The 70667-nt window shown below is 49.7% G+C and overlaps 1 protein-coding gene across 2 annotated transcripts; it reads left to right on the top strand.

Moving 5' to 3' along the window:
• The first annotated feature begins 15040 nt into the window (after positions 1-15040).
• Positions 15041-59031, top strand: CSF2RA (colony stimulating factor 2 receptor subunit alpha). Of its 2 annotated transcripts, XM_073013912.1 has the most exons (13): positions 15041-15147; positions 21875-21938; positions 29088-29189; positions 32843-32964; positions 35384-35507; positions 35631-35760; positions 38099-38271; positions 41184-41317; positions 43240-43269; positions 45620-45755; positions 48809-48905; positions 53083-53164; positions 58495-59031. In XM_073013912.1, exons 1-13 carry the CDS (start codon positions 15052-15054, stop codon positions 58570-58572), a joined length of 1368 nt encoding a protein of 455 aa, XP_072870013.1. In that variant the 5' UTR covers positions 15041-15051; the 3' UTR covers positions 58573-59031. The 2 variants fall into 2 exon arrangements, with proteins under 2 accessions (XP_072870013.1, XP_072870014.1); XM_073013913.1 differs by lacking the exon at positions 21875-21938 and having other exon boundaries at positions 15061-15147.
• Positions 59032-70667: the final 11636 nt, after the last annotated feature.

The raw sequence follows: 70667 nt of genomic DNA, 5'->3' as shown, positions 1-70667 counted from the left end.
GAGTAGATACAAAGAGAGACATAGACAGATAATAGATGGAATAAAAGAATAATTGATATAATAAGTGATCATATAGATATAATAGATGGTAGATGATAGGTAGACAGATGATAATAGATAGATAGATACATACATACATACATACGTACATACATAGATACATAGATACCAGGTGTGGGGGCTCACGCCTGTAATCCCAGCACTTTGGGAGGCCGAGGCAGGCAGATCACGAGGTCAGAAGTTCAAGACCATCCTGACCAACATAGTGAAACCCCATCTCTACTAAAAATACAAAAACTGGTTCAATCAATTCTCCTGCCTCAGCTTCCTGAGTAGCTGGGATTATAGCCGCCTGCCACCACGCCGGCTAATTTTTTGTATTTTTATTAGAGATGGGGTTTCACCACGATGGCCAGGCTGCTCTCAAACTCCTGACCTCAGGTGATCTACCTGCCTCGGCCTCTCAAAGTGCTGGGATGACAAGCGCGAGCCACTCCACGTGGCCAATGTGTGGATTTATTAAATGCCCCTCTTTGGCCTCCCGAAGTGGTGGGATTATAGCTGTGAGCCACCACGCCCAACCCACCATCTGAATTCTGTCTCTGAGCTTTACCTCATACCACTCCCTCTCCTGGCACCCATCCCTGCCCCTGAGAAAAGAGAGGCTAAGGACACCAGGAACCACAGCTGTTTTCAGCTAAGAGGAAACTTCAGGTCAGAAAGTCCCTGCCCAGCCCAAACCCCTCATTCTAAAGAGAGAACTGGGGCTTCCCAGCAAGGAACAAGGAGATGGTGCAGACAAGGCTACATGTGTTCAAGCAGTGACATTCTCTGGGTCATGTTTTCGTCAAGCAAAAGATGTCACCGTCCCCGTGTTCACAGGCCAGGAGAGACACCTCCAGGAAGCCACTTACAGGTGCTGGGATGAATCTCAGAGCTCAGTCTTTTGAACACATCCCTCAGGGCCATGTTCTGGGCTTAGCACTGGAGGTTAAGGATTCATGGGACCATTGTTTCTGGAAGGGCAGGGAAGTATAAATAAACAAATGCTCAACGTCATCTGAAGGTAACATAGGAGGGAAACAGAGAACTGAGAACTGGAGGTGGAGGGTTTCCCGTCATGGCAGCAGGCAAAGAACTGGGGCTTCCCAGCAAGGAACAAGGAGATGGTGCAGACAAGGCTACGTTTGTTCAAGCAGTGACATTCTCTGGGCCGTGTTTTCATCAAGCAAGAGATGTCACCGTCCCCATGTTCACAGGCCAGGACAGACACCTCCAGGAAGCCGCTTACAGGTGCTGGGATGAATCTCAGAGCTCGGTCTTTTGAACACATCCCTCAGGCTTAGCACTGGAGGTTAAGAATTCACGGGACCATTGTTTCTGGAAAGGCAGGGAAGTATAAATAAACAAATGCTCAATGTCATCTGAAGGTGACATAGGAGGGAAACAGAGAACTGAGAACTGGAGGTGGAGGGTTTCACATCATGGCCCAAGGCAAAGGGATAGAAGGAATTACATGGTGAGAAAGGAAGCAAGAGAAATGCCAGGGTCTTTTTTTTTTTTTTTTTTTTTGAGACGGAGTCTCGCTCCGTCGCCCAGGCTGGAGTGCAGTGGTGCTATCTCGGTTCCCTGCAACCTCTGCCTCCCAGGTTCAGGCCATTCTCCTGCCTCAGGCTCCTGAGTAGCTGGGACTACAGGTGCCTGCCACCACCCCCAGCTAATTTTTTGTATTTTTAGTAGAGACAGGGTTTCACTGTGTTAGCCAGGATGGCAAAAGAACGAGCTCTCACACGAACTCACAGAGTAGAGCTCACCTTAGGGCTGAACCAAGCTATTTACTAAGGATTCACCCCGTGACCCAAACACCTCGCACCAGAACCCACCCCCCAACGTTGGGGATCCCGTTTCAACATGAGATTTGGAGGGTACAAACATAAGAACTATCACCATCTCAATTTTTTTTTTTTTAGAGGGAATCTCGCTCTGTGCGGTTGGAGTGCACTGGTGCGATCTCGGCTCGTTGCAACCTCCGCCTCCAGGGTTCAAGCAATTCTCCTGCCTCAGTGTCCTGAGTAGCTGGGACGACAGGGATTACGGCTGCACATCCATGGTGGGCTGTGGGACGGTGATGAAAGTAGGGACAGAGAAGTCTACGTTCAGCCAAGGTGGAATCATGGAAACACAGTTTGCCTTCCCATCTGAAACAATCAAGCAAAACACAGAAAAATGCAACAGTGTTAGTTTCTTTTCTTTTTTTTTTTTTCTTATTTATGTATTATTATTGATTTTTTTTTTTTTTTTTTTTTTTTTTTTTGAGATGGAGTCTCAGCCTATTGTCCAGGCTGGAGTGCAGTGGCATGATCTCAGCTCACTACAACCTCCGCCTCCCAGGTTCAAGCGATTCTCCTGCCTCAGCCCCCTAGTAGCTGGGATTATAGGCATGTGCCACCACGCCCGACTAATTTTTGCATTTTTAGTAGAGACAGGGTTTTGCCATGTTGGCCAGGCTGGTCTCGAACTCCTGACCTCGGTTGATCCACCCGCCTCAGTCTCCCAAAGTACTGGGATTACAGGCATGAGCCACTGCAAATGGCCTTATTATTTGAGACAGAATTTCACTCTTGTCACCCAGGCTGGAGTGCAGTGGCACAATCTCAGCTCACCGCAACCTCTGTCTCCCGAGTTCAAGTGATTCTCCTGCTTCAGCCTCCCAAGTAGCTGGGATTACAGGCATGCGCCACCACGCCTGTATAATTTTTGTTTTTGTTTTTTTTTTTCCAAGACAGAGTCTTGATCTGTCGTCCAGGCTGGAGTGCAGTGGTGTGATCTCAGCTCACTGCAAGCTCTGCCTCCCGGGTTCATGCCATTCTTCTGCCTCAGCCTCCAGAGTAGCTGGGACTACCGGCGCCCGCCATCACGCCCAGCTAATTTTTTGTATTTTTAGTAGAGACGGGGTTTCACCATGTTAACCAGGATGGTCTCGATCTCCTGACCTGCTGATCCACCCGCCTTGGCCTCCCAAAGTGCTGGGATTACAGGCATGAGCCACTGCGCCCGTCCTGATTTAACCATTTTCACAACAGACACAGACACTTTTGGAAAGATTTTGCCTTTGTAAACCAAAAAGTATTGTAACTGTCTTTGCAAAAATTCTTAACTGAGAGTCAGGCACGGTGGCTCACACCTAGAATCACAGCCCTTTGGGAAGCTGGGGCAGGCCTGAGGTCAGGAGTTCGAGACCAGCCTGACCAACATGGCAAAACCCCATCTCTACTAAGAAGACAAAAATTAGCCGGGCGTGGTGGCGCATGCCTGTAATCCCAGCTACTCAGGAGGCTGAGGCCAGGCACAGTGGCTCATGCCTGTCATCCCAGCACGTTGGGAGGCCGAGGAGGGTGGATCACCTGAGGTTTGGAGTTCGAGACCAGCCTGCCCAACGTGGCAAAACCCTGTCTCTACTAAAAATACAAAAATTATCCAGGCATGGTGGTGGGCATCTGTAATCCCAGCTATTCAGGAGGCTGAGGCAGGAGAATCGCTTGAAACCGGGAGGCGAGGTTGCGGTGAGCTGAGACTACACTACTGCACTTCAGCCTGGGCAACAGAGTGAGACTCTGTCTCAAAAATAAATAAATAAAGGCCAGGCGTGGTGGCTCATGACTGTCATCCCAGCACTTTGGGAGACCGAGGCGGGTGGATCACCTGAGGTTGGGAGTTCGAGACCAGCCTGACCAACATGGAGAAACCCCGTCTCTACTAACAATACAGAAATTAGCCGGGTGTGGTGGTGGGGGTCTGTAATCCCGTCTATTCAGGAGGCTGGGGCAGGAGAATCGCTTGAAGTCAGGAGGTGGAGGTTGCAGTGAGCTGAGATTACATTACTATATACTATATATATAGAGTATATATATGGAGTATATACTATACTCCAACCTGGGCAACAGAGCAAGACTCCGTCTCAAAAATTAATTAATTAATAAGTAATAATTAATTAATGATAATTAATGATAATTATTAATTATTAATTGATGATAATTAATAATTGATTTGATGATAATGATAATTGATAATCAAATGATAATTAATAATTAATAATTAATTAATATATTTGGCAGGTAGGTGCTTGGGAAGTGGGGAGTGCTGGTCAGTCAGGTCTGAGATGGAATCACAGTAGGTTATGATGGTAGAGGGTCGGAGACCCAGGTTTTATCAAGCAGATGAAGCCTCCAGTTAGCAGGCTTGAGTGGGACTAGATTGTAAATGTGTCTCCTTTCTTTTCTTTTTCTTTTTTTTTTTTTGAGACAGAGTCTCACTCCGTCGCCCAGGCTGCTGGAGTGCAGTGGCGTGATCTCGGCTCACCGCAACCTCCACCTCCCAGGTTCAAGCGATTCTCCTGCCTCAGTCTCCTGAGTAGCTGGGATTACAGGCGCCTGCCACCACACCCAGCCAGTTGTAAATATTTCCTATTCAGACTTAAGATCTGTGTTGGGCCAGGCACAGTGGCTCATGCCTATAATCCCAGCACTTTGGGAGGCCGAGGAGGGTGGATCACCTGAGGTCGGGAGTTCGAGACTGGCCTGGCCAACATGGTGAAACACTGTCTCTACTAAAAATACAAAAATTAGCCGGGCGTGGTGGCACAGGCCTGTAATCCCAGCTACTTGGGAGGCTGAGGCAGGAGAATCGCTTGAACCCGGGAGGCAGAGGTTGCGGTGAGTTGACATCACGCCACTGCACTCCAGCCTGGGTGACGGAGCAACACTCCACCTCAAAAATAAAATAAAATAAAATAAAATAAAAATAAAATAAAATAAAATAAAATAAAAATAAATAGGCCGGGCGCGGTGGCTCAAGCCTGTAATCCCAGCACTTTGGGAGGCCGAGATGGGTGGATCACGAGGTCAGGAGATCGAGACCATCCTGGCTAACACGTCGAAACTCCGTCTCTACTAAAAAAAAATACAAAAAACTAGCCGGGCGACGTGGCGGCGCCTGTAGTCCCAGCTACTCAGGAGTCTGAGGCAGGAGAATGGCGTGAACCCGGGAGGCGGAGCTTGCAGTGAGCTGAGATCCGGCCACTGCACTCCAGCCTGGGCCACAGAGCGAGACTCTGTCTCAATAAATCAATAAATCAATAAAAAGAGGACTCTCCTTTTCCTTCCACTTTTCTCTGTAAAAACTGGCTGTAAGGAAATTTGCTCACCTCTCTTGTTCGACTGAAGATCCTAAGATTTCCATTCCAGAGAGGAACCGAAATTCCATTCCTTTCTTCTGCCTCACACCCAGAAGAAAGGAGTTCTGCTCAGAGACACCAAGAAGAATCCAGAAAGACAAGCCTGGCTGGGTTTCCTCACTCATCCATTAGCCTTAGACCGGACCCTTTTCCGCCAGTTCCGTTTCTACACAGCCGTCCGGACTGTGCTAAACCTAAGCTTGAAAATGAACAGTGTCACGCCTGACACAGTGGCCCACGCCTGTCATTTTAGCACCTTGGGAGGCCGAGGCAGACAGATCGCTCGGGCCCAGGAGTTCGAGACCAGCCTGGGCAACGTAGCGAGAGCTCGTGTGTACAAATAAGTATTTTAAAAAACGGCCCGGGCATGGTGGCGCACGCCTGTCATCCCAACACTTTGGGAGGCCAAGGCAGGTGCATCACCTGAGGTCAGGAGTTCAAGACCAGCCTGGTCAACATGGTGAAACCCCGTTTCTAATCAAAATACAAAAATGAGCCGGTATTGGTGGCGGGCGCCTGTAATCTCAGCTGCTCAGGAGGCTGAGGCAGGAGAATCACTTGAACCCAGAGGCGGAGGTTGCAATAAGCCGAGATCATGCCACTGCACTCCAGCCTGGGTGACAGAGTGAGAGCCTGTCTCAAAAAAAACAAAAACAAAAAAACAAAAACAAAAAAACAAAAAAAAAAACAAGAGAAAAGAAGAGAAAAAACAGAGGTTTACAGCACCTTCACAGGCTCCTGTTATCACTAATGTAAACCACAAATAAAAATCTAATGCCTGCTCAAACATCTGAATGGATCCGTTCCCTCAGCTAAGGATATTCCACACTTATCCTGAAATAGTCTAGTTCAGGTCGTCATAGAGAGTGGGGCCAGACATGCCTCATTATAGCCTCCTGCCTTTAGAATTCAGGCACAGCTGACCAGCATTCACAGGAAAACCAAGATCGTAAGATTGACAAAACACGACGGGCACGGTGGCTCACGCCTGTCATCCCAGAACTTCGGGAGGCAGAGGCGGGCGGATCACCTGAAGTCCAGAGTTTGAGACCAGCCTGGTCAACGTGGTGAAATCCCATCTCTACTAAAAATACCAAAAAAATAAAAAATAAAAAATAAATTATTTGAGTGTGATGGTGCAAGCCTGTAATCCCAGCTACTCAGGAGGCTGAGGCAGGAGAACTGCTCGAACCTGGGAGGTGGAGGTTGCAGTGAGCCGAGATCGCGCCATTGCACCCCAGCCTGGGCGTTGCAGTGATACTATCTCAACTTAAAAAAAAAAAACAAAAAAAAAACAAAAAAAACCCCAGAGATCATAAGGAAAAAAAAAAGAAAAAAAAACAGAGATCATAAGATTGACAAAACAGGTGAGGCACAGTGGCGCACACCTGTAATCCCAGAGCTTTGGGAGTCCAAGGCGGACAGTTCGCCTGAGGTCGGGAATTTGAGACCAGCCTGGCCAGCATGGTGAAACCCCATCTCTACTAAAAATACACATATGAGCCAGGTGTGGTGAGTGGGTACCTGTAATCCCAACTACTCAGGAGGCTGAGGCAGGAGAATTGCTTGAACCCCAGAGGCGGAGGTTGCAGTGAGCTCAGACCTCACCACTGCAATCCAGTCTGGGCGACAGAGTGAGACTCTATCTCAAAAAAAAAAAAAAGATAGACAAAACAGGGCTCTGGGTAGCAGCCTTCAGAGAGAATAGATTGCCAGTGGTTTTTGTTCAAGTTAAATTCATTGTTGATTTTAATGCTGAAGGGGTGGGCGGGCGCGGTGGCTCACGCCTGTAATCCCAACACTTTGGGAGGCCGAGGCCGGCGGATCACGAGGTCAGGAGATCGAGACCATCCTGGCTAACACCGTGAAACCCCGTCTCTACTGAAAATACAAAAATAACTAGCCGGGTGTGGTGGCGGGCACCTGTAGTCCCAGCTACTCAGGAGGTTGAGGCAGGAGAATGGTGTGAACCTGGGAGGTGGAGCTTTCCATGCCACTGCACTCCAGCCTGGGTGACAGGGCAAGACTCCGTCTCAAAAAAAAAAAAAAAAAAAAAAAAAAAAAAAAAGAATGGTGTGAACCCGTGAGGCAGAGGTTGCGGTGAGCCAAGATTGCACCACTGCACTCCAGTCTGGGTGACAGAGCAAGACTCCGTCTCTAAAATAAATAGAATAGAAGAGAATAGAATAGAATAGAATAGAATAGAATAGAATAGAATAGAATAGAAAGAATAGAATAGTAGAATAGAATAGAATAGAATAGAATAGTAGAATAGAATAGAATAGAATAGAATAGAATAGAATAGAAGAATAGAATAGAAAGAATAGAATAGTAGAATAGAATAGAATAGAATAGAAAGAATAGAATAGTAGAATAGAATAGAATAGAATAGAATAGAATAGTAGAATAGAATAGAATAGAATAGAATAGAATAGAAGAATAGAATAGAAAGAATAGAATAGAATAGTAGAATAGAATAGAATAGAATAGAATAGAATAGAATAGAATACTGCTGAAGGGGTATCATGAGGGTTGTCCGACCTTCTCTTCCATCATAGTCTCCACCAGTTTTTCATGTTGTCGATGAAAAGAGTCAAACTCTGTGAAATATTTGAAGACGTTTATTCTGAGCCAAATATGAGTGACCATGGCCCGTGACACAACCCTGAGGAGATCCTGAGAACGTGTGCCCAAGGTGGTCGGGGCACAAACTAGTTTTATACATTTTAGGGAGGCATGAGACATCAATCAAATACATTGAAGAAATGCATTGGTTTGGGCCGGGCACGGTGGCTCATGCCTGTAATCTCAGCACTTTGGGAGGCCGAGACGGGCGGATCACGAGGTCAGGAGATGGAGACCATCCTGGCTAACACGGTGAAACCCCGTCTCTACTAAAAAAAAAAAAAAATTACAAAAAATTAGCCGGGCGTGGTGGCGGCGCCTGTAGTCCCAGCTACTCGGGAGGCTGAGGCAGGATAATGGCGGGAACCCGGGAGGTGGAGCTTGCAGTGAGCTGAGATCCGGCCACTGCACTCCAGCCTGGGCGACAGAGCAAGACTCCATCTCAAAAAAAAAAAAAAAAAAAAGCATTGGTTTGCGCTGGGCACGGTAGCTCACGCCTGTAATCTTAGCACTTTGGGAGGCCAAGGCAGGCAGATCCCCTGAGGTCAAGAGTTCAAGACCAGCCTGAACGACATGGCGAAACCCTGTCTCTACTAAAAACACAAAAATTAGCGGGGCATGAAGACGCACATCTATAATCCCAGCTACTCAGGAGGCTGAGGTGGGAGAATTTCTTGAACTCAGGAGGCTGAGGTTGCAGTGAGCCGAGATCGTGCCATTGCACTCCGGCTCTGGTGAAAAGGCGAGACTGTGTCTCAAAAAAAAAAAAAAAATGGGAGTCGGGCACGGTGGCTCACGCCTATAGTCCCAGCACTTTGGGAGGCCGAGACGAACGGATCACCTGAAGTCAGGAGTTCGAGCCCAGCCTGACCAACATGGAGAAACCCCTTCTCTACTAAAAATACAAAATTAGCCAGGCGTGGTGGCAGGTGCCTGTAATCCCAGCCACTCAGGAGGCTGAGGCAGGAGAATGGCTTGAACCCGGGAGGTGGAGGTTGCAGTGAGCTGAGATTGCGCCACTGCACTCCAGCCTGGGCAACAAGAGCGAAACTCCATCTCAAAAAAAGACAGAAAAAAAAAATCCTATAAGAATTTAAGGTTTGTAGGACATGACTCCCCAGACCTCTTAGATAGGAATTTTGGGGAAGATAAAAAAAAAAAAAAAATCAGAGCTTCATACTCAATGTTAACTCCAAAATGCCCTTGGCAGAGAGGAGGGGTGCACTTTGATGGCTGTGGGGGCTTAGAATTTTATTTTTGTTTAACGATAGTTGGCCGGGCATGGTGGCTCATGTCTGTCATCCCAGCACTTTGGGAGGCCGAGGCAGGTGGATCACCTGAGGTCAGGTGTTTGAGACCAGCCTGGGCAACATGGCGAAACCCCGTCTCTACTAAAGATACAAAAATTAGCCGGGTGTGGTGGACACGTGTAGTCCCAGCTACTCAGCTACTGAGGCAGGAGAAATGCTGGAACCCGGGAGGCGGAGGTTGCGGTGAGCCGAGATGGCACCACCGTACTCCAGCCTGGGCGACAGAGCGAGATTGTCTCAAAACACAAAAAAGAAAAAAAAAACAAAAGTAGCCAGTAAGTAGCCCCTGAAAAGGACCTCAGTTTGGGAGGTTTGGGTCCAAACCTGGGAGAAAAATAAAACCTGGGGAATTCTTTCTGTGGGCAGAAGAACATGCAGAGTGGGAAACCCAGTCTCACTTTCTTGGAAAGCCTGGTTGTCATCTGTTTTCAGAAGCTTCCTCTCAGCCACTCACCTTTAGGATAAGCGGCCAGACAAGGGACGTTGGAAATCCTGCAACTCACAGCTTCTGGGTAATCCTCGGTCCTACAGAGCTAGAAACCAACCCCTCTGGGCCATAGGATTTGGTTGTGGAAGTTCTGTGGGTTCCAGAAGAATGAGGGTTTTTTGGTTTTGGTTTCTGTTTTTGTGTTTTTGAGACAGAGTCTCGCTCTGTCGCCCAGGCTGGAGTGCAATGGCGCGATCTCGGCTCACTGCAAGCTCCGCCTCCCGGGTTCAAGGGATTCTCCTGCCTCAGCCTCCCGAGTAGCCGGGACTACAGGCACCTGCCACCACGCCCGGCTAATTTTTTGTATTTTTAGTAGAGACGGGGTTTCACCGTGTTCGCCAGGCTGGTCTCGATCTCCTGACCTCGTGATCTGCCCACCTCGGCCTCCCAAAGTGCTGGGATTACAGGCGTGAGCCGCCGCGCCCGGCCCATTTTTTGTTTTACGACGGAGTTTCACTCTTGCTACCCAGACTGGAGTGCAGTGGCGCGATCTCGGCTCACTGCAACCTCCGCCTCCCGGGTTCAAGAGATTCTCCTGCCTCAGCCTCCCAAGTAGCTGGCATTACAAGTGCCCGCCACCACGCCCAGCTAATTTTTCTTTTTTTGTTTTTGTATTTTTAATAGAGACGGGGTTTCACCATGTTGGCCAGTCTGGTCTCGAACTCCTGACCTCAAGTGATCCACCCCTCTCGGCCTCCCAAAGTGCTGGGATGAGAGGCGTGAGCCGCTGCGCCCAGTCAGAAACAGGTTTTTTGTTTTGTTTTTTTGTTTTATGTTTTCAGATGGAGTTTCACTGTTGTTTCCCAGGCTGGAGTGCAATGGCACGATCTCAGTTCACCGCAACCTCCACCTCCCGGGTTCAAGCGATTCTCCTGCCTCAGCCTCCTGAGTAGCTGGGACTACAGGCATGCGCCACCACACCCAGCTAATTTTTGTATTTTTAGTAGAGACGGGGTTTCTCTATGTGGATCAGGCTGGTCTCAAACTCCTGACCTCAGGTGATCCACCCACCTCAGCCTCCCAAAGTGTTGGGATAACTTGTCTACATCAATGTTAACAAGAATGTATGAGCCATTGAGAAGAAGATCCACCATGGGGCCAGTTCCAGCAGCCTGGGTGAAACATCTTGTGAAGTTTTTGGGAAGATAAACTTCTCTACATCCGTATCAGCAACAAGGTACAAGTCATTGACAAGAAGATCCACCATGGTGCCCAGTTCCAGCAGCCTTGGTGAACCATCTTGTTGAGCTTTGGGGAAGAGAAACTTCTCTACATCAATGTCAACAGGAAGATATGAGCCATTGACAGTAAGATCCACCGTGGTACCAGTTCCAGCAGCCTTAGTGAGCCATCTTGTGAAGTTTTTGGGAAGATAAACTTCTCTACATCAATGTCAACAGGAAGATATGAGCCATTGACAGTAAGATCCACCATGGTGCTAGTTCCTGCAGCCTGGGTGAAACATCTTAAGTTTTTGGGAAGATAAACTTGTCTACATCAATGCCAACAAGAATGTATGAACCATTGACAAGAAGATCCACCATGGTGCCAGTTCCAGCAGCCTGGGTGAAACATCTCGTTGAGATTTTGGGAAGATAGACTTCTCTACATCAATGTCAACCAGAAGATATGAGCCATTGACAGTAAGATCCACCATGGTACCAGTTCCAGCAGCCTTAGTGAGCCATCTTGTGAAGTTTTGGGGAAGATAAACTTCTCTACATCACTGTCAAAAGGAAGATAATAGCCATTGACATCCACCATGGTGCCAGTTCCAGCAGCCTGTGTGAAACATCTTAAGTTTTTGGGAAGAGAAACTTCTCTACATCCATGTCAGCAACAAGGTACAAGTCATTGACAAGAAGATCCACCGTGGTGCCCAGTTCCAGCAGCCTGGGTGAACCATCTTGTTGAGCTTTGGGGAAGAGAAACTTCTCTACATCAATGTCAACAGGAATATATGAGCCATTGACAAGGAGATCCACCATGGGGCCAGTTCCAGCAGGCTTGGTGAGTCATCGGATTGAGGTCTTGGGAAGATAACCTTCTCTTCATCGATTCCAGAGAGAAGCAGTGTGGTATGGTTTGGATACGGTTTGTTTGGTCCTGTCAAGTTTCATGTTGAAATTTGACCCCCCACTGTGGTACTTGGGGCCTGGTGGGAGGTGTTTAAACCCATGTGGGCGAATCCCTTATGAATGGCTTGGTCCTGCCCCCATAGTAATGAGTGAGTTCTCATTCTCAGTTTCCAGGAGGACTGGTTGTTGAAAAGCACCTGGCACCTCCACCCCTCTCTCTTGCTTCCTTTCTGCCCGTGTGGTCTCCACACACAGTGTCTTCCCTTCACCTTCCGTCATGACTGGGAGCAGCCTGACGCCCTCACGACAAGCAGATCCAAACATCATGCTTCCCGGACCACCTGGAGAACCACCATGAGCCGAATAAATGACCTCTCGTTTTTGTTGTTGTTGTTGTTGTTTTTTGAGACACAGTCTCGCTCTGTCGCCAGGCTGGAGTGCAGTGGTGCGATCTCGGCTCACTGCAACCTCCGCCTCCCTGGTTCAAGTGATTCTTCTGCCTCAGCCTCCCGAGTAGCTGGGATTACAGGTGCCCGCCACGCCCGGCTAATTTTTGTAGTTTTAGTAGAGATGGGGTTTCACCACGTTGGCTAGGATGGTGTCGATCTCTTGACCTCATGATCCACCTGCCTCGGCCTCCCAAAGTGCTGGGATTACAGGCCTGAGCCAACGCACCTGGTCAATGATCTCTTCTTTATCAATTACCCAACCTCAGGTATTCCTTTACAGCAACATGAATGGACCAAGACACAGCTCCTACAGGAACAGGGAGGCTAAGACAGTAGAGGTGCAGCCTGTACAACCGTCTTTCACCTTGGCTGATGTTGCTATTCCAGGTGTCATTTTCCACTGCATTTGCAAGAAGCCCAATGCTTTGTTTAGGCGCCAACTGTTTGTATCGTAACACATCTCTAGTCTGCTTGGTTCTTTTTTTTTTTTGAGACGGAGTTTTGCTCTTGTTGGCCAGGCTGGAGTGCAATGGCACCAACTCGGCTGACTGCAACCTCTACCTCCTGGGTTCAAGGGATTCTCCTGCCTCAGCCTCCTGAGTAGCTGGGATTACAGGCACTTGCCACCATGCCCGCCTAATTTTTGTTTGTTTTGTTTTTTTTTAGTGAACCACTGCCCCGGCTTGCTTGGTTTTTCTTATGACTTTGTAGACAGCACAGAAGGCATCTGGGTTTGTGTGTGTGCAGGTGTGTGTGCAGGTGTGTGTGTGCCAATATGCTTGTTTGTGCAGAAGTGTGTGCAGATGTGTGTGCAGTTGTGTGTACGCACATGTGCACCGTGTGCAGGTGTGTGGGGATGCGTGTGTGCAGGTCTGTGTATGCAAACATGCATGTGTATGCAGGTGTGTGCGTGGACACATGTGCATGCAGGTGTGTGTTTGCAGATGTGCGTGCAGATGTACGTGTGTAGTTGTGTGTATGCCCATGTGCACTGTGTGCAGGCGTTTGTGTACAGATGTATGTGCAGGTGTGTGTGTGCAGATGTGCTTGTGTACAAATGTGTGTGTTGTGTGTACGTCCATGTGCACCGTGTGCAGGTGTGTGGGGATGTGTGTGTGCAGGTCTCCACGCAGATGTGCTTGTGTGCAGATGTGCACGTGTAGACAAGTGTGTGTGTAGGTGTGTGCCATTGTGCCTGTTTGTGCTGACATGTGTGCAGGTGTGTGCGTGTAGTTGTGTGTACGCACATGGGCACTGTGGGCAGGTGTGTGGGGATGTGTTTGTGCAGGTCTGTGTGCAGATGTGTGTGAAGATGTGTGTGTGTATTTGTGTGTATTCACATGTGCACTGTGTGCAGGTGTATGTGTACAGATATGTGTGCAGGTGTGTGTGGAGATGTGTATGTAGTGTGTACACCCACGTGCACTGTGTGCAGGTGTGTGGGGATGTGTGTGTGCAGGTCTCTGTGCAGATGTGCCTGTGTGCAGATGTGCATGTGTGCAGATGTGCATGTGTAGACAAGCGTGTGTGCAGGTGTGTGTGTGCCATTGTGCTTGTTTGTGCAGACGTGTGTGCAGGTGTGTGCGCATATACAGATGTGTGTGTGTAGCTGTGTGTGCTCATGTGTTTGTGCAGATGTGTAGATGTGTGTGTAGCTGTGTGTCCCTGCTGTGCACTGTGTGCAGCTGTGTGGGGATGTGTGTGTGCACGTCTGTGTGTGCAGATATGTGTGCAGACAGGCATGTGTGTGCAGGTGTGTGTGTACCTATGTGTACGCACATGTGCACTGTGTGCAAGTGTGTGGGGATGTGTGTGTGCACGTCTATGCAAACATGCATGTACATGCAGAAGTGTGTGCAGATATGTGTGCAGATGTGTATGTGTGTTGCTGTGTGTATGCACATGTGCACTGTGTGCAGGTGTCTGGGGATGTGTGTGTGCACGTCTGTGTGTGCAGATGTGTGTGCAGATATCCATGTGTGTGCAGGTGTGTGTGTAACTGTGTGTACGCACATGTGCACTGTGTGCAAGTGTGTGGGGATGTGTGTGTGTGCACGTCTATGCAAACATGCATGTACATGCAGGAGTGTGTGCAGATGTGTGTGAGGGTGTGTGGGGATGTGTGTGCGTGCACGTTTGTGTGTGCAGATGTGTGTGCAGATGTGTATGCGTGTTGCTGTGTGTACGCACATGGGCACTGTGTGCAGGTGTGTGGGGATGTGTGTGTGCACGTCTGTGTGTGCAGATGTGTGTGCAGATATCCATGTGTGTGCAGGTGTGTGTGTAACTGTGTGTATGCACATGTGCACTGTGTGCAGGTGTCTGGGGATGTGTGCGTGCACGTCTATGCAAACATGCATGTACATGCAGGAGTGTGTGCAGATGTGTGTGAGGGTGTGTGGGGATGTGTGTGCGTGCACGTTTGTGTGTGCAGATGTGTGTGCAGATGTGTATGCGTGTTGCTGTGTGTACGCACATGGGCACTGTGTGCAGGTGTGTGGGGATGTGTGTGTGCACGTCTGTGTGTGCAGATGTGTGTGCAGATATGCATTGTGTGCAGGTGTCTGGGGATGTGTGCGTGCACGTCTATGCAAACATGCATGTACATGCAGGAGTGTGTGCAGATGTGTGTGCAGGTGTGTGGGGATATGTGTGTGTGCACGTCTGTATGTGCAGATGTGTGTGCAGATATGCGTGTGTGTGCAGGAGTATGTGTGTGTGCGCGCAGATGTGTGTGGGACTCACACCTGAGCTGTTCGACGGGGCCACTGTTTGGAGACGAGGTCAGGAGCCAATGAACTCACGGAGTAATTGCAAGTTTCCCAATCCTATGAAATGAGGAAGCGGAGGAGGGAGGGGCAGGGAGGGCATGAGGAGACTGAACAGCCCTGAAGGGAGCTACCCAGACGCGGGAGTGTCCGAGAGAAGAAAACCAAGTGAAAGGAAAGGAAGCAGATGCCGTGGGGTAAGCCGAGTCCTCTCATTCTATGGTCTTTGAACATGTCGAGTCACCAGGGTCCATGTTTCTCCTGTGTCTGTCGATCTGAAAGAAAGAGACGGAGCCACAACCTAAGATTTCAAAGGTTGACTGGAGCCAAACAAGGGACAGGGGCCCGGAAGACCGAGAGACCCAAGGACACTCGGGATCTGAGTTGTATTCTGCCTTTATTATAAGCAGGTTTTTAAAAGCCAAAAAAAAAAAAAAAAAAAGAGGGAGAGGGAGGTGGTGTTGGGGGACAGGGAGGAGGTTTCTGTGAAGCTGTGTGCTGGGAATTCTTGTTGGTTTACAGGAAAAAAAGCAATTGATTAATGACTGGCTATACATTGCTAAGCTTCAGGGAGTCAGGGTGTAGTGAGAACGGAATTATTACATTCATTGATAGCTATTTGTGGCATCCGGAAGCCGTCTCAAGAGATAAACATGGCCAGGCACAGTGGCTCACGCCTGTTATCCCAGCACTTTGGGAGGCTGAGGCGGGTGGATCACCTGAGGTCGGGAGTTCGAGACCAGCCTGGCCAACATGGAGAAACCCCGTCTCTACTAAAAATACAAAATTAGCCGGGCATGGTGGTGGTGGGCACCTGTCATCCCAGCTACTCGGGAGGCTGAGGCAGGAGAATCGTTTGAACCCGGGAGGCAGATGTTGCAGTGAGCTGAGATTGCACCACTGCACTCCAGCCTGGGCGACAAGAGAGAGACTCTGTCTTGGAAAAAAAAAAAAAGAGATGAAAAGAGATTAACATAGAGCTGAAAATAGGAGGGGAGTGTGATGGTGTTATCGGTTACTAGAATAGGGTCCTGATCCAGATTCCAAGAGAAGGTTCTTCGATCTTGCACCAGAAACAATTTGAGGCAAGTTCACATTGCAAAGTGAAAGCAAAGCTTGTAAAGATAGTAAAGGGGGGCCGGGCGCGGTGGCTCACGCCTGTAATCCCAGCACTTTGGGAGGCCGAGGCAGGTGGATCACCTGAGCTCAGGAGTTCGAGACCAGCCTGACCAACATGGCAAAACCACATCTTTATTAAAAATACAAAAAATTAACCGGGCGTGGCAGTGTGTGCCTGTAATCCCAGCTACTCGGGAGGCTGAGGCAGGAGAATCGCTTGAACCCAGGAGGCACAGGTGCAGTGAGCCGAGATTGTGCCACGGCACTCCAGCTGGGTGACAGAGCAAGAAATACTCTGCTTCATAAAAATAAAATAAAAATAAAAATAAAAGAAAGAAAGAAAGGGACTGAGAAAATGGCTATACACTGGACAGACTAGGGGATTCGCTAAAGTCAGGAAAGAAAGGTGGACTTCCTTCTACATCCCAGCTACAATGTTTGTTTATATATAAGATAAGTAAAAAGACCGGGCACGGTGGCTCACACCTGCAATCCCAGCACTTTGGGAGGCCGAGGAGGGCGGATCACCTGAGGTCAGGAGTTCGAGACCACCCTGGCCAACGTGGAGAAACCCCATCTCTACTAAAAATACAAAATTAGCCAGGCGTGGTGGCAGGTGCCTGTCATCCCAGCTACTCGGGAGGCTGAGGTAGGAGAATCGCTTGAACCCGGGAGGCAGAGGTTGCAGTGAGCCGAGATCGTGTCATTGCACTCCAGCCTGGGCGACAGAGCAAGACTCCATCTCAAAAAAAAAAAAAAAAAAAAAAAACTAAAGAAAAAATCACAGGAAGATATACTCCACTACAAGGGTTTCTGATAAAAGGATTCATCTTTGTCATGTCTATCTTTTGCAATAATCAATATTATCTCTTTTTTTTTTTTTTTTTTTTTTTTTTTTTTGAGGCCGTCTGGCTCTGTCACCCAGGCTGGAGGGCAGTGGTGCAATCATGACTCACTGCTGTCTCGAATTCCTGGGCTCAAGCGATCCTCCCATCTCCGCCTCCCGAATAGCTGGGACAAAAGCAAATGCCACCATTCCTGGCAGATATTTGCATTTTTGTAGGGACGAGGGTTTCACTGTATTTCCCAGGCTGGTCTTGAACTCCTAGACTCTATCCGTCCTCCTGCCTCAGCCTCCTAAAGTGGTGGGATGACTGGCGTGGGCCACGGCGCCTGGCCCAATATTATTATCATTTTTAAAGCGAAACGTATTCTTACACCAGGAAGGCTTTTGTTCTGAAGATATCAAGACATCAGGAATTTCCTGTGTCGGTTCAGTCCTGGGTCTATTTAGTAAACAGTACTCATCTATTCACACGTCTTGTGTCCGGGAATGGCTGACCTCCGGGGAATGCCGCCCAGCCTGTCCCAGCCGCCTTTTTCCCAGCCCCCATTCAAGATGAAATCCTTCTAAGCCGGTACGATGTGATCCCAGCACTCTGGGAGGCCGAGGCAGGTGGATCACCTGAGGTCGGGAGTTCGAGACCAGCCTGGCCAACATGGTGAAACCTCGTCTCTACTGAAAATACCCAAAATTAGCCGAGCGTGGTAGCAGGTGCCTGTCATCCCAGCTACTCGGGAGGCTGAGGCAGGAGAATCGTTTGAACGAACCCGGGAGGCGGAGCTTGCAGTGAGCCGAGATTGCGCCACTACACTCCAGCCTGGGCAGCAGAGCGAGACTCCATCTCAAAATAAATAAACAAATATACATTTAAGGCTAGGCATGGCGGCGCACGCCTGTAATCCCCAAATTGTGGAAGGCTGAGGTAAGAGGATTGCTTGAGACCAGGAATTTCCAGACCAGCCTGGGCAACATAGTAAGATCCTCCACTCCGTGTGCATAAAAAGATTAAATTATTACACATTTTAAAAAGACAGAAATGAAGCATGTTAGATACCACCGAGATTGGGGTAGTAAGAATCTGGATTTGGACAGCTTGTTGGGTGTCTTATAGGTGTGCTAAATCAGATTTCACGCTTTTTGTTGAGACAGAATCTTGCTGTGTCCCCCAGGCTGGAGTGCAGTGGTGCGATCTCGGCTCACTGCAACCTCCACCTCCCGGGTTCAAGTGATTCTCCTGCCTCAGCCTCCTGAGTAGCTGGGACTACAGGCACCTGCCACCATGCCCCACTAATTTTCTTTGTATTTTTATTAGAGATAGGGCTTTCGCCATGTTGGCCGGACTGGTCTCGAACTCCTGACCTCGTGATCCACCTGCTTCGGCCTCCCCAAGTGCTGGGATTATAGGCGTGAGCCACCGTGCCCAGCTTCTTCTTCTCTGTCGTTTCTTTTCTTTCTTTCTTTCTTTTTTTTTTTTTTCTGTGAGATGGAGTCTCACTCTGTCGCCCAGACTGGAGTGCAGTGGCGCAATGTCACCTGACCACAGCCTCTGCCTCCCAGGGTCAAGCAATTCTCCTGCCTCAGCCTCCCGAGTAGCTGAGATTACAGGCGCACACCACTACTGCCTGGCTAATTTTTGTATTTTTAGTAGAGACGACGTTTCACCACGTTGGCCAGGCTGGTCTTGAACTCCTGACCTCAAGTGATCCACATGCCTCGGTCTCCCAAAGTGCTGGGATTACAGGGGTGAGCCACCACACCGAGCTTCTGACTTTTTTTATTATTATTATTTTGCCCAAATTCCTATCTGAGGGGTCTGGGGAGGCATGCCCTACAGACCATAAATTCTCATCAAATGGGATTTATTTTACTCTATATAGTATATATATAAATATACCACTATATATATATATAATATATATATATTGTGACTTACTTTCCAACCCCACTCTGGCAAACATTACAAGACAAAGAGAAAAAACAACGTATTTTTCCCCAAAACGTGTTTCTTAGTCGTATTTCTTTTATTTTTTTTTCTTTTGAGACAGTCTCATTCTGTTTTCAAGGCTGGAGTGCAGTGGTGCAATCTTGGCTCCCTGCAACCTGCGTCTTCCAGGTTCAAGAGATTCTTCTGCCTCAGCCTTCCAAACAGCTGGGATAACAGGCATGAGCCATCGTGCCCAGATAATTTTATTATTATTATTATTATTGTTGTTGTTGTTGTTGTTATTATTTAGTAGAGATGGAATTTCACCGTGATGGCCAGGCTGGTCTCGCACTCCTGACCTCAGGTGATCCACCTGCATCGACCTCCCAAAGGGCTGGGATTACAAGCAGGCGTGAGCCACCATGCCCAGCCTTCTTTACCATATTTTGGAATGACCCCCCAAAGCTGTCCTTTGTTAGAGAAAATTTGCATCTGTAAAGAATCTCTGCTGGGGGTGATGGCTCACGCCCGTAATCCCAGCAGGCCGAGGCTAGCGGGCTACCTGAGGTCAGGCGTTCAAGACCAGCCTGGCCAACATGGCGAAAACCCGTCTCTAGTAAAAACACAAAAAATACAAAAAATTAGCTGGACGTGGTGGCACGCGCCTGTAATCCCAGCTACTCAGGAGGCAGAGGCAGGAGAATCGCTTGAATCCAGGAAACAAAGGTTGCCGTGAGCTGAGATCATGCCATCTTGTCAGAGTGAATCTATGTATAAATAATAATAATAATCTGTATTAACATAGCTGGACACAGCTGGATCTTTTTCTTCCAGACCCTCCCCATCCTTAAGAGATTAACTAAGATCTGAATATAAAATATTTGTCAGCCTGACGCAGTGGCTCACGCCTGTCATCCCAGCACTTTGGGAGGTTGAGGCGGGTGGATCACCTGAGGTCAGGAGTTTGAGACCAGCCTGACCAACATGGTGAAACCCCATCTCTACTAAAAATATAAAAATTAGCCAGGTGTGGTGGCAGGTGCCTGTAATTCCAGCTACTCGGGAGGCTGAGGCAGGAGAATGGCGTGAATCCGGGAGGCAGAGCTTGCAGTGAGCCGAGATCGCACCACTGCACTCCAGCCTGGGTGACAGAGCAAGACTCTGTCTCAAAAATAAATAAATAAATAAAATTTTATATATATATACACACACACACACACACATTTTACAGAGTTCGACTTTTTTGGTCTACACTATGGAGAATAATTGAATCGGAACAGAGATTAACCTGTAAATAGTTCTCTTTGGAGAACTTAATATATTCGATTCTTGGAGACACGCTTTTTACTTATAAAATGGTTTGTTCACGTGTGTTAAGATCTTGATAGCCTGGGCACAGCAGCTCACGTCTCTCTTCCCAGCACTTTGGGAGGCTGAGGCGGGTGGAGTCACCTGAGGTCAGGAGTTCGAGACCAGCCTCTCCAACATGGTGTGACCCTGTCTCTACTAAAAATACAAAATTAGTTGGGTGCAGTGGTGGGTGCGTGTCTTCCCAGCTACTTGGGAGGCTGAGGCAGGAGAATGGCTTGAACCCGGGTGGTGGAGGTTGCAATGAGCCGAGATCGTGTCACTGCACTTCAGCCTGGGCGACAGAGCAAGACCCTGTCTCTCAAAAAAAAAAAAAAAAAAAAAAGGAAAAAAGATCTTGGTCTTTTTTTCTATAACAGATAATGAGATGACAGGGGGAAAAAAAAAAAACAAGAACAATTGTTCTCCTTGGAAGGTCCGTCCGATTGTTATGGAGGTAGGAGAAAACGTCTTCCAGAGGTTGTTGATATCAAAGGGGTTTTTTTTGTTGTTTTGTTTTGCTCTTGTTTGTTTGTTTGTTTTGAGATGGAGTCTTGCTCTGTCACCAGGCTGGTGTGCGGCGTCGCGATCTCGGCTCACGGCAACCTCCGCCTCCCGGGTTCAAGCGATTCTCGTGCCTCAGTTTCCCGAGTAGCTGGGAGGACAGGCACCTGCCACCACGCCCGGCTAATTTTTGTATTTTTAGTAGAGATGGGGTTTCACCATGTTGGCCAGGATAGTCTCGATCTCCTGACCTCAGGTGATCCGCCCGCCCGGGTCTCCCAAAGTGCTGGGATGACAGGCGTGAGCCACTGTGGCCGGCATCAAAGGGTTTTTAATTAAAAATCCTCGTTATACCACGGAGCCCTGTTTTGGGATAAAATATCATGATTTCCCTCACTCTCCATCATTCTTGCTTTGAATCCGAGAAGGAAGCGAGGCAGCCTCTATTTTAGGATCAACCGAAAATTTCCAGAAAGGGGAAAGAAAACCCATTCTGTAAACACAAAAAAGAAGAAGAGAAAAAAAAAAAGGATAAGCAGTACATATCAAACGTAAAAATATTGCATAATTTTCCATGAGCGCAAAACGTCCTGTTAAACCAAAAAAAAAAAAAAGAAAGGCGTATCAGAGACAGGTCTCAGTCCATTTAGAGAGTTTATTTTGCTGAGGTTAAGGACGTGGGCCTATGGCAGAGCCTCAGGAATTCGTGATGACAGGTGCTCAGGGCACAATTTGCTTTCGTACTTTTTTGGCGGGGGGGATCCAGTCTTGCTCTGTCACCCCGGCTGCAGTGCAATGGCGAGATCTCGGCTCACTGCAACCTGCACCTCCCGGGTTCAGGTGATTCTCCTGCCTCCTGCATCAGCCTCCAGAGTAGCTGGGATTACAGGTGCCCATCACCACTCCTGGCTAATTTTTGTATTTTTAGCAGAGACAGGCTTTCACCATGTTGGCCAGGCTGGTCTCGAACTCCTGGCTTTAAGTGATCCACCAGCCTCAGCCTCCCAAAATGCTGGGATTATAGGCGTCAGCCACCGCGCCCGGCCCTGGTATATATTTTTAAAAATCTTTGTAGTACCTTATTTACGGATAAAACGGGAGGCAGGTTTGCCTGAGCCAGTTTCCAGTATGACCTTTCCCTTGCCTTGGTGATGTTGGGGTCCTGAGATTTATTTACCTTTCACAGTTTACAGCAAGAAAAGCCGTGGAGACAGCCGATTCGAGAAGCGGAGATGCTTGCGTAGAACCCTGTACGTGCTTCCTTTGGGCTGTCGGTAATGTGGTGGGGGATTTTTTTTTTTTTAAGTGAAGTCTAAAGAACTGAAATGTTTGGCTCCGTAATGATGAACCAGGATAGAAGTGAGAACTCAGGGCGGAAGAATCTGAATGAGGAACTGTCTGACCTATGACAAATTTAACATGTCAGCGCACATCCTCCTGACAGTGCACATCCTCCTGACAGTGGACATCCCCCTGAGGCAGCGTGACGGGGTCTCCGGGCAGAAGAGACACATGAACCTGTCCAAAAAAAAAAAAAAAAAAAAAGGAGAGAGAGAGAGAGACGGCCGGGCACGGTGGCTCACGCCTGTCATCCCAGCACTTTGGGAGGCTGAGTTGGGGGGATCATGAGGTCAGGAGTTCGAGACCAGCGTGGCCAACATGGTGAAATCCCATCTCTGCTAAAAATACAAAAATTAGCTGGGTGTAATGGCGCGTGCCTCTAGTCCCTGCTACTCGGGAGGCCGAGGCAGGAGAATCGCTTGAACCCGGGAGGCGGAGGTTGCAGTGAGCCAAGATCGCGCCACTGCACTCCAGCCTGGGCAACAAGAGTGACAGTCCGTCTCAAAAGAACAACAAAAAAAAAAAAAACCAGCCAAATACTGCAAAATATTTAAAGAGGTTTATTCTGAGCCACATATGAGTGACCAAGTCCTGGGGAAAATAGTCTGAAGAGATCCTGAGAACACGTATCCAAGCTGGTTGGGCTGCAGCTTGGTTTTATACGGTTTTGTTTGTTTGTTTACTTATTTTACTTTTTATTTTATTTTATTTTTTTGAGAAGAAGCCTCGCTCAGGCTGTTAGGCTGGAGTGCAATGGCCTGATCTCAGCTCACTGCAACCTCCATCTCCCAGGTTCAAGCAATTCTCCTGCCTCAGCCTCCCGAGTAGCTGGGACTACAGGCGCCCGCCACCGTGCCTGGCTAATTTTTGTATCTTTAGTAGTGACAGGGTTTCACCATATTGGCTAAGATGGTCTCAAACTCGTGACCTCATGTGATCGGCTCACCTCGGCCTCCCAAAGTGCTGGAATTACAGGCGTGAGCCACCGTATCCGGTTATTTTATTTTATTAGTTTTATTTGTTGAGACAGAGTCTCACTCTGTCGCCCAGGCTGGAGGTCAAATAAATAAATTTTGGGGTGAAATGTATTTTGCGGTGGCATATACTCATCTCCTACAGACTTATTTGGGGAGGCGTCTGCTGGCTTCCTAGAAAGCTTACAAGTAGCAGGTGGGTGTGGTGGCTCACGCCTGTAATCCCAGCACTTTGGGAGGCTGAGGCAGGAGGATCACTTGAGATCAGAAGTTTGAGACCAGCCTGGCCAACGTGGTGAAACCCCGTCTCTACTAAAAATACAAAAATTAGCTGAGTGTGGTGGCAGGTGCCTGTCATCCCAGCTACTCGGGAGGCTGAGGCAGGAGAATCGCTTGAACCTGGGAGGCAGAGGTTGCAGTGAGCCGAGATCGTGCCATTGCACACCAGCCTGGGCGACAGAGCAAGACCTTTCCAAAATAATAATAATAATAATAATAACAACAATAATAATAATTAGTAGTAGTAGTAGTCGTCCAAGAGAAGTTCTCAAATATCCCAAACATTTAGTGACTCGGCAGAGGGGGCCAGTCTCACGGAACAAGAGTTCTACACCTGTTAACACCATCTGGGGAATTGTACGTGAATCTCAAGGTCAGGCCCCACCCCAACAGAACGCCCAGCGCCGAGAAACAGTTGCAAGACCCCGGAGCAGGCTCCGAGAAGCGGGGTGCCGCAGTCCACTGGGGGAGGCAGCCTCATGCCTAACTCATGTGGGCTAGACGTGAGCCGGGGGCAGGAGAAGAAGAAGCAGGTGCGGTCTCGATGCTTTTACTTCCCCTTAGCAAGTGAGGTTCCTCTTGCAGAGGAACGGTCTGAGAGACACAACCGTTTTAGTGTTTTTTTTTTTTTTTTTTTTTTAATTTTTGAGTTGCAATCTTGCTCTGTCACCCAGGCAGCAGGGCAGTGGCAGGGTCTCAGCTCACTGCAACCTCCCGCCTCCCAGGTTCCAGCGATTCTCCTGCCTCAGCCTCCTGGGTAGCTGGGATTACAGGCACCTGCCACCACGCCCGGCTAGTTTGTTGTATTTTTAGTAGAGACGGGGTTTCACCATGTTGGCCAGGTTGGTCTCGAACTCCTGACCTCGTGATCCGCCCGCCTCGGCCTCCCAGAGTGCTGGGATGACAGGTGTGAGCCATTGCACCCGGCCGAGACGCTTGAACTAAAGATGCTACAAAGACCTGGTACAGTGGCTCACGCCTGTCATCCCAGCACTTTGAAAAGCTGAGGCTGGTGGATCACCTGAAGTCAGGAGTTCGAGCCCAGCCTGGCCAATATGGCAAAACCCCATCTCTACTAAAAATACAGAATTAGCTGGGCATGATGGTGGGTGCCTGTAATCCCAGCTACTCGGGAGGCTGAAGCAGGAGAATCACTTGAACACGGGAGGCGGAGGTCGCAGTGAGCCGAGACTGTGCCGCTGCACTCCAGCCTGGAGACAAGAGTAAAAGAAAAAAAAAAAAGAAAGAAAGAAATACATTAGTTTGGTCCATAAAGGGGGGACATCTCAAAATGGGGGCTTCCAGGTTATAAATGAATTTAAATATTTTCTGGTGACAATTGGTTGAGTTTGTAGCTCCTCCTCCTCCTCCTCCTCTTCCTCCTCCTCCTTCTTCTTCTCTTTTTTCTTCTTCTCCTTCCCCTTCTTTCTTCTTCTTCCTCCTCCTTCTCCTTTTTCTTCTTCGTCCTTATGGGCTTGGATAAAAGTATAATGACATGGATCCAACATTTGTAGAATCATACAGAGTAGCTTCTTTTCTCCTCCTTCTCCTCCTCCTCCTCCTCCTCCTGCTCCTTCTCCTCCTTCTCGTTCTCCTCCTCCTCCTCCTCCTGCTCCTCCTGTTCCTTCTCCTCCTCCTTCTCTTCCTCCTTCTCCTCCTCCTCCTTCTCCTCCTGCTTCTCCTCCTCCTCCTCCTCCTCCTCCTGCTCCTTCTCCTCCTTCTCATTCTCCTCCTCCTCCTCCTCCTGCTCCTCCTGTTCCTTCTCCTCCTCCTCCTTCTCCTCCTCCTTCTCTTCCTCCTTCTCCTCCTCCTCCTTCTCCTCCTGCTTCTCCTCCTGCTCCTTCTTCTCCTCCTGCTCCTTCTCCTCCTGCTTCTTCTCCTCCTGCTCCTTCTCCTTCTCCTGCTCCTTCTCCTCCTGCTCCTTCTCCTCCTCCTCCTCTTCTCCTGCTCCTCCTCCTCCTGCTCCTTCTCCTCCTCCTCCTTTTCCTCCTGCTTCTTCTCCTCCTGCTCCTTCTCCTCCTCCTCCTTTTCCTCCTGCTTCTTCTCCTCCTCCTCCTTTTCCTCCTGCTTCTTCTCCTCCTGCTCCTTCTCCTCCTCCTGCTCCTTCTCCTCCTGCTCCTTCTCCTCCTGCTTCTTCTCCTCCTGCTCCTTCTCCTCCTCCTCCTTCTTCTCCTGCTCCTTCTCCTCCTGCTCCTTCTCCTCCTCCTGCTCCTTCTCCTCCTCCTCCTTCTTCTCCTGCTTCTTCTCCTCCTGCTCCTTCTACTCCTCCTCCTTTTCCTCCTGCTTCTTCTCCTCCTGCTCCTTCTCCTCCTCCTCCCTCTTCTCCTGCTTTGTCTCCTCCTGCTTCTTCTCTTCCTGCTCCTTCTCCTCCTCCTGTTCCTTCTCCTCCTGTTCCTTCTCCTCCTCCTCCTTCTCCTCCTCCTTCTCTTCCTCCTTCTCCTCCTCCTCCTTCTCCTCCTGCTTCTCCTCCTGCTCCTTCTTCTCCTCCTGCTCCTTCTCCTCCTGCTTCTTCTCCTCCTGCTCCTTCTCCTCCTGCTCCTTCTCCTCCTCCTCCTCTTCTCCTGCTCCTCCTCCTCCTGCTCCTTCTCCTCCTCCTCCTTTTCCTCCTGCTTCTTCTCCTCCTGCTCCTTCTCCTCCTCCTCCTTTTCCTCCTGCTTCTTCTCCTCCTCCTCCTTTTCCTCCTGCTTCTTCTCCTCCTGCTCCTTCTCCTCCTCCTGCTCCTTCTCCTCCTGCTCCTTCTCCTCCTGCTTCTTCACCTCCTGCTCCTTCTCCTCCTCCTCCTTCTTCTCCTGCTCCTTCTCCTCCTGCTCCTTCTCCTCCTCCTGCTCCTTCTCCTCCTCCTCCTTCTTCTCCTGCTTCTTCTCCTCCTGCTCCTTCTACTCCTCCTCCTTTTCCTCCTGCTTCTTCTCCTCCTGCTCCTTCTCCTCCTCCTCCCTCTTCTCCTGCTTTGTCTCCTCCTGCTTCTTCTCTTCCTGCTCCTTCTCCTCCTCCTGTTCCTTCTCCTCCTGTTCCTTCTCCTCCTCCTCCTTCTCCTCCTCCTTCTCTTCCTCCTTCTCCTCCTCCTCCTTCTCCTCCTGCTCCTTCTCCTCCTCCTCCTTCTTCTCCTGCTCCTTCTCCTCCTGCTCCTTCTCCTCCTCCTGCTCCTTCTCCTCCTCCTCCTTCTTCTCCTGCTCCTTCTCCTCCTGTTCCTTCTCCTCCTCCTCCTTCTCCTCCTCCTTCTCTTCCTCCTTCTCCTCCTCCTCCTTCTCCTCCTCCTCCTTCTCCTCCTCCTCCTTCTTCTCCTGCTCCTTCTCCTCCTGCTCCTTCTCCTCCTCCTGCTCCTTCTCCTCCTCCTCCTTCTTCTCCTGCTTCTTCTCCTCCTGCTCCTTCTACTCCTCCTCCTTTTCCTCCTGCTTCTTCTCCTCCTGCTCCTTCTCCTCCTCCTCCCTCTTCTCCTGCTTTGTCTCCTCCTGCTTCTTCTCTTCCTGCTCCTTCTCCTCCTCCTGTTCCTTCTCCTCCTGCTTCTTCTCCTCCTCCTCCTTCTTCTCCTGCTTCTTCTCCTCCTGCTCCTTCTCCTCCTCCTCCCTCTTCTCCTGCTTTGTCTCCTCCTGCTTCTTCTCTTCCTGCTCCTTCTCCTCCTCCTGCTCCTTCTCCTCCTGCTTCTTCTCCTCCTCCTCCTTCTTCTCCTGCTCCTTCTCCTCCTGCTCCTTCTCCTCCTCCTTCTCCTCCTACTGCTCCTCCTTCTTCTTCCTCTTCTTCTTCTTCTTCCTTTTTCTGCATAAAGAAGTATCAAGAGTAGTTTCACTGCCCTAAAAATCCTGTGAGGTCCATGTATTCATCCCTCCCTCTGCCCAACGCCTACCAACTCCTGATCTTTTTTACTATTTCCATGATTTTGTCTTTTCCACAGTGTCCAAGTGTCAGCATGACTCAGTCTGCAGCCATCTCAACGTGACTTCTCTCACTTAGTCATAAGTATTTAAAATTCATTCATGTCGTTTTATGTACTCACTCTTTTTTTCTTCCTCTTTTTTTTCTTTTTTTTTTCACTTGCCTTTTATAGCTGTTGCAAAAGTTAAGATTTTTTAAAAAGCATAAAAGAGCAGGGCCAGGCACGGTGACTCACGCCTGTAATCCCAGCACTTTGGGAGGCCGAGGCAGGTGGATCATGAGGTCAGGAGATCGAGACCATCCTGGCTAACATGGTGAAACCCTATCTCTAGTAAAAATACAAAAATTAGCCAGGCGTGGTGGTGGGCACCTGTAGTCCCAGCTACTCGGGAGGCTGAGGCAGGAGAATGGCGTGAACCCGGGAGGCGGAGCTTGCAGTGAGCCAAGATCGCACCACTGCACTCCAGCCTGGGCGACACAGCATGACTCCGTCTCAAAAAAAAAAAAAAAGAAAAAAGTACAAAAGAGCAAAACAAGAAAAAAAAAAAGTTATCAAAATGAAAATCTGAGCCATCCTTTCTTGTTTTGTTCCCCCAAATCCACTAATTATTAACAGAAAGTAAAAGCTATGAGAAATGAATAAAAGTCACTGCAATTTCCTTGAAGAGTGTCAGAACCTGCCTTTAATGTCAGCCGTGGGTTCCGTCGTGAAGGTCAACTGAGCCATGACCCGTGAAACATGGAAGCTTGACACCAGATTGACCCTCTTGAGACACCAAAGATGTCCACGTCCTAATCCCATGTGGGAGACAGAATAATGGCCCCAAAGATGTCCATGTCCTTTTTTTTTTTTTCTTTTTTCTTTTTTTTTTGAGACGGAGTCTCGCTCTGTCACCCAGGCTGGAGTGCAGTGGTGCGATCTCGGCTCACTGCAAGCTCCGCCTCCCGGGTTCACGCCATTCTCCTGCCTCAGCCTCCCGAGTAGCTGGGACTACAGGCGCCGCCACCTCGCCTGGCTAATTTTTTTGTTTTTTTAGTAGAGACGGGGTTTCACCGTGTTAGCCAGGATGGTCTCGATCTCCTGACCTTGTGATCCGCCCATCTCGGCCTCCCAAAGTGCTGGGATTACAGGCTTGAGCCACCGCACCTGGCCAGATGTCCACGTCCTAATCCCATGTGGGAGACAGAATAATGGCCTCAAAGATGTCCACATCCTAATCCCATAGGGTAGACAGAATAATGGCCTCAAAGATGTCCATGTCCTAATCCCATGTGGGAAACAGAGTAATGGCCCCAAAGATGTCCACGTCCTAATCCCATGTGGGAGACAGAATAATGGCCCCAAAGACATCCACATCCTAATCCCATGTGGGAGACAGAATAATGGCCCCAAAGATGTCCACGTCCTAATCCCATGTGGGAGACAGAATAATGGCCCCAAAGATGTCCACATCCTAATCCCATGTGGGAGACAGAATAATGGCCCCAAAGATGTCCACGTCCTAATCCCATGTGGGAGACAGAATAATGGCCCCAAAGATGTCCATATCCTAATCCCATGTGGGAGACACAATAATGGCCCCAAAGATGTCCATGTCCTAATTCCCATGTGGGAGACAGAATAATGGCCCCAAAGATGTCCACGTCCTAATCCCCATATGGTACAGAGAATAATGGCCCCAAAGATGTCCACATCCTAATCCCATGTGGGAGACAGAATAATGGCCCCAAAGATATCCACGTCCTAATCCCATGTGGGAGACAGAATAATGGCCATGCAGACCTTCCACAGCTGGCCACGACCCCCTATTTGACCAGGTCAGCAGCTGACCCCCATCCTGTGTTTGTTTCCCCAGATCACCTCCCTGGGGTCCCCTGCCAGGGATGTCCTGGGAGAGCCACCCTTCTCACTGTGTGACGCTTTCCGTCCTGCAGCTCTTGCCTTCCCTCTGGGCAGCACCATGTTTCTCCTGGTGACAAGCCTTGTACTGTGTGAGCTGCTGCAGCCAGCGTTCCTCCTGATCCCAGAGAAATCGGGTAAGTACAGAAACCTGGCTGAACCTTCTCTGCGACCCTCGTTTAGACGTCTCACGTCTGGAGACCTACGTGGATACCTGGGTGCATTTGCGTTTCATCTCTAATGTTTATGAGGGACTCAGTAAGCACCAGCCGACCCAGCAGAAGCTCAGAACTCCTCTTGTCCGCACCTCCTTTTCTGCTGTTAATGCCCATCCACCCATTCTACAGATGAGAAAACAGAGGCTCAGAGACCTCCACGGTGTAACCCAAAGACCATCCAAGTAGTGATGGGGCCAAGAGGAGGACCCAGGTCTCCTTGGGGCCAAAGTGTTTCTTTCTTCCTTCCTTCCTTCGTTCTTTGCTTCCTTCCTTTTTCCTTCCTCCCTTCTTCCCTCTCTTGCTTGCTTCTCTTCCTCCTACCCTCCCTCCTTCCATCCTTCCTTCTCTCCTTCCTTCCATCCTTCTCTCCCTCCTGATTCATTTCTTTTCTCTTTCTTTCTTTCTTTTTTCTTTCTCTTTCCTTCCTTCCTTCCCTCCTTCCCTCTCTCTCTTTCTTCCTTCCATTGTTTCTTTCTTTCCTTCTTTCCTCCCTTCCTTCCTTCATTCCTTCCTTCCCTCCTTCCCTCTCTCTCTTCCTTCCATTGTTTCCTTCTTCCTTCTTTCTTTCCTTCCTTCTTTCCTTCCCTCCTTCCTTCCTTCTTTCCTTCCTTCCCTCCTTCCTTCCTTCTTTTCTTCCTTCCTTCCTTCTTTCCTTCCCTCCCTCCCTCCTTCCTTCCTTCATTCCCTCCTTCCTTGTCTCTCTTTCTTCCTTCCATTGTTTCTTTCTTTCCTTCCTTCTTTCCTTCCTTGCTTCCCTCCCTCCCTCCTTCCTTTCTTTCTTTCTTTCTTTCTTTCTTTCTTTCTTTCTTTCTTTCTTTCTTTCTCTCTTTCTCTTTCTTTGTTTCTCTCTTTCTTTTTCTTTCTCTCTTTCTCTTTCTTTCTCTTTCTTTCTTTCTCTCTCTCTTTCTTTCTCTTTCTTTCTCTCTCTCTTTTTTTCTCTTTCTTTCTTTCTCTCTCTCTTTCTTTCTTTCTTCTTTTCCTTTCTTTCTTTCTTTTTCTTTCTTTCTTTTTCTTTTTCTTTCTTTTCAGAGTCTTGCTCTTGTTGGCCAGGCTGGAGTGCAGTGGCTCAATCTTGGCTCACTGCGAATTCATCCTCCTGGGTTCAAGCGATTCTCCTGCCTCAGCCTCCCGAGTAGCTGGGATTACAGACGCCCACCACCACCCCCAGCTAATTTTTGTATTTTTAGGAGAGATGGGGTTTTGTCATGTTGACCAGGCTGGTCTCAAATTCCTGGCCTCAGGTGATCCACCTGCCTCGGCCTTCCTAAGTGCTGGGATTACAGGCGTGAGCCACCACACCCAGCCTCTTGTTTTTTGACTTTTTAATAATAGCCCTTGTGACTGGTGTGGAATGATATCTCGTTGTGGTTTTGATTTGCATTTCAGGGAGGGACCCTCCGGACTGAGGGTGTCAGGGTCTGCTTCAGGAAAATAATTCCAGGTATTTTGTGACCTGGTTCTGAGAAGACAGACAAAGACAACTTCCTGTGTCTGCAATTTTCTCAAATTCCTTCAGTTTTATTTTAAACTGCCAAGGTTCCATAATTTGGGAAGTGTGTTCTGAGACTCTTCACCTTGGATAAAAAGCCTTTGCCTGTTCTCATTCAGGTGGTTTTCTTTCTCTCTCTCTCTCTTTTTTTTTTTTTTTTTTGCTTTTTTTGTTTGTTTGTTTGTTTTTTTGAGACAGGGTCTCGCTCTGTCACCCAGTCTGGAGTGCAGTGGCGCGATCTCGGCTCGCTACAGCCTCAACTTTCTGGGATCAAGAGAACCTGCCCCTTCGGCCTCCCGAGTAGCTGGGACTGCAGACATGCACCACCACGCCAAGCTAATTTAATTTTTAATTTTTATTTTTATTTTGTAGAGATGGAGTCTTGCTATGTTGCGAAGACTGGTTTTTATTTTTTTATTTTTATTTTTTATTTTTGAGACAGAGTTTTGCCCTGTCTCCCAGGCTGGAGTGCGGTGGTGCGATCTCGGCTCACTGCAACCTCCGCCTCCTGGGTTCACGCCATTCTCCCGCCTCAGCCTCCCGAGCAGGTGGGACTACAGGCACCTGCTACCACACCCGGCTAATTTTTTTGTATTTTTAGTAGAGATGGGGTTTCACTATGTCGGCCAGGCTGGTCTTGAACTCCTGACCTCAGGTGATCCATCCGCCTCGGCCTCCCAAAGGGCTAGGATGGCGGGCGTGAGCCACTGCGCCCGGCCGGTTTTTGATGATTTCTGCAGTAAACATCTCCATGTGGAAAGGGAGCGAGCTGGGACTGCCGATGTGCACCACCGCGCCTGCCTAATTTAAACATTTAAAAAACTGTGTTTTTTTCAGAGATGCAGTCTTGCTGTGTTGCCCAGGCTGATCTCAATCTACTGGGCTCAAGTCAGTTTTTTGCCTCAGCCTCCCAAAATGCTGGGATTGGAGGCGTGAGCCATCGCCCCCCCGTCTTCAGGTGGTGTTTGAGTATTTCTGCAGAGTAGACATCTCCTTTTTTCAGAAACAGCAAAGGGGGCTGAGAAAAGGAGGGAAGACGGACAAGGGAGGAACAGATTCCTGAGGATGTGGGATGTCCTGGGGCCATGTGGGTGACAGAGGAAAGTCAGCAGGTTCCAGCCCTGAACTTCACCTCCTAGAGCCAGGAGGGAAGAGATAAAACAGGAAACGCCGGGTGCGGTGGCTCCCGCCTGTAATCCCAGAATCTTGGGAGGCCGAGGTGGGAGGATCACCTGAGGTTGGGAGTTCGAGACCAGCCTGACCTACATGGTGAAACCCCGTCTCTACTAAAAATACAAAAATTAGTCGGGTGTGATGGTCGATGCCTGTCATCCCAGCTACTCGGGAGGCTGAGGCAGGAGAATGGCGTGAACCCTGGGGGCAGAGGTTGCAGTGAGCCGAGATCTTGCTATTGCACTCCAGCCTAGGCGACAGAGCCAGACTCGGTTGAAAGAAAGAAAAGAGAGAGAGAGAGGCCGGGCGGGGTGGCTCAAGCCTGTAATCCCAGCACTTTGGGAGGCCGAGACGGGCGGATCACGAGGTCAGGAGATCGAGACCATCCTGGCTAACCCGGTGAAACCCCGTCTCTACTAAAAAATACAAAAAACTAGCTGGGCAAGGTGGTGGGCGCCTGTAGTCCCAGCTACTCAGGAGACTGAGGCAGGAGAATGGCGTAAACCCGGGAGGCGGAGCTTGTAGTGAGCTGAGATCCGGCCACTGCACTCCAGCCTGGGTGACAGAGCGAGACTCCTTCTCAAAAAAAAGAAAAGAAAAGAAGAGAGAGAGAGACCGAGGAGAGAGAGAGAGAGACAGAGAGAGAGAGACTGAGGAGAGAGAGAGAGAGAGACAGAGAGAAAAGAAAGAAAGAAAAGAAAGAGAGAAAGAAAAGAAAGAAAGGAGGGAGGGAGGGAGGGATTGAAGGAAGAAAGGAAGGAAGGGGAAGGAAGGAAGGAAAGAAAGAAGGAAGGAAGGAAGGAAAGAAGGAAGGAAAGAAGGAAGGAAGGGAGGGAGGGAGGGAGGCAGGGAAGAAAAAAGAAAACAGGAAAAGAGGAAATTCTGAATTCAGGGCCTACATTCCTTGTAGCCACTAGCCTCAATGTGAGGTTCGACGCCAGGACGATGAATTTAACCTGGGACTGCCAAGCAAACACAACCTTCAGCAGGTGTTTCTTAATTGACAAGAAGAACAGAGTCGTGGAACCCAGGGTAAGACCAATTTCCCATGCTCAACCCCTGTCCTTTACACAGCCCTTTCTGACTTAAAAGCAACAGGACCGGCCGGGCGCGGTGGCTCACACCTGTCATCCCGGCACTTTGGGAGGCCGAGGCGGGTGGATCACCTGAGGTCGGGAGCTGGAGACCAGCCTGGCCAACATGGTGAAACCCCCGTCTCTACTACAAATACAAAATTAGCCGGGCGTGGTGGTGCGCACCTGTCATCCCAGCTACTCCGGAGGCTGAGGCAGGAGAATTGCTTGAACCTGGGAGGCGGAGGTTGTGGTGAGCCGAGATGGTGCCACTGCACTGCAGCCTGGGCGACAAGAGCGAAACTCATTATGTTTCCATCTCGAAACATAGTGATCATAATAAATTAAATTAAATGGAAGCGAGAGAGCCACGGACACAGACAGCACAGTGTGTATCACAGGCTGATTCTCTGGGGTGAGCGTGTTCCACCGTATTTTAGCCCGAGAAATCCTGGTAAGTGCAGTTGGAGGTGAGTCTGGGTCTGCGGTCGAAGAAGGTTGCAGAAAAGTAAACTGTCTGGGACTTCGTCGGTGTTTCACCGCCCTGTCCCCCCAAAGGATTAAGGTCAGGGATTTTGAAACACAAGAGACAGAGACAGAAGAGCGGGGAGAGGGGAGGGAAGGAGGGAGAAACACAGAGACAGAGAATAAAGAGGAAGGAGAGGAACAGAGAAATATAGACAATCAATAGATAGGTGATAGATAATTTTTTGACTAATAGATAGGTGATAATACATGATCGGTAGATTGATAATTCTGTACATATTAGATGGATGGATGGTTGATCTTCTTATGTTACCCCAGATGACATATAGATAGATAGATAGATATACAGATATATATATATAGATAGATAGATAGATAGATAGATATAGATATATAGATAGATATAGATATATAGATAGATATAGATATAGATAGATAGATATAGATATAGATAGATAGATATAGATATATAGATATATAGAGATATAGAGATATAGATATATAGAGATATATAGATATATAGATATATAGAGATATGAGATATATAGAGATATATAGATATAGAGATATATAGATATATATATAGATATATAGATATAGAGAGATATAGAGATATATATAGATATATAGATATAGAGAGATATATAGATATATAAAGAGATATATAGAGAGATATATAGATATATAGAGAGATATATAGATATAGAGAGAGATATATAGATATATAGATATATATAAATATATAGATATATAGATATAGATAGCTAGATATAGAAATATATAGATATAGATAGATATAGAGATATATAGATTTTTTTTTTTTGGAGATGGAGTTTCGCTCTTGTTGCCCAGGGTGGAGTGCAGTGGCATGATCTCGGCTCACTGCAACCTCCGCCTCCTGGGTTCAAGGGATTCTCCTGCCTCAGCCTCCCGAATAACTGTGATTACAGGCACCCACCACCATGTGCGGCTACTTTTTGTATTTTTAGTAGAGATGGGGGTTTCACCATGTTGGTCAGGCTGGTCTCGAACTCCTGACGTCGTGATTCGCGCCCGCCTCGGCCTCCCAAAGTGCTGGGATTACAGGTGTGAGGCACCGTGCCCGGCCTTTTTTGGGGGGGATGGAGTCTTGCTGTGTCACCCAGGCTGGAGTGCAGTGGCGCGATCTCAGCTCACTGCAACCTGTGCCTCCCGGGTTCAAGAGATTCTCCTGCCTCAGCCTCCCGAGTAGCTGGGATTAAAGGCGTGCGCCACCACACCTGGCTAATTTTTTTTATTTTTAGTAGAGACGGGGTTTCATCATGTTGGCCAGGCTGGTCTCGAACTCCTGACCTCAAGTGATCCACCCGCCTCGGCCTCCCAAAGTGCTGGGATGACAGGCGTGAGCCACCGCACCCAGCCTCTAGTTAGATATTTTCAGCATTGCTAGAGTATAACATTGAGTTTTCACCTGTAAGACCTCAGAGTCCTGGGAGGAAGCTGAGGCGGACGATTTCACAAAGGGAGGCAGGCGGGTGTCGCCAAATCCAGGTAAAAACCAATACCATGGCCGGGCGCAGCGGCTCACACCTGTCATCCCAGCACTTTGGGAGGCCGAGGCAGGTGGATCATGAGGTCAGGAGTTCGAGACCAACCTGGTCAACACGGTGAAACCCCGTCTCTACTAAAAATCTAAAAATTAGCCGGGCGTGGTGGCAGGTGCCTGTAGTCCCAGCTACTCGGGAGGCTGAGGCAGAGAATGGCTTGAACCCTGGAGGCAGAGCTTGCAGTGAGCTGAGATCCGGCCACCGCACTCCAGCCTGGGCAACGGAGCGAGACTCCGTCTCCAAACAAAGAACCCAAGAGAGAGAACGTTGTTTCGTCATCGGCTCTGTCTGCTTGCAACTCTTCAGGTCACTAACAAAGAATGTTCGTGCACGTTTCGTGAAGTTTGTCTGCATGGAGGGGTCACGTTTGAGGTTCACGTGAACACCAGCCAGAGAGCCTTGCAACAAAAACTGCTGTATCCAAACTCGGGTAAGGAAAACAGTTCAGGGATCGGTTTTCAGCGCTAACCCCCCTGACCGCCACCCTGCCGGCATCAGATGACATCCCCCTGAACTTTCTTCTGAACGTGATTCTGCTTCTGCCTCTTCCCAGGAAGGGAGGGCACCGCGGCCCAGAATTTCTCCTGCTTCATCTACAATGTGGATTTCATGAACTGCACCTGGGCGAGGGGGCCCACGGCCCCCCGTGACGTCCAGTATTTTCTGTACATACAAAACTCCAAGTAAGTGTTCGCCTCGTGGGCGGAATTATGAGGAATGCAGGGATGGGAGAAAAATCGTGTTGTTTTCTTTCTTTCTTTCTTTCTTTCTTTCTTTCTTTCTTTCTTTCTTTCTTTCTTTCTTTCTTTCTTTCTTTCTTTCCTTCCTTCCTTCCTTCCTTCCTTCCTTTCCTTTCCCTTCCTTTCCTTTTCCTTCCTTCCTTCCCTCTTTCTTTCTTTCCTTCCTTCCTTCCTTCTTCCTTTCTTTCTTTCCTTCCTTTCCCTTCTTTCCCTTCCTTTCCTTTTCCTTCCTTCCTTCCTTCTTTCTTTCTTTCTTTCTTTCTTTCCTTCCTTCCTTTCTTTTCCCTTCCTTTCCCTTCCTTTCCTTTTCCTTCCTTCCTTCCTTTCCTCTTTCTTTTTCTTTCTTTCTTTCTTTCCTTCCTTCCTTCTTTCCTTCCTTTCTTTCTTTCTTTTCCCTTCCTTTCCCTTCCTTTCCTTTTCCTTCCTTCCTTCCCTTTCTTTCTTTCTTTCCTTCCTTCCTTTCTTTCTTTCCTTTCTCTTCCTTTCCTTTTCCTTCCTTCCTTCCCTCCCTCTTTCTTTCTTTTTCTTTCTTTCTTTCTTTCTTTCTTTCTTTCTTTCTTTCTTTCTTTCTTTCTTTCTTTCCTTCCTTCCTTCCTTCCTTCTCTCCTTCCTTTCTTTCTTTCCTTTCCCTTCCTTTCCCTTCCTTTCCTTTTCCTTCCTTCCTTTCTTTCTTTCCTTTCCCTTCCTTTCCCTTCCTTTCCTTTTCCTTCCTTCCTTTCTTTCTTTCCTTTCCCTTCCTTTCCCTTCCTTTCCTTTTCCTTCCTTCCTTTCTTTCTTTCCTTTCCCTTCCTTTCCTCCTTCCTTCCTTCCTTCTTTCCTTCTTTCCTTCTTTCCTTCTTTTGTTCTTTCTTTCTTTCTTTCTTTCTTTCTTTCTTTCTTTTCTTTTTTTCTTTCTTTCCTTCTTTCCTTCTTTCTTTCTTTCTTTCTCTTTTTTTGAGACATGATCTTGCTCTGTTGCCCAGGCTGGAGTGCAACGGTACCAACTCGGGCTCACTACAACCTCGGCCTCCTGGGTTCAAGCAATTTTCCTGCCTCAGCTTCCCAAGTAGCGGGGATGCCAGGCGCCCACAGCCACATCCGGCTAATTTTTGTATTTTTAGTAGAGATGGGGTTTTGCCATGCTGTCCAGGCTGGTCTCGAACTCCTGACCTGCAGTGATCTGCCTGCCTCGGCCTCCCAAAGTGTTGGAATTACAGGCGCGAACCACCACACCAGGCCCCGTATATTTATTTAGAGACAGAGTCTCGCTCTGTCGCCCAGGCTGCAGTGCAGTGACGCCATCTCCGCTCCCTGCAACCTGCACCTGCCTCCCGGGTTCATGCCATTCTCCTGCCTCAGCCTCCCCAGTAGCTGGGATTACAGGTGCACACCATCACACCCGGCTAATTTTTGTATTCTTAGTAGAGACGAGGTTTCACCGTGTTGGCCAGGCTGGTCTCGATCTCCTGACCTCAGGTGATCTGCTCGCCTCGGCCTCCCAAAGTGCTGGGATGACAGGCGTGAGCCACTGCACTGAGCCTGTTTTTTGTTTTGTTTTGTTTTGTGCTGTTGTCTTGTGTTTTCTTTTGTGTTTCTTTTTCTTTTGTTTTGTGGTTTTCTGGTTTTTGGTTTTGTTTTTTGTGTGTGTTTTTGTGTTTTTCTTTTGTGTTTTTGTGGGTTTTGTTTCATGTTTTTGTGTTTGTTTTGTTTTGCGCTTGTTTTTGTTTTGTTTTGTTTTTGTGTTTTGTGTTTTTTTGTGTTTTTGTGGGTTTTTTTTGTTTTGTGTTTTTGTGTTTTGTGTTTGTTTTGTTTTCTGTTTTGTGTTTTGTTTTCTTTTGTTTCGTGTTTTGGTGTTTTTGTTTTGTGTTGTGTTTTTGTTTTGTTTTGTGTTTTGTGTTTTTGTGTTTTTGTTTTGTGTTTCTGCGTTTTGTTTTGTGTTGTGTTTTCGTGTTTTTGTTTTGTTTTCTGTTTGTTTTCATTTTGTGTTTTTGTGGTTTTTTCTTTTGTGTTTTGCTGTTTTTGTTTTGTGTTGTGTTTTCATGTTTTTGTTTTGTTTTGTGTTTGTTTTCGTTTTGTGTTTTTGTGTTTTTTTGTTTCGTGTTTTGCTGTTTTTGTTTTGTGTTTTTGTGTTTTTGTGTTTTTGCATTTTTGTTTTGTGTTGTGTTTTTGTGTTTTTTTTTGTTTCGTGTTTTGCTGTTTTTGTTTTGTGTTTTTGTTTTGTTTTGTGTTTTGGTTTTGTTTTGTGTCTTTGTGTTTTGTTTTGTTTTCCTGATTGCTCTCTGAACACTTTTTAATCTTTCAGGAGAAGGAGGGAGATCCAGTGTCCTTATTACATAGAAGACTCAGGAACCCACGTGGGATGTCACCTGGGTAACCTGTCAGGATTAACATCTCGCAATTACTTCCTGGTTAACGGAACCAGCCAAGAAATCGGCATCCAATTCTTCGATTCACTTTTGGACACAAAGAAAATAGGTGAGAATAACACATGTGATTTTCCTATTGTTTACAGGTGAGATGGAATTTGCCTGAAAATCTGTGTAACTGAGGCTGGGTGTGATGGCTGACACCTGTCATCCCAGCACTTTGGGAGGCCAAGCCAGGCCGATCGCCTGAGATCGGGTGCTCGAGACCAGCCTGACTAACATGGGGAAACCCCGTCTCTACTAAAAATTCAAAAATTAGCCAGGCGTGGTGGCGCGTGCCTGTAACCCCAGCTACTCGGGAGGCTGAGAAGAGTCACTTGAACGTAGGAGGTGGAGGTTGCAGTGAGGCGAGACTGTGCCACTGCACTCCAGCTTGAGCGACAGAGCAATGTCTCAAAAAAAAAAAAAAAAAAAATATATATATATATATATACACACACAAAACTTTGGTGCTGTAACAAATTACAACTGACCTGATTTCACTTCCCTTTTTTTGAGATACAGTCTCACTCTGTCACCCAGGCTGGAGCGCGGTGGTAAAATCTCAGCCCACTGCAACCTCTGCCTCCCAGGTTCAAGCAATTCTCCTGTCTCAGCCTCCTGAGTAGCTGGGATTACAGGCCTCTGCCATCACGCCCAGCTAATTTTTGTATTTTTAGTAGAGACGGGGTTTCACCTATCTTGGCCGGACTGGTCTGGAACTCCTGATCTCAGAGGATCTGCCCACCTCAGCCTCCCAAAGTACTGGGATTACAGGCGTCAGCCACTGCACCTGGCCTCCCTCTTTCTCTCCTTCTTTCTTTCTTTCCTTCCTGCCTTTCTGCGTTTCTTCTTTCCTTCCTCCCTCCCTCCCTCCCTTCCTTCCTTCCTTCCTTCCTTCCTCCCTCCCTCCCTCCCTCCCTTCCTTCCTTCCTTCCTTCCTTCCTTCCTTCCTTCCCTTCCTTCCTTCTTTCCCTTCCTTCCTTCCTTCTTTCCCTTCCTTCCTTCCTTCTTTCCCTTCCTTCCTTCCTTCTTTCCCTTCCTTCCTTCCTTCTTTCTTTCCCTTCCTTCCTTCCTTCTTTCCTTTCTTCCTTCTTTCCTTTCCTCCCTCCCTCCCTTCCTTCCTTTTTTCCCTTCCTCCCTTCCTTCCTTCTTCCTTCCCTCTTTCCTTCTCTCCCCCTCTCCCTCCCTTCTTCCTTCTTTCCTTCTTCTTCTCCTCCCTTCTCCTTCGCTCCTTTCCTCCTTCCTTCCTCTTTTTCTTTATTTTTTCCTCACCAGCATTTCTTCGTGTCCCAGTGCCCCCTCCTGGCTGGCCTCTTGGAGCCCGCTCCGTATGCCCACACACTCTCATCTTCCCAAGCCCATCGCATCCCACCCATGGACTCCTTCATCCCATCGGACGTTCCCAGCCTCTTCAGGCTCAGAACTGTCACAGAAGTGTGACTCCGGCTCCCCAAGCCCATCCCCACCTCCCACCCCAGACCCCCTGCCCCAGTGGGTATGTCTCCTGTACGTGGTAGCTGCCCCACCTCCACCTGGACCCAGTGTAGACAAACAGGTGTCCCTACTCCACCTCCACCTGGACCCAGTGTAGACGGGAGGAGACCCTGCCCTACCTCCACCTGGACCCAGTGTACACAAACAGGTGTCCCTACTCCACCTCCACCTGGACCCAGGGTAGACAGGAGGAGACTCTGCCCCACCTCCATCTGGACCCAGTGTAGACAAACAGGTGTCCCTACTCCATGTCCACCTGGACCCAGTGTAGACAAACAGGTGTCCCTACTCCATGTCCACCTGGACCCAGTGTAGACAAACAGGTGTCCCTACTCCACCTCCACCTGGACCCAGGGTAGACAGGAGGAGACCCTGCCCCACCTCTACCTGGACCCAGTGTGGACAGGAGGAGACTCTGCACTACGTCCACCTGGACCCAGTGTAGACAAACAGATGTCCCTACTCCACCTGCACCTGAACCCAGTGTAGACGGGAGGAGACTCTGCCCCACCTCTACCTGGACCCAGTGTAGACAAAGAGGTGTCCGTACTCCACCTTCACCTGGACCCAGGATTGACAGGAGGAGACCCTGCCCCACCTCTACCTGGACCCAGTGTGGACAGGAGGAGACTCTGCCCCACCTCCACCTGGACCCAGTGTAGACAGGAGGAGACTCTGCACCACCTCCACCTGGACCCAGTGTAGACAGGAGGAGACTCTGCCCTACCTCCATCTGGACCCAGTGTAGACAAAGAGATGTCCCCACTCCATGTCCACCTGGACCCAGTGTAGACAAAGAGATGTCCCCACTCCATGTCCACCTGGACCCAGGGTAGACAGGAGGAGACCCTGCCCCACCTCTACCTGGACCCAGTGTGGACAGGAGGAGACTCTGCCCCACCTCCATCTGGACCCAGTGTGGACAGAGATGTCCCTACTCCATGTCCACCTGGACCCAGTGTAGACAAAGAGGTGTCCCTACTCCACCTCCACCTGGACCCAGTGTAGACAGAGATGTCCCTACTCCATGTCCACCTGGACCCAGTGTAGACAAACAGGTGTCCCTACTCCACCTCCACCTGGACCCAGGGTAGACAGGAGGAGACCCTGCCCCACCTCTACCTGGACCCAGGGTAGACAGGAGGAGACCCTGCCCCACCTCCACCTGGACCCAGTGTAGACAGGAGGAGACTCTGCACCACCTCCACCTGGACCCAGTGTAGACAGGAGAAGACCCTGCCCCACCTCCAACTGGACCCAGTGTAGACGGGAGGAGACCCTGCCCCACCTCCACCTGGACCCAGTGTAGATGGGAGGAGACCCTGCCCCACCTCTACCTGGACCCAGTGTAGACAAAGAGGTGTCCGTACTCCACGTCCACCTGGACCCAGTGTAGACAGGAGGAGACCCTGCCCCACCTCCACATGGACCCAGTGTAGACAGGACCTCTGGGGTTCAGGGGTATATCCTGCACCCTCGTTCCAGAACGATTTAACCCGCCCAGTAACGTCACTGTACGCTGCAACACGACGCACTGCCTCATACGGTGGAAACAGCCCAGGACCTATCAGAAGCTGTCGTACCTGGACTTTCAGTACCAGCTGGACGTCCACAGAAAGGTCAGTGAGAGCTCCCCGGGCCTGGGCATCAGGAGGGAGGCGTACGGGACACGCCCACAGAGGAGCCTGGGAATCCGGGGGACGTGGCCTGGGGGAAGGATGGGTGGATGGTAAACGGTGACCCTGGGGTGAACGCACTTCGGGTAGCAGAGGAAGCGGTGAAGAGCCTGTGGCCTGTGAAGCAACCTTGAAGGAAGTTGCAGGAGGATGGACAAGGATGATCCTGCAACCATGGAACCAGGAAGTGGACCCGGAGGTGTGGAGGATGATGCAACAAGCAAGGGAGAGCCTCTGCTCCATCTGCAGCTGGACGCAGTGTAGACAGAAGGATACCCTGCGCCATGTCTGCCTGGACCCAGTGTAGACAGGAGGAGACCCGACCCCACCCCCACCTACACTCAGTGTAGACAGGAAGAGACCTGCCCCACCTCCACGTAGACCCAGTGTAGACAGAAGGAGGTCTTGTCCCACAACCACCTGGACGCAGTGTAGACAGAAGGATACCCTGTCCCATGTCTACCTGAACCCAGTGTAGACAGGAGGACACCCGACCCCACCCCCACCTACACTCAATGTAGACAGGAGGAGACCTGCCCCACCTCCACGTAGACCCAGTGTAGACAGGAGGAGGTCTTGTCCCACAACCACCTGGACCCAGTGTAGACCCTGCCCCACGTCCACCTCCATCCATTGTAGACAAGAGGAGATCTTGTCTCACAACCACCTGGACCCAGTGTAGACAGAAAGAGACCTGCCCCACGTCCACCTCCATCCAGTGTAGACAAGAGGAGATCTTGTCCCACAACCACCTGGACCCAGTGTAGACAGGAAGAGACCTGCCCCACGTCCACCTCCATCCAGTGTAGACAAGAGGAGATCTTGTCCCACAACCACCTGGACCCAGTGTAGACAGGAAGAGACCTGCCCCACACCCACCTCCATCCAGTGTAGACAAGAGGAGATCTTGTCCCTCAACCACCTGGACCCAGTGTAGACAGGAAGATACCCTGCCCCACACCCACCTCCATCCAGTGTAGACAAGAGGAGATCTTGTCCCTCAACCACCTGGACCCAGTGTAGACAGGAAGAGACCTGCCCCACATCCTCCTCCATCCAGTGTAGACAAGAGGAGATCTTGTCCCTCAACCACCTGGACCCAGTGTAGACAGGAAGAGACCTGCCCCACGTCCACCTCCATCCAGTGTAGACAAGAGGAGATCTTGTCCCTCAACCACCTGGACCCAGTGTAGACAGGAAGAGACCTGCCCCACGTCCTCCTCCATCCAGTGTAGACAAGAGGAGATCTTGTCCCACAACCACCTGGACCCAGTGTAGACAGGAAGACACCCTGCCCCACGTCCAACTCCATCCAGTGTAGACAAGAGGAGATCTTGTCCCACAACCACCTGGACCCAGTGTAGACAGGAAGACACCCTGCCCCATGTCCAACTCCATCCAGTGTAGACAAGAGGAGATCTTGTCCCACAACCACCTGGACCCAGTGTAGACAGGAAGACACCCTGCCCCACATCCACCTCCATCCAGTGTAGACAAGAGATCTTGTCCCTCAACCACCTGGACCCAGTGTAGACAGGAAGAGACCTGCCCCACATCCTCCTCCATCCAGTGTAGACAAGAGGAGATCTTGTCCCTCAACCACCTGGACCCAATGTAGGCAAGGAGAGCCTACTTCATGTCTACCTGGATGCAGTGTAGACAGAATACCCTGCCCCAAGGCCAGTGGGACCTTTCTGGATGGATTACAGGAGGATACGTGGCCAGGAAGAATTCTGTGTTTGCAGCTCCTCATCCTACCTGTCTTGTACATTCGGGCTTTGTGGAGGGAGACACTGTGTGAACCATGTAATGTATTTTAGAAATGGGAACAGTGAGCCTTGTATTGCGTTTTGTTTTGTTTCTAGAATACCCAGCCTGGCACTGAAAACCTACCGGTAAGTGAAACCACGGACCCTACTGACAATCCTCCATGTAACCCTACAATCCCCTACTCACTACACCTAGCGTAACTCTACAGTCCCCTAGTCACGACCCCTGAGTAACCCTACAGTCCCCTACTCACTACCCCTATTGTAACCCTACAGTCCCCTACTTACCACACCTAGCGTAACTGTACAGTCCCCTACCCATGACCCCCTGGCGTAACCCTACTGTCCCCTACTCATGATCCCTAGCATAACCGTACAGGACCCGCGGCGTAACCCTACGGTCTACCCACGACCTATGTCTGCCTGGACCCAGTGTAGACAGGAGAAGACCCTGCCCCACCTCCACCTAGACCCAGTGTAGACAAGAAGGAGAGCCTGCCCCACGTCTACCTGGATCCAGTGTAGACAGGAGAATGCTCTGTCCCACATACGGTTGAACCACTCACAACCCTAGTGTCACCCTACAGTCCCCTATTCACGAACCCAGCACGACCCTACAGTGTAGGTTTACGGGACTCTTACTGCCAGTGTTACCCAGGGGTGGACAGGATGGGGCGTGACCCTGAACTAGGGGAGAAGATCTCACATGGGTGAGGGCCCTCTCAAAGTTCTTACTGGGCGGGATCCGCTCTTGACCTCAACCTTCATGTCCCAACAGTTGGAATATTAACGCTCAGCCCGTTCTACTGATTTTCCCATTTTATTCCTCTTTCTTCTGAGTGGGTTAAGAATATATTCCAGTGACTGTCTAAGGAGACTATGTCTCCCTCTAAAATGCGTTTAGACTGAGTTCTGTTGCCGGATATTTACCAAGTCTCCTGACCACTCTGACCCTCAGTATCCTCCTCTGTCCAATGGGTATGCTGGACTTGGGGATCTTAACATCCCTTGCTAAAGTATCCATCTGAAGGTCTGTTCATATCAGTTATTGTTCCTGAATCATTTATTTATGTGTGCATTTATTTTTGAGATGGAATCTCGCTCTGTCTCCCAGGCTGGAGTGCAGTGGTGTGATCTCGGCTCACTGCAACCTCCACCTCCCAGGTTCAAGCGATTCTCCTGCCTCAGCTTCCCTAGTAGCTGGGACTACAGGCACCTGCCACCACACCTGGCAAACAATTTTTGCTTCAAAAAATAAAATTTTAGCCGGTCACGGTGGCTCATGCCTGTCATCCCAGCATCTTGGGAGGCTGAGGTGGGCAAATCACTTGAGGTCAGGAGTTCAAGACCAACGTGGAGAAACCCTGTCTCTACTAAAAATACAAAAATTACCCATGCCTGGTGGCAGGCGCCTGTAATCCCAGCTACACGGGAGGCTGAGGCAGGAGAATCGCTTGAACCCAGGAGGTGGAGGCAGGAGAATCGCTTGAACCCAGGAGGCAGAGGTTGCAGTGAGCCCAGATTGTGCCATTGCATTCCAGCCTGGGTGACAGAGCGAGAGTCTGTCTAGAATAGAATAGAATAGAATAGAATAGAATAGAATAGAATAGAAGACTAGAATAGAATAGAATAGAATAGAATAGAATAGAATGGAATAGACTGGACTAGAATAGAATAGAATAGAATAGAATAGACTGGACTAGAATAGAATAGAATAGAATAGAATAGACTGGACTAGAATAGAATAGAATAGACTGGACTAGAATAGAATAGACTAGACTAGAATAGACTGGACTAGAATAGAATAGAATAGACTAGAATAGACTAGAATAGAATAGAATAGAATAGAATAGACTAGAATAGACTGGACTAGAATAGAATAGAATAGACTGGACTAGAATAGAATAGACTAGAATAGACTGGACTAGAATAGACTAGAATAGACTAGAATAGACTAGACTAGACTAGAATAGAATAGACTAGAATAGACTGGACTAGAATAGAATAGAATAGAATAGACTAGAATAGAATAGAACAGAACAGAACAGAACAGAATAGAATAGAATAGAATAGAATAGAATAGAATAGAATAGACTGGAGTAGAATAGAATAGAATAGACTAGACTAGATTAGACTAGAATAGAATAGACTAGATTAGACTAGACTAGAATAGACTAGAATAGAATAGAATAGAATAGAATAGAATAGACTAAAATAGACTAGACTAGACTAGAAAAATAAAATACCTACATCACCCAAATTTTCCCAAGTTGTCTCCCATCCAAATACTAACGAGGCTTGACTCTGCTTAGCTTCCAAGACTCGATCAGAGCAGGTGCATTCAAAATGGTAGGAAAAAAAAAAGAAAAAAGAGAAAAAAAGGGAGAAAAAAATTTAAAAGACAGAAGAACGAAAAAAGACAACCTTTTCCTCCACGCGAAGACACCGATCTCTAACTTTCTTTTTTCCTCCCAAGATCAATGTTTCTGGTGATCTGGAAAATAGATACAACTTTCCAAGCTCTGAACCCAGAGCAAAACATGCTGTGAAGATCAGAGCTGCAGACGTCCGCATCCTGAACTGGAGTTCCTGGAGTGAAGCCGCTGAATTTGGTAAGCGCTGGGCGGAGGTAAGGGATGTCTGTGCCGTCTGCCACCACCTTGGAGCAGGCACAGAGGTCAGCGGCTCTGTCCTGGGCGCTGAGATTGAGTTGAGAACATCGCTAGGAATAGCGTCAGGCTCTGAGTTTATCGCTGAGGCTCAAAAGAAGGAGGGGGTCTCATACTTGGTCCCACAACATTACTTTGCCGATGTTTTTTCAGAATGGATGAGCTACGCTCCCTTAATAACCAGAGAAGGGCCAGGCACGGTGGCTCACACCTGTCATCCCAGCACTTTGGGAGGCTGAGGCGGGCGGATCACCTGAGGTCAGGAATTTGAGACCAGCCTGACCAACATGGTGAAACCCCGTCTCTACTAAAAACACAAAAAATTAGCCAGATGGGCCAGGTGCAGTGGCTCACGCCTGTCATCCCAGCACTTTGGGAGGCCGAGGCAGGCGGATCACAAGGTCAGGAGTTCGAGACCAGCCTGGTCAACATGGTGAAACCCCATCTCTACTAAAAATACAAAATTAACTGGGTGTGGTGGTTCACACATGTAATCCCAGCACTTTGGGAGGCCGAGGAGGGCGAATTACCGGAGGTCAGGAGTTTGAGATCAGCCTGGCCAACATCGTGAAACCCTATCTCTACTAAAAATACAAAATTAGCCAGGCGTGGTGGCGGGTGCCTGTAATCCCAGCTACTCGGGAGGCTGAGGCAGGAGAATGGCGTGAACCTGGGAGGCGGAGTTTGCAGTGAGCCGAGATCGCACCACTGCGCTCCAGCCTGGGCAACAGAGGGAGACTCTGTCTCAAAAATAAATAAATAAATAAAAAAGGAAGGAGGTGGTCTCATACTCATACAGGGTCATGCAATATTGCTTTGCTGGTGTTTGTTTTTTTTTTTTTCAGGACGAATGAGCTAGGCTCCCTTCAGAGCCACAGAAGAACCCCACTGACAGCCCTCCTAAAGCCCCCCCTCCCTCTGCCCCACTGGGAAATAGTCAGTCTTCGTCCACTGAAACCATGACCATTCTGGCTCCCTGGCCATGGGGAAGCTCTCTCCCTCTTTTTTTTTTTTTTTTTTTTTTTTTTGAGACAGAGTTTAGCTCTTGTTGCCCAGGCTGGAGTGCAGTGGCATGGTCTCAGCTCACTGCAATCTCCACCTCCCTAGTTCAAGCAATTCTCCTGCCTCAGTCTCCCGAGTAGCTGGGACTACAGGCGCCCACCACCACGCCCGGCTAATTTTGTATTTGTAGTAGAGACGGGGTTTCTCCACGTTGGTCAGGCTGGTCTCGAACTCCCGACCTCAGGTGATCCGCCCGCCTCGGCCTCCCAAAGTGCTGGCATGGCAGGTGTGAGCCACCGCGCCCAGCCAGGGAAGCTCTCTTCAAAGTCAGGTCTGGGCTGCCTGGGAAACAGGTCTATGCTTTTCTCTGAAGATGATTTTGAGGGCTCCAAATTGAAAGGGGAAGAGGCAGGATATTGAGAAGTACACGGTTTTCACCTCAACAAAGGGGACGGAGGAAAAAGTCTGGGGAATCGGTATTTTACGTCAGATGACACGGACAAAACGGGATACAGGGGTGATCAGAGGTGCATCTGTGTCTGGTGGGCCCGGCTGACTGCACCTGTAAGAAAAGTGTGTGTTTGTTTACTTTTTGGTTTTTGAGGTGGAGTCTCACTCTGTTACCCAGCCCAGAGTACAGTGGCGTGATCTCGGCTCACTGCAGCCTCCACCTCCCAGGTTCCAGCGATTCTCCTCCCTCAGCCTCCCGAGTAGCTGGGATTACAGACGTGCATCACGCTTGGCCAATTTTTGTATTTTTATTTTTATTTGTTTATTGATTTTGAGATGGAGTTTCGCTCTGTCACCCAGGCTGGAGTGCAATGGCACGATCTCCTCTCGCTGCAGCCTCCATCTCCTGGGTTCAAGCGGTTCTCCTGCCTCAGCCTTCCGAGTAGCTGGGATTGCAAGCGTGTATCTCGCTTGGCTAATTTTCGTATTTTGATTTATTTATTTTGAGATGGAGTTTCTCTCTGTCGCCCAGGCTGGAGTGCAATGGCGTGATCTCGGCTCACCGCAACCCTCCGCCTCCTGGGTTCAAGCGATTCTCCTGCCTCAGACTCCTGAGTGGATGGGATTACAGGCACCTGCCACCACGCCTGCCTAATGTTGTATTTTTTTTTTTAGTAGAGATGGGGTTTCACCGTGTTGGTCAGGCTGGTCTTGAACTCTTGGCCTCAGATGATCTGCCCGCCTCCGCCTCCCAAAGTGCTGGGATGACAGGCATGAGCCACGGTGCCTGGCCCAATTTTTGTATTTTTATTTTTTATTTTTATTTTATTTTATTTATTTATTTATTTATTTTTAATTTTTTTTTTTTTTTTTTTTTGAGACGGAGTCTCGCTCTGTCGCACAGGCTGGAGTGCAGTGGCCGGATCTCAGCTCACTGCAAGCTCCGCCTCCCAGGTTTATGCCATTCTCCTGCCTCAGTCTCCCAAGTACCTGGGACTACAGGTGCCCGCCACCTCGCCCGGCTAGTTTTTTGTATTTTTTAGTAGAGACGGGGTTTCACCATGTTAGCCAGGATGGTCTCCATCTCCTGACCTCGTGATCCACCCGCCTCGGCCTCCCAAAGTGCTGGGATCACAGGCGTGAGCCACCGCGCCCAGCCCAATTTTTGTATTTTTAGTAGAGACGGGGTTTCACCGTGTGGCCCAGGCTGGTCTTGAACTCCTGACCTCAAGTGATCCACCTGCCTCGGCCTCCCAAAGTGCTGGGATGACAGGTGTGAGCCACCGCGCCCGGCCCATGGTGGTGAAGTTCGAACAGCTCACCACGAATTTCCCTGTGGGCAAAACATGACGCACACGGGTGGCCTTTCATCTCCGAGCCATCTTGTTTAGGAACCATAAAAAAGTGGAGGCAGGTTTTCTCGACCCAGTTCTCAGCTTGACTGTTCCCTGTGGCTAAATGCGTCTGGAGTTCGAAGAAATTTAATTTCCTTTCACACGTCCATCAGCCATTCACCGTGGACGCGTACGTGTGTGTCTCTGTAGGCTCCGACGATCGAAACCCCAGCTCTGTGCACATTTACGTGCTCCTGATCCTGGGAACCCTTGTCTGTGGCCTCCTCTTCGGCTTCCTCTTTAGAAGGTAACGTGTGAAACCCCTGGGCATCCCCCAGGCAACCATGCCAGGCTGGGAGAAAAACGCTTTCTCCAAAGTCGGTCTCTGTCTCTGAGAAAGAGAAACACAGCCTTGGCCGGGCGCGGTGGCTCACGCCTGTCATCCCAGCACTTTGGGAGGCCGAGGCGGGCGGATCACCTGAGGTCGGGAGTTCGAGACCAGCCTGGCCAACATGGTGAAACCCCGTCTCTACTAAAAATACAAAAATTAGCTGGACGTGGTGGCTGCAGCCTGGAATCCCAGCTACTCGGGAGGCTGAGGCAGGAGAATCGTTGGAACCCGGGAGGCGGAGGTTGCAGTGAGCTGAGATTGCACCACTGCACTCCAGCCTGGGCGACAGAGCGAGACTCCATCTCAAAAACAACAACAAGGGCCGGGCGCGGTGGCTCAAGCCTGTCATCCCAGCACTTTGGGAGGCCGAGGCAGGCGGATCACCTGAGGTCGGGAGATCGAGACCATCCTGGCCAACATGGTGAAACCCCATCTCTACTAAAAATACAAAAATGAGCCGGGCGTGGTGGCGGGCACCTGTCATCCCAGCTACTCGGGAGGCTGAGGCAGGAGAATCGCTGGAACCCGGGAGGCGGAGGTTGCGGTGAGCGGAGATCACACCACTGCACTCCAGCCTGGGCAGCAAGAGTGAAACTCCGTCTCAAAAATAAATAAAAAAAAATAGAGAGAGAGAGAGAGAGAGAGAGAGAGAGAGAGAGAGAGAGAGAGAGAGAGAGAGAAACACAGCCTGCAAAGATGTCTGGTGATCCCAAGACCCATCCAGTAATATGGAGAACTTGCTTGGGACCCCATCTTTTTGCCGGATATGAGAGCCACCGCGGAGCTCAGCTGTGGACAGAAAGGTGGTTCTTCCTGTCTCCTGTGGCTTTGCCTCTAAGGGAGGGTCCTTCCTGCCTCTTGCCTCTCCCAGCTCCTGGGGGCTCCCTGCGTCCCTGGGCTTGTGGTCGCATCACTGCAGTCTCTGCCTCCGTCTCCATGTGGCCTCCTCCTCTGTGTCTGTGTCTCCTCTTCTGTCCCTTAGAAGGACACCTGTCACTGGATTCAGGAACCACAGAGAGACACACGAAGAATCACCAAATGATGAAAAGCTTAAGGAACTAGGCCGGGCACGTTGGCTCACGCCTGTCATCCCAGCACTTTCGGAGGCTGAGGCGGGCGGATCACCTGAGGTCAGGAGTTCGAGACCAGCCTGATCAACATGGGGAAACCCCATCTCTACTAAAAATACAAAATTAGTTGTGCGAGGTGGCAGGTGCCTGTCATCCCAGCTACTCAGGAGGCTGAAGTAGGAGAATTGCTTGAACCCAGGAGGTGGAGGTTGCAGTGAGCTGAGATTGCACCACTGCACTCTGGCCTGGGCAACAGAGCAAGACTCTGTTGCCAAAAAAAAAAAAAAAAAAAAAAAAAAAATCACCAAATGACGAAAATCTTAAGGAACTAGGCCGGGCGCGTTGGCTCGCACCTGTCATCCCAGCACTTTCAGAGGCCGAGGCAGGCGGATCACCTGAGGTCAGGAGTTTGAGACCAGCCTGACCAATGTGGGGAAACTCCGTCTCTACTAAAAATACAAAATTAGCCGGACATGGTGGCACGTTCCTGTAATCCCAGCTACTCGGGAGGCTGAGGCAGGAGAATCGCTTGAACCCGGGAGGCGGAGGTTGCAGTGAGCTGAGATTGCACCACTGCACTCTGGCCTGGGCAACAGAGCAAGACTCTGTCGCCAAAAAAAAAAAAAAAAAATCACCAAATGACGAAAATCTTAAGGAAATAGGCCGGGCACATTGGCTCGTGCCTGTCATCCCAGCACTTTGGGAGGCTGAGGTGGGAGAATCACCTGAGGTCAGGAGTTTGAGACCAGCCTGGCCAACGTGGGGAAACCCCGTCTCTACTAAAAATACAAAATTAGCTGGGCGTGGTGGCAGGTGCCTGTCATCCCAGCCACTCAGGAGGCTGAAGCAGGAGAATCGCTTGAACCCGGGGGGCGGAGGTTGCAGTGAGCCGAGATCACATCATTGCACTCCAGCCTGGGTGACAGAGCGAGACTCTGTCTCAAAACAAACAGACACAGAATAACCCACCTCCAACCCAGGAACCATGCTCTTCAAGGCTGGTGGGACCAAGGTAGGCGTTTCCCCTCTGGAGCTCAGCCCTTCAACACCAGGGACCTCAGACTCCCTGAAGCTGCCCACAGCTGACTGCCTGTTCCATTCCCTTCCCTGTGCCTGAGGGGCTGACGGAAGATTGTAGAAAGGTCAACAAACTACTTTTTAAGCTGATGTAAGAATAAATCAAAACAGCCTTAAAAAAAAAAAAAAAAAAAAAGATTCTAGAAAGATTCCCTATGAGCATCACTGTATATTCTTGTAGGATCTTCTGCTTCCTCAGTTCCTTTTTTTTTTTTTTTTCCGAGGCAGAGTCTTGCTCTGTCGCCCAGGCTGGAGTGCGGTGACGTGATCTCGGTTCACTGCAACCTCCGCCTCCCGGGTTCAAGCGATTCTCCTACCTCAGCCCTCTGAGTAGCTGGGATGACAGGTGTGCACCACGATACTCAGCTAATTTTTGTATTTGGAATAGAGATGGGGTTTCACCATGTTGGCCAGGCTGGTCTCGAACTCCGGACATCAAGTGATCCACCCGCCTCGGCCTCCCGAACTGCTGGGATCACAGGTGTGAGCCACCGCACCCAGCCTAGTTCCTTAAGATTGTTGTCATTTGGTGATTCTTTCTCTTCTTTTCTTTTCTTTTCTTTCTTTCTTTCTTTTCTTTCCTTCTTTCCTTCTTTCCTTCTTTCCTTCCTTCCTTCCTTCCTTCCTTTCTCTCTCTCTCTTTCTCTTTCTTTTTCTTTCTTTTCTTTCTTTCTTTCTTCTTTCTTCTTTCTTTTCTTTTCTTTTCTTTTCTTTTCTTTTCTTTTCTTTCTTTTTCTTGAGATGGAGTCTCGCTCCGTCGCCCAGGCTGGAGTGCAGTGGTACAATCTCGGCTCACTGCAACCTCTGCCTCCCAGGTTCAAGAGATTCTCCTGCCTCAGCCTCCTGAGTAGCTGGGACTACAGGTACGCACCACAATACTCGGCTAATTTTTGTATTTTTAGTAGAGATGGGGTTTCAGTATGTTGGCCAGGCTGGTCTCGAACTCTTGACCTCAAGTGGTCCACCCGCCTCAGCCTCCCAAAGTGCTGGGATGACAGGCGTGAGCCACCGTGCCCGGCCTGGTTCCTTAAGATTGTTAAGATTGTTGTCATTTGGTGATTCATTCCTTCCTTCCTTCCTTCCTTCCTTCCTTCCTTCCTTCCTTCCTTCCTTCCTTTCCTTTCCTTTCTTTCTTTTCTTTCTTTTCTTTCTTTCTTTCTTTTTTCTTGAGATGGAGTCTCGCTCTGTCGCCCAGGCTGGAGTGCAGTGGTGTGATCTCGGCTCACTGCAACCTCCACCTCCTGGGTTCAAGCAATTCTCCTGCCTCAGCCTCCCGAGTAGCTGGAATTACAGGTGTGCACCACCATGCCCGGCTAATTTTTCTATTTTTAGTAGAAACGGGGTTTCACCATTTGGCCAGGATGGTCTCAAACGCTTGACCTCAAGTGATCCACCTGCCTCAGCCTCCCAAAGTGCTGGGAATACAGGCGTGAGCCACCGCACCTGGCCTAGTTCCCTCAGATTTTCATCATTTGGTGATTCTTTCTTTTTTTAATTTTTTTTCTTGAGATGGAGTCTCACTCTGTCGCCCAGGCTGGAGTGCAGTGGTGCGATCTTGGCTCACTGCAGCCTCCGCCTCCCAGGTTCACGCGATTCTCCTGCCTCAGCCTCCTCAGTAGCTGGGATTACAGGTGTGCAGCATGATACTCAGCTAATTTTTGTATTTTTAGTAGAGACGTGGTTTCATCGTGTTGGCCAGGCTGGTCTCGAACTCTTGACCTCAAGTGATCCACCCGCCTCGGCCTCCCAAAGTGCTGGGATGACAGGTGTGAACCAGCACACCTGGCCTAGTTCCATAAGATTTTCATCATCTGGTGATTCTCAGTGAAGTTGTTTTGCGTAGTTGAGCGCGGATACCCCGCACGCAGCATCCCCGGGCACACGGCGTCGATGCAAGGAACTCTGGTACCCTGGCGTGCTCTTCACACTTTCTCTCTGTGTCTCAGGTTCTTTAGGATACAGCGACTGTTCCCGCCAGTCCCACAGATCAAAGACAAACTGAATGATAACCAGGAAGTGGAAGACGAGGTAGGTAGAGGGCGGGCGGAGCGGTGACCTGGGAGGGAAAGCGGGGAACGGGGAGTGTGGGACACGGCCTCTGAATGTCGACTGTCTTGCTTCTCCACCGGCTTCGCCACGGGTGTGGCTGGAATCTGTATCCCTCTCCTGGGACTTCTCCCAGGTCGGGATCAGGGTCTTCTCCCGGGTTGGAGTCAGGGTCCTCTCTGTGAGCTCCATCAGGAGAAACTGAGTCAGGCTGGTGGTCAAAACAAGGAAGAGAAGATGGTAGAGATGAGCCAGGCGCCGTGGCTCACGCCTGTCATCCCAGCACTTGGGGAGGTTGAGGCAGGTGAGTGACGTGAGGCCAGAAGTTCGAGACCAGCCTGGCCAACGTGGTGAAACTGTGTCTCTGCTAAAAATACAAAATACAAAAATTAGCCGGGCGTGGTGGCGCACGCCTGTAATCCCAGCTACTCTGGGGAGGCTGGGGAGGCTGGGGAGGCTGAGGCAGGAGAATGACTCGAACCCAGGAGGCGGAGGTTGCAGTGAGCCGAGATCGCACCACCGCACCCCAGCTGGGTGACAGAGTGAGACTCCATCTCAAAAGAAAAAAGAAGGTAGAGAAGAGAGGCAGAAATAAAGAGACAAGAGACAGAGGCAAAGAAAGATGGAGAGAGACGGATGAGAGAGAGAGGAACAAAGAAGAGAATGAGAAGGAGACACAAAAGAGAGGGAAGTCCAGGCAGACAGACTGACAGAGAAACAAAGGCAGACACACAGAGAGAGAAACAGAGAGAGGGAGGGAGAAAAGGGAGAGGGGGAGAGAGAGAGAGAGACACAGAGAGGAACACAGAGACATACGAAGAGAAAAAGACCATCAGAGAGACAGAGATGGAGAAACAGAGACAGAAAAACATAAAGAACAGGCAGGGGCCGGGCGCGGTGGCTCACACCTGTCATCCCAGCACTTTGGGAGGCCGAGGTGGGTGGATCACTTGAGGTCGGGAGTTCGAGACCAGCCTGACCAACATGGAGAAACCTCATCTCTACTAAAATTACAAAAACTAGCTGGGTGTGGTGGCGGGCACCTGCAATCCCAGCTACTCTGGAGGCTGAGGCAGGAGAATCACTTGAACCCAGGAGGTGGATCTTGCAGTGAGCCGAGATCACACCATTGCACTCCAACCTGGGTGACAAGAGCAAAACTTTATATCAAGAAACAGACAAACAAACAAAAAAAACAAAAACAAACCAAAAAAAGCACCACCAACCCCAGCAGGGAGAGGAGAGACCGAGAGGAACAGAGGCACAGAGAGGGGAGAGAGACAAAGACAGAGAGACACAGAGACAGAAAAAGAGAGAGAGAGGGAGAGGGACAGATAGAGACAGGGACAAAGAGAAAAAGAGAAACAGAGAGAGAGACGTAGGTGGACTCGGAGAGCGGAGAGACAGCCAGAGACACACACAAAGAGAGACCAACGGATGGGAGTGGAAGAGAGAGACATAGGAAGGAAAGAGACAGAGAGGGAGACAGAGAAAAGAGACACAGAGACCGAGAGAGACAGGGAAGACAGAGAAGTGGGACCCGGTCTCAGCAAGAGCCCAGAGAGGGTGAACAAGGGCAAGGAACTGCGTGACGTGCACCCCGAAACCCCATGAACAGTCCTCTCCCACCCGCCTCTCTCTGGCTCAGGGAGTGCGTCTCATGTTGCGGTAAAAGCCGGCAGGCTGGAAAGTCAGGCCAGAGCTGATGCTGCACTCGGGAGGCAGAACCTTCCTGCATTCTCAGAGTAGGAGATGTCATTTTTAGAAAGGAAATAAAACTCTTGTCCAGGGAACCCCAGCTTGGATCCTTTAGACCTTTGACGAATTAGATGAGGCCCACCCTGCTCATTTAGACCTTCCACTGATTAGATGAGGCCCACCTATATACCTTCGACTGATTAGATGAGGCCCACCCTTCCCAATATAACTTCAACTGATTAGATGAGGCCCACCCTTCCATTTTAGACCTTCAACTGATTAGATGAGGCCCGCCCTTCCCTTTTAGACCTTCAACTGATTAGATGCGGCCCACCTTTTACCTTTAGACCCTCAACTGATTAGATGAGGACCGCCTTTCCCTTTTTAGGCCTTCAATTGATTAGATGAGGCCCACCTTTTACCTTCAGACCCTCGACTTATTAGATGAGGCCCACTCTTCCCGCTTTAGACCTTCAGCTGATTACACGAGACCCACCTTTCCCCCTTTAGACCTTCAACTGATTAAATGAGGCCCACCCGTCCCCCTTTAAAACTTCAACTGATTAGATGAGGCCCACCCTTCCCCCTTTAGACCTTCAGCTGATTACACGAGACCCACCCTTCCCCTGTTAGACCTTCAACTGATTAGATGAGGCCCACCCTTTCCCCTTTAGACCTTCAACTGATGAGGCCCACCCTTCCCCTTTAAACTTTCAGCTGATTAGATGAGGCCCACCCTTCCCGCTTAGACCTTCAGCTGATTACATGAGACCCACCCTTTCCCCTTTAGAGCTTCAACTGATTAGATGAGGCCCACCCTTCTCCTTTAGACCTTCAACTGATTAGATGAGGGCCACCCTTCCCCTTTAGACCTTTGATTAGATGAGGCCCACCCTTCTCTCTTTAGACCTTTGACTGATTAGACCATGCCCACCCTTCCCTGTTAGACCCTCAACTGATTAGATGAGGCCCACCCTTCCCCTTTAGACCTTCAACTGATTAGATGAGGCCCGCCCTTCCCTTTTTAGACTTTTGACTGATTGTATGAGGCCCACCCTTCCCCTTTAGACCCTCGACTGATTAGATGAGGCCTACCCTTCTCCTTTAGACCTTCAGCTTATTAATTAGATGAGGCCCGCCCTTCCCCTTTAGGCCTTCGACTGATTAGATGAGGCCCACCCTTCCCCCTTTAGACCTTCGGCTGATTACACGAGATCCACTCTTCCCCCTTTAGACCTTCAACTGATTAGATGAGGCCCACCCTTCCCCCTTTAGACCTTCAACTGATTAGATGAGGCCCGCCCTTCCCCTTTAAACCTTCAACTGATTAGATGAGGCCCACTCTTCCCCCTTTAGACCTTCAGCTGATTACACGAGACCCACCCTTTTCCGTTTAGTCCTTCAACTGATTAGATGAGGCCCACCCTTCCATTGTAGACATTCAACTGATTAGATAGGGCCCGCCCTTCCCGTTTTAAACCTTCAACTGATTAGATGAGGCCCACCCTTCCCTTTTTTAGGCCTTCGACTGATTAGATGAGGTCCGCCCTTCCCCTTTTAGACCTTCAACTGATGATATGAGGCCCACCTGTCCCCTTTGGACCTTCAACTGATTAGATGAGGCCTACCCTTCTCTTTTAGACCTTCAGCTTATTAATTAGATGAGGCCCACCCTTCCTCTTTAGACTTTCGACTGAGTAGATGAGGCCCACCCTTCCCCCTTTAGACCTTCAACTGATTAGATGAGGCCCACCCTTCCCCCTTTAGACCTTTGATTAGATGAGGCCCACCCTTCTCTCTTTAGACCTTTGACTGACTAGACCATGCCCCCCCTTCCCCTTTAGGCCTTCAACTGATTAGATGAGGCCCACCCTTCACCTGTAGACCTTCAATTGATTAGATGAGGCCCGCCCTTCCATTTAGACCTTCAACTGATTAGATGAGGCCCACCCTTCCCCCTTTAGCCCTTTAGACCTTCAACTGATTACATGAGACCCACCCTTCCCTTTTAGACCTTCAACTGATTAGATGAGGCCCAGCCTTCCCTTTTAGATCTTCGACTGATTAGATGAGGCCCGCCCTTCCCTGTTTAGATCTTCAACTGATTAGATGAGGCCCAGCTTTCCCTTTTAGATCTTCGACTGATTAGATGAGGCCCACCTTTCCCTTTTAGACCTTCAACTGATTAGATGAGGCCCACCTTTCCCTTTTAGACCTTCAACTGATTAGATGAGTCCCACCCTTCCCCCTTTAGACCTTCAACTGATTACATGAGGCCCACCCTTCCCCCTTAGACCTTTGACTGATTAGATGAGGCCCACCCTTCTTGTTTAGACCTTCAGCTTATTAATTAGATAAGGCCCACCCTTTCCCTTTAGACCTTTGACTTATTAGATGAGGCCCACCCACATTCTCTAGTCCAATCTTTTTTCCTGGGAATCAGCTGACTGTGAACTTCACATCTACAAAGCACCTTTGTGGCAGCCCCTGAGTCAGGGTTTGATTCAATAACTGGGGACTGTAGCCCAGTCCCTGAGTCACAGGAACATGTCACTGGTGCCAGGTATCTGAGACAGAGACGAAGAGATGAAAGGGAAACAGAGAGACTGAACCCAACAGAGGCAGACACACAGGAAGACGGAAATAGAGAGAGACTCAGAGATGAGGGTGGAAGATGGTGAGAGGGGGAGGAAAGAGAGACAGAGAGGGAGACAGAGAAAACAGGCAAAGAGACAGACTCAACAGCAAGACTCCAGGGAGGGTGACTAAGAGTGAGGGACCTGTGTGACCCACATCCCAAGAGCCCAGGGGTGTCCCTCTCCCAGCCACCTCTCTCCACCTCAGGGGCTGTGTCTTCCTCCCATGGGGAACTCCAGATCCAGCCCAGGGCTGCCCCCAGCGCCCTCTTTCCTGCCATATAGGTAACACCCTTCCAGTTGCCATTTGCACACCCCCGTCCTAGACCCAGCCATCTGCCATTCTGTTACCTTCCACCCCCACGCCAGCCTCCTCCCCAGCCCCCGCTTTCCACTGACCCCCAGGGGTCCCCCACGTCGAGGTGCCAGGATAACAGCTTCAGGCTTCAACCTTCCCTTCTCCGAGCTCCATCGGCCCCAGGGCCTTAGCACCTGCTGCACCCTGCCCAGGTCTCACGCTCACAAGCTCTTCCAAAGGCCTCCCTGTTCATCATCAACTATGAGGCCGCATGGGTGGATGCATCTCAGATCTTTACCCCAGGAAAAACCCCTGGTCGGGTGCAGTGGCTCACGCCTGTCATCCCAGCACTTTGGGAGACCGAGGCAAGTGGATCACCTCGAGGTCAGGAGTTCAAGACCAGCCTGGTCAAGATGGTGAAAGCCCATCTGTACTAAAAGTACAAAAATTAGCCGGGCGTGGCGGTGCATGCCTATAATCCTCAGGAGACCGAGGCAGGAGAATGGCTTGAACTCGGGAGGCGGAGGTTGCAGTGAGCTGAGGTCGCGCCACTGCACTCCAGCCTGGGCGTCAGAGCGAGACTCCGTCTTGAGGGGGAAAGATAAAAATAAACACCGCCTTCCGAGTCCCAGGCTCAGCTGTGAAGATCTGACAGCCTGAATCCTCCTTCTTTTTCTCAGATTATCTGGGAGGAATTCACCGCAGAGGAAGGTAAAGGTTACCGTGAAGAGGTGTTGACCGTGAAGGAAATTACCTGAGGCCCGGAGGGTGAAGGAATGGCGTGGACATCTCCGCCTCCGAGGCACTGGGGAACTGTTTTCTTGTTGATGATGCCGTGAGCCTTTATATCATTTTCTACGTTTTTATTTAAAGACATGATGTTTGGGTCCAGGCACGGTAGCTCACGCCTGTCATCCCGGCACTTTGGGAGGCCGAGGCAGGTGGATCACTTGAGGTCAGGAGTTCCAGACCAGCCTGGCCAACATGGTGAAACCCCATCTCAACTAAAAATGCAGAAATTTACCCAGCTGTGGTGGCGTACACCTGTCATCCCACCGAGTCGGGAGGCTGAGGCAGGAGAATCCCTTAAACCCGGGAGGCGGAGGTTGCAGTGAGCCGAGATCACGCCATTGCACACCAACCTGGGTGACAGAGCAAGATTGCATCTCAAAAATAATAATAATAATAATAAATAAAAACGTGATCTTTGGCTGGGCGCTGTGGCTCATGCCTGTATTTCTAACACTTTGGGAGGCCAAAGTAGGAGGATTGCTTGAGACAGGAGTTTAAGACCTGGGCAACAGAGCAAGACCCCATCTCTACAAAAAAAATGCAAGAGTTAGCTGGGCATGGTGGCTTGTGCCTGTAGTCCCAGCTATCTGGGAGGCTGAGGTGGGGGGATCACTAGAGTTCAAGGTAACAGTAACCTGTGATTGCACCACTGCACTCCAGCCCAGGTCACAAGAGCAAAACTCCATCTCATTAAAAAAAAAAAAAAATTCATGGTCGGGCGCCGCAGCTCACGCCTGAAATCCCAGCACTTTGGGAGGCTGAGGCGGACAGATCATGAGGTCAGGAGATCGAGACCATCCTGGCTAACACGGTGAAACCCCGTCTCTACTAAAAATACAAAAAATTAGCCGGGCGAGGTGGCGGGCGCCTGTAGTCCCAGCTACTCGGGAGGCTGAGGCAGGAGAATGGCGTGAACCCGGGAGGCGCAGCTTGCAGTGAGCCGAGATCGCACCACTGCACTCCAGCCTGGGCGACAGAGCGAGACTCCATCTCAAAAAAAAAAAAAAATCATTTATTATTGTACAGCAAGCACTTGTGGTGAGAGATATGAGAACCTGGGCCTCTCTGGTCTAAAAATCCAGTTTTCAGTAGGTCTGGTCCCTTCAGGAGGACGAAGTGATGATGTAGTTTGGTTGTTGGTCCGTTGTCAATCTCAGGTTGAAATTTGGTTCTCTGGGTTGGAGGTGGAAACTGGCAGGGGGTGTTTGAATCATGGAGGGCGGACTCTATATTTATAAATGGCTTGGTGACTTTCTAGTAGTCATGAGTGACTTCTTTTTCTATTTGTTCCTGAAAGAGCTGGTTATGAAACAGAGGCTGGTGGCTGGGCACGGTGGCTCATGCCTGTGATCCCAGCACTTTGGGAGGCTGAGGCGGGCGGATCGCCTGAGCTCAGGAGTTCGAGACCAGCCTGAGAAGCACGGTGAAACCCCGTCTGTATTAAAATACAAAAAATTCGCCGGGCCTGCCGGCACGCACCTATAATCCCAGCTACTCGGGAGGCTGAGGCAGGAGAATCGCTTGAACCCAGGAGGCAGAGCTTGCAGTGAGCCAAGATCGCGCCACTGCACTCCAACCTGGGCCACAGAGGGAGTCTCTGTCTCCAAAAGAAAAAAAAAAGTAGAAAGAAAAAGAGGCTGGTACCTCCTTCCCCGCCTCTTGCCACCTCTCCCACCGTGTAACACCAGCTCCCCTTGCTCTCCCCCCAGGAGTGGAAGTTGCTGAGGTTTTCACCAGCAGCAGACACTGAAACCATGATTCCTGTACACTCAGCAGAATTATGAGCCAAATAAACCTTATTTGTTATTTTTGTTTTTTTTTTTTTTTTTGAGGTGGAGTCTCACTTTGTCACCAGGCTAGAGTGCAGTGGTGCAATCTCAGCTCACTGCAACTTCCACCTCCCTGGTTCAAGCAATTCCCCTGCCTCAGCCTCCCAAGTAGCTGGGATTACAGGCGTCTGCCACTATGCCCACAGAATTAGGACATGGACATCTTTGGGGCCACTATTCTGTCTCCCACATGGGGATTAGGATGTGGACATCTTTGGAGCTATTATTCTGTCTCCCACATAGGAATTAGGACATGGACGTCTTTGGGGTCATTATTCTGTCTCCCACATGGGGATTAGGACATGGACATCTTTGGGGCCATTATTCTGTCTACCACATGGGATTAGGACGTGGACATCTTTGGGGCCATTATTCTGTCTACCACATGGGATTAAGATGTGGACGTCTTTGGGGTCATTATTCTGTCTACCACATGGGATAAGATGTGGATGTCTTTGGGGCCATTATTCTGTCTCCCACATGGGGATTAGGATGTGGACATCTTTGGAGCTATTATTCTGTCTCCCACATGGGAATTAGGACATGGACATCTTTGGGGCCATTATTCTGTCTCCCACATGGGATTAGGATGTGGACGTCTTTGGGGTCATTATTCTGTCTACCACATGGGATTAGGACGTGGACATCTTTGGGGCCATTATTCTGTCTACCACATGGGATTAGGACGTGGACATCTTTGGGGCCATTATTCTGTCTCCCACATGGGGATTAGGACATGGACATCTTTGGGGCCATTATTCTGTCTACCACATGGGATTAAGATGTGAACGTCTTTGGGGTCATTATTCTGTCTACCACATGGGATTAGGTTGTGGACATCTTTGGGGCTATTATTCTGTCTCCCACATGGGGATTAGGACGTGGACATCTTTGGGGCCATTATTCTGTCTCCCACATGGGATTAGGACGTGGACATCTTTGGGGCCATTATTCTGTCTCCCACATGGGATTAGGATGTGGACATCTTTGGGGCCATTATTGTGTCTACCACATGGGGATTAGGATGTGGACGTCTTTGGGGTCATTTTTCTGTCTACCACATGGGATAAGATGTGGACATCTTTGGGGCCACTATTCTGTGTATCATATGGGGGATTAGGACGTGGACATCTTTGGGGCCATTATTCTGTCTCCCACATGGGATTAGGACGTGGACATCTTTGGGGCCATTATTCTGTCTCCCACATGGGATTAGGACGTGGACATCTTTGGGGCCATTATTCTGTCTCCCACATGGGATTAGGATGTGGACGTCTTTGGGGTCATTATTCTGTCTCCCACATGGGGATTAGGACGTGGGTATCTTTGCAGGACATTATTTTGCCTCCCACTATCAGTGAGGGATTCCATCACCACAGATGCTTAAACGTCCACTGAGATGGTGGCTGACAGGTGGTCTAGAGCATACAGGGGACTTCAGGGCTTGGCGCCGAGAGACAGCTCAGTTTGGAATGGATCTGACGATGAGATGGCAGCTGTCTCCTTCGTCATGGGTATTCCATGTCCCTCCTGCAAACCCCGGCCAGCCCCTTGCTTCCAAGTTTCAGGGGAGATTTGATGATGGAGCAGAGGCAACCTTCTGGAACCTTCTACCCCTGACCTTTTGATTCACAGGTCAAAGCTTGGGGAGGAGATGGGGCCAGGCTCTTGGTGGGGAGAAGCGTCTAAAACACAGCAAGGAAGAGAAAGCGTGGAATCCCCTGGGCCCTCTGGAAGTGAGAGCAGGAAACCCCCACGGACCACCCCAGGAAGCAGGTTCACCTCCCCAAGGGAGCACCACATCCCTGGGTAGGAACCTGTGGGTTTCAGAGACCTGAGGTCCCACTTAGCTCAGAAGCAGAGGCCTCAGGTGTCAAAGAGATAGCAGAGGCCGGGCGTGGTGGCCGTGCCTCCCAGCACTTTGCCAGGCCAAAGCAGGTGGATCACTTGAGGTCAGGAGTTCAAAACCAGCCTGGCCAATATGGTGAAACCCCATCTCTACTAAAAATACCCAAAAAAAAGCTGGGCGTGGTGGCAGGCGCCTTTAATCCCAGCAACTCAGGAGACTGAGGCAGGAGCATCGCTTGAACCAGGAAGGCAAAGGTTGCAGTGAGCCGAGATTGCACCATTGCACTCCAATCTGGGCATCAGAGAGGAGCCATGGCCAGCGTGGTGGCTCACGCCTGTAATCCCAGGACTTTGCGAGGCCAAGGCAGGCAGATCACTTGAGGTCAGAAGTTCAAAACCAGCCTGGCCAACATGGCAAAATCTCATCTCTGCTAAAAATACAAAAAAAAAAAAAAAAAGTCAGGTGTGGTGACAGGCACCTATAATCTCAGCTATTTGGGAGCCTGAAGCAGGAGAATCACTTGAACCCAGGAGGCGGAGGTTGCCGTGAGCCGAGACTGTGCCATTGCACTGCAGCCTGGGTGACAGAGCGAGACTCCATCTCAAAAAAAAAAAAAAAGAAAAAAAAAAAGCTGTGGCCAGGTGCGGTGGCTGATTCCTGTAATCCCAGCACTTTGGGACGCCGAGGAGGGCGGATCACGAGGTCAGGAGTTCGAGGCCAGCCTGGCTAACACGGTGAAACTCCGTCTCTGCTAAAGATACAAAATCTTAGCCGGATGTGGTGGGGTGTGCCTGTAATTGCAGGTGCTGTACTCAGGAGGCTGAGGCAGGAGAATCGCTTGAACCCGGGAGGTGGAGGTTGTAGTGAGCCGAGATCATGCGATTGCAACCCGGCCTGGGTGAGAGGATGAGACTCTGTCTCTAAATAAATAAATAAATAAATAAATAAATAAATAAAAAGAGCAAGCAGAGATAGGGTCTGCGATGACTGAGGCCCCTGAAGGCTGTGGGGAGATCAGCCCCTCCCCTGTGTTCTCTGGCACCTGAGGACCTTCTCCCAGGGATGGGTGGGCAGAGGCTGTCAATATCGGCTGAGAGGGAGCTTCTGCCCAACTGCACTGCCCCTGCCCAACCGCACTGCCCCTGCCCAACCGCACTGCCCCTGCCCAACCCCACTGCACCTGCCAAACCCCACTGCACCTGCCCAACCGCACTGCACCTGCCCGACCCCACTGCACCTGCCCAACCCCACTGCCCCTGCCCAACCGCACTGCACCTGCCCGACCCCACTGCACCTGCCTGACGCACTGCCCCTGCCCAACCCCACTGCCCCTGCCCAACCCCACTGCACCTGCCCAACCCCACTGCCCCTGCCCAACCCCACTGCACCTGCCCAACGCACTGCCCCTGCCCAACCCCACTGCACCTGCCCAACCCCACTGCACCTGCCCAACCGCACTGCACCTGCCCAACCCCACTGCACCTGCCGAACCCCACTGCACCTGCCCAACCCCACTGCACCTGCCTGACGCACTGCCCCTGCCCAACCGCACTTCACCTGCCCGACCCCACTGCACCTGCCTGACGCACTGCCCCTGCCCAACCGCACTGCACCTGCCCAACCGCACTGCACCTGCCCAACCCCACTGCACCTGCCGAACCACACTGCACCTGCCCAAACCCACTGCCCCTGCCCGACCCCACTGCCCCTGCCCGACCCCACTGCACCTGCCCGACCCCACTGCACCTGCCCAACCCCACTGCACCTGCCAAACCCCACTGCACCTGCCCAACCGCACTGCACCAAAGGAAGGGCAATGCAGACATTCAATCCTTTGCATGCCTAAACTGGAGAAGACTGTTTATAAGATGTATTCAGGAGGGATTCACACTAGGGGGGTCATGGCTCCCCTGTGTGAGATCAGGGTTGTGCAGGTGGAGAAAAGAGAGGGAGAGGAGAAAGATTTGATCATGAGGCCGGGTGCTGTGAAAATGGGTCTCAAAAGAAATTTTAAAAATAGATGATATATATGTATAGATGACAGATAGATGATTCACAGATGATAGACGAAAAACACATATGATAGATTGGTAGATGACAGATGAAAAATACATATGACAGATGAATGGATGATAGATGTATAGGTAACAGATGATAGCTAGATGATTGATAGACATTTGATACATAAATAATGGGTGAATTTTATTTTATTTTATTTCATTTTAAGAGACAGAGTCTCATTCTGTCACCCAGGCTGGAGTGCAGTGGCGTGATCTCAGTTCACTGCAACCCCCGCCTCCCAGGTTCAAGTGATTCTCCTGCCTCAGCCTCTTGAGTAGCTGACATTACAGGTGTGTGCCACCACACCCAGCCAATTTTTGATATTTTTTGTAAAGATGGGGTTTCACCATGTTGGCCAGGCTGGTCTCGAACTCCTGAGCTCAAGTGATCTGCCCGGATTCTTGATGCTGGGATTACAGGCATGAGCCACCTCACCCAGCCATGATGGATGAATTTTAGATAGATGATAGACATAGATAGATAGATAGATAGATACATAGATAGATACATAGATAATAGATAAGATAGATAGATGATGGATACATAGACAGATAGATAGATGAATGGATAAATAGATGGATAGATAGGTGAATGAACGGATAGATAGATGATAGGTAGATAGATAGACAATGGATCAATGATAGATAGATGATGGATAGATAGATGACTGATAGATGATAGATGGAAGATAGATAGATGATAGATAGATAGATGGATAATAGATAGATGACAGATAGACTAGATAGACAGATAGATGGATAGATAGACACACAGATAGATAGATAGACTAGATAGACACGTAGATAGATGATAGATAGACATATAGATAGATACATCGATAGATAAATAGTAGATCGTTGATAGATGATAGATAAATAGATGATTGATAGATAGATGATAGATGGAAGATAGATGATAGACTAGATAGATGGATAGACAGATAGATACATAGATAGATAGATAGATACATACATACATACATACATAGATGATAGATGGCAGATGATAGATAGTAGATAGATAGATAGATAGACTAGATAGATGGATAGATAGACAGACACATAGATACATAGATACATACATACATACATAGATTCATAGATGATAGATGACAGATGATAGATGATAGATACATAGATAGATACATACATACATAGATGATAGATGATAGATAGATAAATAGATATATAGATAGATGATAGATAGATACATAGATAGATGATAGATAGATAGATAGATAGATAGATAGATAGATAGATAGATAGGATCTATCTGCTATTTCTCAGCCTGCCTCCTGGAAGTTGGAACTCATCTCACTTGTTCCTAGGCCCCCACCTTAAATCACATTTTTAGACCGTGAACCATCCAAAGCCCCCAGGCCAGCAAAGATACATACGACCAGGGGCCACTCCAGGACCTGACAGGTCACCATCCTCCAGCCAAGACCCAAGGCCAGACTCCCCTTTGGGTAAGGCTAGGTCTTCAGTGAGCAGCGTCTAACAAGAAACAGAAGAAAGTGTCTCCTGGAGATGGGCTTGGCCCGAGGAGAGCTGTGGAGAGAACATCGGCGTCATGGGCTGGCCTGGGCCTGGGTTCTCCTGAATGAGAGGTCAACAGCGACACCACCTCGTATCCCCAGGCTGCCTGCGTCTCTCATCCTGTTGAGTAATGCCGTCGGAAGCGAGTTCCCTAATTCTCTCTTCCCGTGTGAACACAAAACCAGCAGCCGACTCTCCAGACACAGAGGCGTTGAAAGCGAGGGGCAACACGCTTGGCCCGCTGACAGTTTGCTGAATCATCACTAACAATGAACCAGATGGATTACTAAGAAACAAGACATGCATATTTTCTTTCTTTCTTTTTTTTTTTTTTTTGAGACGGAGTTTTGCTCTTGTCACCCAGGCTGGAGTGCAGTGGTGCAATCTCGGCTCACCGCAACCTCCGCCTCCCGGGTTCAAGTGATGCTCCTGCCTCAGCCTCCCGAGTAGCTGGGATGACAGGCACCTGCCACCACATCCAGCTAATTTTGTATTTTTAGTAGAGATGGGGTTTGTCCATGTTGGTCAGGCTGGTCTTGAACTCCTGACCTCAGGTGAGCTGCCCGCCTCGGCCTCCCAAAGTGCTAGGGTTGCAGGCGTGAGCCACCGCGCCTGGCTGAGGCACGCAAATTTCTGTAGCGTGTGTGCATAGGAGCCTTCAGAATGAAGATCCAGCCTCCCGGGGGGTACAAGCTTGCACACCATCCTGTGGTTACAGAAAGGACGGGGCCTCCATCCTGGACAAGAGGAAGAAGAGAAATTCTATTGGGTCTTGGATCTTCTCTGGGTTTGAATCTTCTCTCCTGGAGTGGTAGACGCGGAGTCCTATTGAGGGAAAGTAAATGATGGCTAGGAAGATGCTTTTGCCCAGGCTGGAGTTCAGTGGTGCCTCTTGGCTCACTGCAGCCTAAATATCCCAGGCTTAATCAATCCTCCCTTCTTTCTTTTTGTTAGACAGAGTCTCACTTTGTCACCCAGGCAGGAGTGCAATGGCTCACTGCAACCTCCGCCTCCCGGGTTCCAGCGATTCTCCTGCCTCAGCCTCCCAAGCAGCTGGAATGACAGGTGCCCGCCACCCCGCCTGGCTAATTTATTTATTTATTTATTTATTTTTTTATTTTTTAATTTTTTATTTTTTTGAGACGGAGTCTCGCTCTGTCACCTGGGCTGGAGCGCAGTGGCCGGATCTCGGCTCCACCTCCCGGGTTCACGCCATTTTCCTGCCTCAGCTTCCCGAGAAGCTGGGACTACAGACGCCCGTCACCTCGCCCGGCTAATTTTTTGTAATTTTAGTAGAGACGGGGCTTCACCGTGTTAGCCAGGATGGTCTCGATCTCCTGACCTCGTGATCCGCCCGCCTCAGCCTCCCAAAGTGCTGGGATTACAAGTGTGAGCCACTGCGCCCGGCCTATTTATTTATTTTTAAGACAGAGTTTCACTCTTGTCGCCCAGGCTGGAGTGCAGTGGCATGATCTTGGCTCATTGCAACCTCCGCCACCCGGCTTCAAGCGATTTTCCGGCCTCAGCCTCCTGAGTAGCTGGAATGACAGGCACGTGCCACCACGCCCGGCTAATTCTGTATTTTTAGTACTAAAAATTTTTAGTACTGTGCCCGGCCGAAGCTGAACTTTTGTCTGCACTGGTCAGTGGGACACAATGGGAGTTAGGCAAAGTGTAATTGCACCTTCCCCACTTCCCCCCAGGCCGCTGGACTTTGCCCCACTCTGTCGGAGCCGCCCCTCCTGAGAGAAAGGGTAGAAAAGCGTTTGGAGTCCGGGCGCGCTTGTCATCCCAGCACTTTGGGAGGCTGAGGTGGGTGGATCACGAGGTCAGGAGATGGAGACCATCCTGGCTAACACGGTGAAACCGTGCCTCTACTAAAAATATAAAAGTATTAGCCAGGCGAGGTAGCAGGCACCTGCAGTCCCAGCTACTGGGGAGGCTGAGGCAGGAGAATGGCGTGAACCCGGGAGGCGGAGCTTGCAGTGAGCCGAGATCGCCGCTGCACTCCAGCCTGGGAGACAGAGCGAGACTCCATCTAAAAAAAAAAAGGAAAAAGAAAAGCATTTGGACAGGTTTGCACACGTCTGGGTAGAAGCACCTTCCCATTGCAAAGCTTCCTTCGCCCCCTGGTGATGGTGGACCTTTAGTTTTTTATTTTATTTTATTTATTTTTTGAGACTGAGTCTCTGTCTGTTGCCCAGGCTGGAGTGCAGTGGTGCCATCTCGGCTCACGGCAACCTCCGCCTCCCGGGTTCAAGCGATTCTCCTGCCTCAGCCTTCTGAGTAGCTGGAATTACAGACGCCTGCCACCACGCTCAGTTTTTTTATTTTATTTTATTTTATTTTATTTTATTTTATTTTATTTTTTTAGACGGATTTTCATTCTGTCACCCAGGTTGGAGTTCAGTGACCTGATCTCGGCTCACTGCAACCTCCGCGTCCTGGGTTCAAGCGATTCTGTCAAACTGCCGGGATTATAGGCATGAGCCACCGTGCCCAACCTTTTTATTTTATTTTATTTTATTTTATTTTATTTTATTTTATTTTATTTTATTTGAGATGGAGTCTCTCTCTGTCACCCAGGCTGGAGTGCAATGGCGTGATCTTGGCTCACAGCAACCTCCGCCTCCCAGGTTCAAGCAATTCTCCTGCCTCAGCCTCCCGCGTAGCTGGGATTACAGGTGCCCGTCACCACGCCCGGCTAATTTTTGTATTTTTAGTAGAGACGAGGTTTCACCATCTTGCCCAGGCTGGTCTCGAACTCCTGACCTCATGATCCACCTGCCTCGGCCTCCCAAAGTTCTGGAATTACAGCCATTCTTTACGCCTTTACTCTTTTTTTTTTTTTTGAGACAGAGTCTCACTCTGTCACCCAGGCTGGAGTGCAGTGGCACCATCTCAGCTCACTGCAACCTCCGCCTCCTGGGTTCACGCCATTCTCCTGCCTCAGTCTCCCAAGTAGCTGGGATTACCAGTGTGAGCCACTACGCCCAGATAATTTTTGTATTTTTAGTAGAGACAGGGTTTCACCAAATTGGTCAGGCTGGTCTCGATCTCCTGACCTCGTGATCCGCCCGCGTCACCCTCACAAAGTGCTGGGATTACAGGCGTGAGCCACTGTGCCCGGCCGGAAGATTTCTTTCTGTCTTGCAATCCCTTTATTAGATTACCTGACGTGTTCATCCCATTCAGGCTTCATGCCGCTTCAGTAATAAAATAACTACCTTTTTGTTTGTTTGTTCGAGATGGAATTTTTGCTCTTGTTGCCCAGGCTGGAGTGCAGTGGTGTGATCTCGGCTCACTGCAACCTCTGCCTCCTGGATTGAAGTGATTCTCCTGCCTCAGCCTCCTAAGTAGCTGGGATAATGGGCGTGAGCTACCACGCCCGCCTAATTTTGCATTTTTCGTAGAGACAGGGGTTCACCATGTTGGCCAGGCTGGCCTCGAACTCCTGACCTCAGGGGATCCGCCCGCCTCCGCCTCCCAAAGTGCTGGGATGACAGACGTGAGCCGCCGCGCCCGGCTAATGCCGGCTTCTTCACGGCCATAAAACTTCCCCGGAGAGAGAATTTACAACACTCCTTATTTCTCAGAGGTTTCTGCTTTTCGTCAGAAAAGGGAAGCTTCAAGAAGCTTCTTTCCAGATTCGTTGATTCTCAAATGCCTCAGTTCAAAAGAATTTATGTGCCAATGTGGTTTTTTTTGTTTTTTTGTTTTTTTCTGAGATGGAGTGTCAGTCTGTCGCCCAGGCTGGAGTGCAGTGGCATGGTCTCGGCTCACGGCAACCTCTACCTCCAGGGTTCAAGCAATTCCCTTGCCTCAGCCTTCCGAATAGCTGGGACTATAGGCGCCCACTATCAGGCCCAGCTAATTTTTTTTTTTTTGTATTTTAGTAGAGACGGGGTTTCGCTATGTTGGCCAGGCTGGTCTTGATCTCCTGAACTTGTGATCCGCCCGCCTCGGCCTCCCAAAGTGCTGGGATGACAGGTATGAGCCACCGCACCCAACTTGTTTTGTCAACCTTGTAATGTCTGTTTTTTGTGGTTTTTGTTTTTGTTTTTGTTTGAAACAGGGTCTTGCTCTGTCACCCAGGTTCGAGGACAGTGGCATGATCTCAGCTCACTGCAACCTCCGCCTCCTGGGTTCAAGTGATTCTCCTGCCTCAGCCTCCCGAGTGGCTGGGACGACAGGCACCTGCCACCACATCTGGCTAATATTGTATTTTTAGTAGAGACGGGGTTTCACCACGTTGGTCAGGCTGGTCTCAAACTCCCGACGCTCAGGTGATCCGCCCGCCTCGGCCTCCCGAAGTGCTGGGATGACGGGCGTGAGCCGCCGCACCGGCCCCAATTCCTGTTACTAAGCGTCCCTAGTTACCGGTGGGGACTGGCAGGGACGGCTGCAGACAGGACCATATGTCATCAGCCACTAGAGGGCAGCCATGGCCAAGGACGGCCCAGCAGTTCGCAGGTGGTTGGGCTAATGCTCACAAGGACACCTTGAGAAGTGGGAAGAGCTTTAGAAGCTGTCTGGGCCGGGTGTGGTGGCTCACACTTACAATCCCAGCACTTTGGGAGGCTGAGGCAGCAGGATCCCTCCAGTCCAGAAGTTTCAGGCTAGCCTGGGCAACATACTGAGACCCCATCCCCCCCCCCAAAAAAAATTAGCTGGATGTGGTAGCGTGTTCCTGTTGCCCCAGCTACTGGGGAGGCTGTGGTGGGAGGATCGCTTGAGTCTGGGAGCTGGAGGTTGCAGTAAAGCTAAGATCACGCTGCTGCACT

Source organism: Chlorocebus sabaeus, chromosome X (assembly GCF_047675955.1).
Source record: "Chlorocebus sabaeus isolate Y175 chromosome X, mChlSab1.0.hap1, whole genome shotgun sequence".
Taxonomy (NCBI): domain Eukaryota; kingdom Metazoa; phylum Chordata; class Mammalia; order Primates; family Cercopithecidae; genus Chlorocebus; species Chlorocebus sabaeus.
This window is presented reverse-complemented; position numbering and strand designations above follow the sequence as displayed.

Bases quoted from the DNA above. Each gene is read 5' to 3' on its own strand.
- CSF2RA (XM_073013912.1), top strand. From the start codon at position 15,052: ATGAGGAGACTGAACAGCCCTGAAGGGAGCTACCCAGACGCGGGAGTG. The intron at 29,190-32,842 runs GTAAGTACAGAA...CATTCCTTGTAG, and splicing joins CCTGATCCCAGAGAAATCGG to CCACTAGCCTCAATGTGAGG. The intron at 35,508-35,630 runs GTAAGGAAAACA...GCCTCTTCCCAG, and splicing joins ACTGCTGTATCCAAACTCGG to GAAGGGAGGGCACCGCGGCC.